Source organism: Saccostrea cucullata, unplaced genomic scaffold (genome assembly GCF_032062105.1).
Source record: "Saccostrea cucullata isolate Sc308-1 unplaced genomic scaffold, CSIRO_AGI_Scuc_v1 ctg4403, whole genome shotgun sequence".
Taxonomy (NCBI): domain Eukaryota; kingdom Metazoa; phylum Mollusca; class Bivalvia; order Ostreida; family Ostreidae; genus Saccostrea; species Saccostrea cuccullata.
In genome coordinates, this window is record NW_026939048.1 from 21,729 (window position 1) to 89,272 (window position 67,544).

The 67,544-nt window shown below is 34.0% G+C and overlaps 1 protein-coding gene and 1 pseudogene across 1 annotated transcript in view; both read right to left on the minus strand.

Moving 5' to 3' along the window:
• LOC134252158 (uncharacterized) overlaps positions 1 to 1,716 on the minus strand; it is a 15,239-nt gene extending 13,523 nt beyond the window's left edge. Inside the window, exons 1-3 of the mRNA XM_062734594.1 lie at positions 1,666 to 1,716; positions 715 to 762; positions 74 to 277 (exon numbers count right to left, since the gene is read on the minus strand). Coding sequence (XP_062590578.1) covers positions 74 to 277; positions 715 to 762; positions 1,666 to 1,708 — 295 coding nt within the window. The 5' untranslated portion in view covers positions 1,709 to 1,716. The remainder of the gene's footprint in view (positions 1 to 73; positions 278 to 714; positions 763 to 1,665) is intronic.
• A 27,881-nt stretch (positions 1,717 to 29,597) lies between these two features.
• LOC134252160 (uncharacterized) lies at positions 29,598 to 44,199 on the minus strand (annotated as a pseudogene).
• Positions 44,200 to 67,544: the final 23,345 nt, after the last annotated feature.

Here is a 67,544-nt window from a genome sequence, read left to right on the forward strand (position 1 = left end):
AAATACATAGTTATATATCTTCAATACTTTATACGAAACCATTTTCCACTTATAATATAAAAATAATATATACCTGATGACCCATTTAAAGTTGTTAATAAGTTATGCTGGACAAGTTCACTTGATAACACTGAAGAATTCGAAACAATAGAGTTCCTGTTCTCGGACATCACTGGTGTTGTTATTAAACAGAATGTATCATTCTGACTCGGAACAGGCGAGAGAAATGTCGTATTCATCAGTCCCTGAATTACTGGAATATACACCAAAGATTCACCTGAAAAAGTGATGCCTGAATCATTCAACTCGAAAATTACACAATTGTTCATAACTTACAGGTAAGCATTGTATATAAAAATAAAGTAGTTGTAATCGCTACAAAAATAAAACGACAAAAAAGTTTTCTTTTATTCCAGCAGTGATTGGTATGTTTCCGGAAATTATGACTGAACTACAAATATTTGAAAAAGTCTATTCAAAGCATCACATGCATCATTTTAATGACTACACTTTAGCTCGGGGAATATTTACTCCACTATAAATGTAAAATGTCAAAGGCTGCTAATCAATTGATGTGTTAGAACCCTGATTTGATATTTGTTTACTTTAATTTGTTAATAATGAGTAAGTGTCAGCATGAATAACAAATCTGTGAATGAAATTCTGAAGGGATACATTTTCTGAAGGAGTACAAAAAGAGAAAAAAAAACATACCTTTTGTTAATCCAATAGTCCAAATAACTACCACTAAACCAAATCCAGCTGTAAAACAGAATTTCAACGAACCATTGTAAGTAATCATAGCAAATTATCATCACCTACATGTATACATTGAAAGTACATGTTCATGTAATACGGGTTCATTTACATAAAGTTGTGATTGTATACTCACTTAAATGCATTCAAAACTACTAGAATATTGAATCCCATACATTTTAACAATAAATGCTATACCTTTAAGATATTTTGTGTCACTTGTTTTCATTGTTTTCTTCACCAAGAAATCCACTAAACTGTTTCAATTTTCTTTCATTTAAATTATGTTACATTTCTTTCTACTTTAAAAGTTGAAAAATGCAGTTTAAAAACTTATTTTTAGCAAAGATTCCACATTTCCTAAGCATTACGTGATAAGACAACAAAAGTTACGCACATATTAATCCATTTTAGAAATAATAATAAGTTGTTAACAAAGCCCGACGATGTAAGGTTTACCGTGCAAATTACTATACTATTACGTAAGTCATATCCCTTGTGTAGACGTAACATAATGTTTTCTGTACTTATGTATAATATAATTATATACCATTACAAAAGGTCAATACTACTTGTGTTGAAAAAAACTTTAAGGAACGATTGATTACCTTAATAAAGAATGTAATAACTTACAATGTACTGTGTATGTAAAATATGCACGAACCTCACTGTGATCAATAGATGTATTGATTTAACTCTTGGATTTAATCGATAAAGATTTAAATTATTGACAAATTTGAAAAGGCACATAAACAGCAATTGAGCGCTAAATGAAATCACATATATAACCACAATTCATTCAAAACTAAGAAACATATATCGTAACCTCATTTAATCTAAAGATAAAACTTTCTTATATTCGAACATTTTCGTTTATCTTTTTTTAAAATAGATTTGACAAAATCCAACCTTGAAAATTTCCATAGAGGTAGAATGCCTCGGCAAATCCCATTTCCAAAACACTAAATTAAGGAATTATTCGTCTCCAATCGGTTCTACTTTCCCCCGACATTGTGATTCTACAAATAGCAAAATACCCGATTTTCACATTGTGCTGTCTGCAAGGAGAGATATGATGTTCGCTAAAAAGATCAGTGTCGTCTGCTTAATCATTATTAAATCATCATCTCTCTCGATGGCTCTAGATAATGGTCGTTTTAGGCGAAATGATCCAGGGGAAAAAACCCAGCATTACACAATAATTTCTGATCATTCATAATTGTTCGAGATACGCGCCACGTCAGTGGGCTTTAGGTATGGATAAGGGTCGTTAAAATTGTTTCATTTCTATAAGCTACAAAAATCGATGATTTCAACAATAATTTTCCAAGTATGAAGAAAAATCGATCCGTGATACTCTGGGTAAATGAAATTACGTTTGTTTTGATTTTCTCTAATCTTAAAAGAAAGATTAGCGTATTAAACGTCACTACGACTCACGTCTGTGAAATCTTGGTATCCTATTACACGTATGAAAGTATTTGATAACTTGATTCAATTAACAGAGAGCTTAAACAATGCTGAATTCTTGAGGAAACAAATCCATATCTTTTTTCATTTTCCTTAAAATAGTAAAATTAACGTGATTAATGAGAAGGACGACCATTACAAATAATTTAATTCTTGTTGCAATGCGCCATTTAGTTAAATATTATGATTTCATCGAATGACGTCATCTACGTTACAATAATAACCCGACAAAACCGTATCAATCTGCAACGCAAGTCTCATAATTTTTTTTCCAGATCAAATAATATGGCCACCATACGAAGCGCCACCTATGATTTATTCTTTCTACCTAATTTTATTCATATGTTTACTCAAGACATTTTTACTAGCATTCTTTTCAATAATGTTTTAATACTATTTTAATTTTTAAAGGAAAACTACATTTGTAAGTATGTCAGGAAAGTTTTGCAATATTTATGATTAATTGATTAACATACAAAAGTTAAACACGCACAAAAAAGTGGTAAAAGTACTGTAGATTCCTTATTTTTCGTGAGCACTTTTTATCGCGAACTGTGTCTTTAACGTCAAATTGCGAGAATTATAATTTGCAAATGGACGGTTCATCAACAGAATTTACATACATGTAGATTTCAGCGCCATGAAAATAAAAGCGAGTAATATTTTTTCGGGAGTGACGCTTCTCGCGAAATTACGCGGAAATTAATTCCTCGCGTATAATAAGGAATCTACAGAACTTGAGAGGTCCTTTGACCATTTTGAAGTCCATGAAAAGGGTAAAATAAGATTTTACTGAGAAATATCTTGGTATGGTTAAAAAACATTCACATGTTCCAATGCGAAATTAGAGGAGTTACTAAAGTGAACGTCCTTTCATAGTCTTTCAAATGAAACATCTCTATTTTACAATACAAGTAAATGACAAAGCATAGTTTAAAACTCTGGCATCTCTTCAAATACGAAGTTACATAACAAATTTAACTGCCCCTCAGCTAAGAAGGATATCTCTTGTTATTTAATTCAAAAATTATCATAATATTGCTTAAAATTGAAATTTTTTATGCAACAATGTTCCTTTTATGCATCTAAATGTGAGTCAAGAATTTCTGAAGTCTTAAAAGCGGTCTCGTAGAAAAAGTTCATATTTGTATCTCATTTAATAAGTATTTTAAAAAATGGAAATTAAAAGAAATCCAATTTCCCTTGGCTTTAGACACCGTTGTTTATTGACATGAACTTAAATGATACGTGACTTTTATGATGTTTTTTAAGGATAGCAATCACTTAATACACCATGAATTATATAGATAACTGAAATAAACAGAAGAAACTAACGTTACCGTATGAGTAAAAAAAAAAAGGTGTGTGTGGTTAACATCTTATATTTTGATTTAAGGTAGGATTCTTCTCATATTTCTAATATTTAAAAATTAATGAAATTTTCACAGAATCAAGAAGACAATACTAGTAAGTGATAGTATCAATGAAATTAAATTTGACCGTTTTATATTAGAGGCAAGGTCAGGTCAAGGTCATTAACTTTTTCCTTGACATTAACAATAAAAAATAATTGTTGCCAATCATGTGATACCTACTTCTATTTCAAAAGTTTAATGATTGTTCTTTTTGCATAAAACATATTAATATATCGGGTCTATAGCATGATGTTACCAAATTTACATAAATAATTTAACTTAACTGGACATTGGCTAATCCGAATTTTCTCTGTTTTTCTTAATTTTTTAGTATATATTAGTTATTTTCATATGCTTCCTATATTTAACTTTTTCTTATTTTCACATATAATAAAGTAGTCCTATAAATGTACAAAATGATACAAAAACAAAAAGTTTTTATCGTTTAGTAAGAGAGAAATAATATTTTTATGGATTTTTGGCTCAAATCTGCACTTTGATGGGAAGTGTTTAAAAGCTAATAAAGTTCTAGTTTGTTTGAAATATCATATTTATTTGATATATTTTGAAAGTTTAGTCCCTCATTATTAATCTAACTTGAAAATTTCTCCAAGACTTCGATTGAGTAAAAAATATTACTAAATTCATTGTTCTATTATAATTTTGAAGAAAAGTGTGTGTGGTTTTCAAACGCAGTTTACCATTTCTATTTAAAATTGTATAATTGTGATGAGGAAAGAAAAATATGATCTTTTAAATTACTTTTCAATATATAAGACATATATACTTTGAATGTTTCAAGTCAGAAACCAGAGAAAATCCTACCTTAAAGAATAAACCTGGGCAAATCCCATTTTTTTTGGTTTATGAGCATTTTCAACTATTCAATTACTGATTTTCAGAGCCTGATGATTGACTACCTTAATACATATTATAACATTCGTTTGCTCAAAGTAGTCGATTAATAAAAAAGCAAAGGATTTTATATTTATCTAATTTTCCATATGACACATGATTTAAAAAAAATTCTGCAAATTTTCAAAGTTAATAACATTTTTGAGGACAAAATGTTCAAATTTCTTCACATACTCTGAAATAATAAGTTTTGAGAATGTAGTTATGAAAGTCTCTTTAATTATAGTTAGATATTTAAAAAAAAAAGAATAACATGTATATTTACCAAATCAAATTTGTAAACATGCAGGTCGACAAGAATGAGGCCAAGCCAATTATACTTTTTTCAGATTTCAGTAACATTTTCAAAAGATTAAAATACGCTTTATTTACAGTCGGTTTTCTACTTCAAAAAAATATTATATTCCTTTGGACTACTTGACATTTTTATTTAATCTTGCTGCCCCATAGAACTGCTATTGTCTCGTGAAATGTCTATTTATAATGTAACGAGTTCCTGTATGAACATTCATAGAGGTATGTTACAGTATGTCAACTTTTAAAAATAGTAAAAAAAATCAAAAATTTCTTTGGGTACTCTCATACAAACTTTTCGATATAAAAAAAATTGTATTTTTTTGGTTGGATCTCTAGCTAAAATGCAATGAAGTGAAGCAATCCTAAAGGTGTTTACTTTTCAACACGAAAAGGTTGTTTGTTACACAATTGCGTAGGAAAAGCAAATTGAAAACTAAAAGCCAGGAAAATCTGGTAAATTTTACAAATGGTTTGTCTAAACTTGTTAAACAACACTCCCACGAAGAAATTTGATGATCTCTGTAATGCCCTATTGTCTTCTAATTAGTGTAGCGGATGGCACCCAAATGATAGAGGAAAAATTCCTTTCATGCATTAATGGAAAGTAGGTACATCAAAGCAAGAAGAAACATGACAAGAAGAATATCAGCCAGAACTTTTGATCGAACACGACTTGGAAAGTGGGGGACTCGTATACTGACCAGTTTTGTATCCACCCTACCATACAACAAACATATGACTAATATGCAAAATTGACTCGTTTGCTTAATTTATCTTTGCCCTCATTTTTATAATTTAAAAATTTATTAATTGAAGCAACTTATTTTTCCAATTTTGTCCATGGATGAATTAAAATACAGCAAAAGACCATAGTTTGTTCTTAGATTTATTGTGACACTTATGCTTCCTAATTCCCTAAATATATAATTTTTATACGGAAAATAATCTATTTTATGACATATATCTAGTCATTTAAATTAATGTTAATTCTGCAATTATTAAAACGAAGGGCTTCAAAAAAATTATTAGAAATTATATGTACGTGGAAAAGTTTACACTAAACATTGGTAAACGTGATGTTTTAACTTAACTTGCACGTGATGGTAAATTGCGCGAACAATTGATAATAAATAAAACAATATTTCCAAATGAATAAAGCACAGTATATATTAAAATAATCTATAGGTGTTAATAGCAGCACTAAGTTTTTAAATGACAAGTATTTTTAATGAAAATAAAAACATTTCGCTGGCTAAAAAGTAACAACAAAAAAGTTCAGAGAAAATTCCCTTACACCATCAAATTTACTTTCAAATTAAGAAGGGGTATCCAACAAGTGAAAATAATACATACCCATACGCTTGTAACATCGTTTTGTTGCACGATCACAAATGTAAAAAGACGCTGTTTATATGTTCATGACAGCACTAATTAGTAATAATAATCCTGGATTTTCTCTTTTTATAGTCGTAATCAAAATGTCCTGTCCAGCAGATAACATTAAGTCCCCAGGCCTGGCATCACCAACCCTTGCTTGTCAATAAGTCACAGCTTTTACCGATCATTAGCGAATCATTCCAACGTCTGTGAATAAACATCCATATTTCTTAGTGGGAATTATTGTTTGATTTTCGTAGCGGTAAATGTATTTTTCAACTTATTTGGAAATTCCTAATAAGCCATAAATACAACAAACATATCGATGATAACGGTCTGTAATTTCTAAAACCTTGTAGGTTTCACAAGCAACCAAAAAATAATGGAAAAAACGTCATTGCAGAGAAGGATCCATAACGATACACTAGAACATCGCTGTGGAGATTTCTTTTTTTTGAAACTTTACCTGTGATATTGATTCGAAACAAAGTGAAACTGATACACGACTTATAGCATTTACGAGTGAAGCGAAGTATAGATATGAAGTTAACAAGATTGCTTTCTCTATCGAATTTCTGCGTCAACTGCTAACGTTTTCCAAGCCACACAGAATGCAGATTAACAGTAATGGTCCGGAAAATATACCTCAAACACGATTGGTAGATAACAGAAAACCCCTAGTCTTTGGCGGCACTACAGTTCCATTACATTGATTTGAACCTTAAATTTTCTGAGAAAGAAACTTGCCATTGGTTTTAAGAATTTGTAATAGTAATTTGGGATATGTCGTCTTAAAATCAAAGTGAAATAAAATTTGAAGCATTTTAGAACAATACGATTCATATTTGAAACTTCTGATAACAGAAATGCCGATCATAGCTATAACTATAATATATTTTATACACCTATATACTGGCTATGAGGACAATAACAATAATTCATTATATTGTCACGAAACACTCGGAGGACAATAAACGCTATTGTCCTCAAAGCAAGTCAGTACGTATTATATTATACCAGTAAATAGGTGTTATATTTTCTGTGACAATACTTTTGGAAATCAAAATGAAAATTAGACCTCTTGACCTTCGAGTCTGACTCACATTTGTTAATGTTATTAATCAACATTGAACCTCGTTCATAATTCTGAACGGTTGTTACATTCATGCTTCACACGTGTGTTTCTTGGAACAAATATTTTTAACCTGTGGTCCTAAACTACATGTAGCTTGAACGTGACCGGCCTTTGATTGATTGTATATCTTTTTACTTCCCATTCGAGATTTTTTTACTCACGTAGAGACGTCGCCAAAACACCGGTGAAAGGGCTTCAAATTTTGACCACTACTCGGCACTCTGGGTCATTGAGCATTGAGGGATCTTTATCGTGCTAACGCCTGCCGTATCACGGGACCTCGGTTTTTAAAGGTCTCATCAGAAGGACCTGCAACTTTCATTTTAAGTGCCGAGCGCATGGCGAAGGTTAGGAACACTTGCAACCCATTTTCTATCGACTCGGGTCAGTCGCGTCAGTCCCGAGATTCGAACACACGATCTCCCGATCATGGAGCGAGCGCTCTACCGACTGAGTTACGTGAAGGGTGACCTACCTGATCAATTGATTTTTGCCGAAATTTTAGCCTATTTTTTCACTGAAGTTTAGGCTAGGGTTTTCGTATTTAGAGGTATATTCCTTATGACAAGACCATTTGTGTAGTTCGATTTGTATTTGAGAGACGTATGTCTTCGCCATGAGCTGCCATACCACGATTTACAAACATATTTTGTTCATTCATAAGCTTTATCTTCTAGATTTATTGATCGTGAGTTGTTTTACGTCCCATTTAAGTATGTTCATCCAGATCTCAACATATACCGGTGAAGGGCTTAAAATGAAGACCTTTACGCAGAACTTTAGCGAGAGATCTTTATCGTGCCAACGCCTGCCGTGACACTAGGCCTCTGATTTTAAGGCCTCATCAGAAGGACACTTATCTCTCACTTCAATGTCAGGCGCGGATCAGGAATTTTTTTCTACGGGGGGGGGGGGGGGGGGGGCACCCCCGACAAAAAAATTTCCAACCCAGAAAATCTTTGACAAAAAAACAAACAATCAAAAGCAAACAAAAACCAAAGTCACATCCCATATGTGTAAAACCTTTCCGTTGGGGGGGGGGGGGGATCAAAGTTTCATTATCATGACTTTTCATACCTATTTCACAAGATCCGCGTTCGAGGAGGGGTCCAACGCCACTTATACTTCTTTTGGTACATACATTTTATATCTCTGCAAATTCCACGGGGAGGGGGCATTAAAGTGCCGAGCGACTGGCAAAGGAACAGTCACTTCCTATTTTTAGCGATTTTGGCCAGTCGAGGTCGACATTCGAACCCACGACCTTCCGATCACGGGGCTACTTGACGGTTTGTCTTCTAGAAATAAAACTGAAAAGAGATGTTAATGTGAATCACTGATGCCCTCCATATGACAGCTTATTGTATAGGTTTAAGTTTCTTAAGTGCACGACGTTTTTGAATCACTTAAATCTCCCATAAGCAAGTTGTACTTCTAGTGTAAGGTCAAAAGATAAAGAATGATTATATACAAGAAAAGGACTTTAAGCAAGGCTGTGAAAATCAAATTAAATATTAATTATGAATTAATGTGTTATGACCAAGTTTTTGCAAAAGTTAAATTCTACAGTCAAGAGATCGTGTATCATGGTTCCTAAAGAAAAGGTCTTTTCACAAAGAATACACATAAACCATAGCTTCTTCAAATCAAAAGTTGTGGATGAAGTTCAAGTTTTTGCGGACAAATAGGACTGAAAGACGGATAGAGTGACAATTTTTATTTGCCAATCTTCAATTGTGGGGGGGGGGGGGGGGGTAAAAAGATTACTATTTTGTCTAAGAAAGTTCAATGAATAATAGACTTAGCCCAACTCTAAACATAGTCCCAGTGGAGTTTTCAACATCATTTTGATTTAGGAACACTGCTTATTTTTAGTTATAAAATATAATGTAATTATCCCTTTGAGATTTCATATCAATTCTCTTTTAAAAGACGAGTTGTTGTGTATTTTTCTTTGTATATTCATATGTAAATTTAATGTTCAGCATAAACATTTCAATACCCTTGATAAAAGAATGGTCTCGAAACAGCCTTAACAATGAATAATTCAACGAACCGCCAATTACATAACTAATGATTAAGTACGAAGCGTATTTCCTTTGCACAATGAATCTACCAGATAAATAGAGTATCGATCATGGTCTTTATACAAAATGCATAATAAATTGTACATATAACAACAAATATTACTTTGTTAGACTTATTATGAATCCAGTTTAACGATTCTTCGGCTTTGCTCTATATTTGTGAAAGCAGACACTTATTTGAATTTCTCTTTCATATGTTGTTTACGTCTAAAAGATATTTAATATTGTGGTTTTATGTGACTATCACAGATCAGGACTTCTCCATTAACAGTGAACATTTGTTTTTATCTTTGGTGCTTCATATATGGACTTTTCTCTAATGACTTTCAATATCTGTTGAAGAGTTTTGTAATTTCAGATGATAAATGAAAATGTTCATGTAACTAAAATTGTTTAAAAAGAAATTAATTTAAAGAAAACAATAAATTTCTTTTTTATCAAATATATAATAATAAATATATATATATATATATATATATATATATATATATATATATATATATATATATATATATATATAATAAATTTTATCAAATAATCATCAAAATTTTTAATAACCCTTCGCACTGAATAATGTTAATTTAGTTTATATTTGCAATGTATTTTGCGAAATTACGCGATAATATGATTATCAAGTAAACCTTTTTCAGAATTTGTGAAAATATTGCCTCGCCTATAAACGTCAAGAGACTATAAGGATATATACATGTACGTCGATGTACACCGAGTGTAGTGGTTAAAGCGTCTGCTCTAGAGTCGCGAAGTAAAGAGTTCATCCTTGTGTCGTGAGTTAAGATCCCACTGTGGAATATTGTGAACGTTTTTCAGGATTATACCGCATTAAATCGAGGTCCCATGTCGCAGTAGGTGCTTCGATCCCACCTCTGATGTTTGCTCTGTTCCTATTTTGTATTGTTTTATGGACTTTGATATTGAATACTGTTCGTTATCTCCATATCCTTCATGTAAGAAGTTGAAATACATTTCAAGATAATAAAACAACAAGTGAAAGTTTCATAGTGAAAGCATGAATATAATTATTAAATAATAAGTCGCTCCATATATCTTGAGTTGGTTTTTTCCCCTAACATCTATTCTAATTGTTTTTCACTTAATGTCAGCGGGTATTGTTGGAATTTGAAAATCATTTTTTGCATGTTTCTAACAATTTCTAATAATATTGCCTTACAGGCGTTGTTGTTCACGACGGAGACGCTGCGTAATTCCCTGCTGTGTCTCATAAATTCGCTGAGACGGCCGTAGCACTGACAGAAGCAATCGCCTTCAGATGAAATTAATCACAAAAATTCATTGTATTATATGAAAAATATATATGTTTGGTCGACATGACCGAAATATATTTTACTGAGAACTCAATATAAACTTGTAATAAAAAAGCTTATAAATCAAGAAAAAAAGGGGGTCATTACCTGAACCATATAATTGGTGTAGCTTTTATTTACAGCATTATGTTCTCTATTACTGGTCAAAACAAAAGATCTTATGCGATTGTAATTACAAGGTATCCGTCCGTCTGTCAACGATTTTTCAAAATGCTACTCTTATTATATACTGTTTTAGTCTGATATCAATATAACTGGTTACACAAGAGGACTAAACTGAGATTCATAATTCTCTGTGTATTGGTTTGTTATTTTCATTTCATAGTGTTGCCATGGCAACTAAAATTAGACCCTTTTTCTGTGAAATACTGTCAAAAGGCTACGTCTCCTTCAGATTTGGTCTGATTTCAAGATTACCTGACAGTGACACAGGTAGACTTCACTAGTTACCATTGCTACTTAAAATTGAAATAAAAATCTGTAAAATACTAGTCTTACAAAAACACTACAACTTTGGTCTGATTCAACATAACTGGGCAAACAAACAATCTACACTAAGATGTGTGTTATGGTTAATTTCGATGAACGGTGTTGCCATGCTTACGAGAAATAGGAAAAAATTCTACTCTCCCCATAGTTTTGGTTTGATTTAAATATAACGTGGCACACAAGTAGGCTACACTAACATACGTCATTTTATACACGTTTATCTGTTTTTGATTTCGATGAACGGTGTTGCTTTGGATACTAAAAAATGAAAAATCTATGAAATTCTTCGAAAACAATACTCCGCCTTCGTTTTGGCCTGATTTCAATGTAACTCGGCAATTATGAAGTCTGCGCTAAGATGCATAAATCTTGTTATCGGATATGGATTTCAATGAACGAAGTTGCCATGGTTACTTAAAATAGAAATTCCTATGTCAACAATACTCACATCCGTTTTGGACGGGTATTGCTAAAACGTGGGACGGAACGGAATTTAGGCGGAATGGAAAAGATACTTCCAGGATAAGTAGTAAACTTTAATACTTTTTTGTTAGGGTAGGTAATTCCTAATATCTAAGGATAAGTAGACAGGCTTTCCACTTCTCTAAAGAAATAAAACCCCACCCCACCCCCATTTTTGCATATGGAGAAATAGTGTTCATTCAGCTCATTTGCATAGCAGCCATTTGGGAACTATAATGGCGGCCGATTTCATATAGGTTTACATGTATATAGAGAAAATACAACAAAAAAATCGCATTTTTTTTTATAACCTACTTATTCCGGATAAAGTTCTTCCGCCGATGGTTTGATTCTACCTTTCATTTTCTATCGGAAACGACAAGATTGTAAATACCAAAGTGAAAGTTGTGACCGCCTTTTCGATTTGAAAATTCGAAGCGAGGATGTATTGATTTAGTGAAGGTTGGAGTATAGAATTGGTGTTTTTATCATTTTTTGATGACGAAGCGTAAGTGTTCATTGCAAGTTGACAGAGTTCTTCCGCCGATTAAAAGGTACAGAAGAGAGCCCTTTTTTCTATATAAAATATACATGATTTACCATTCCATGAGGAGTTACGACTGCCTTTTTCATTTGAAAACGGCAATTTCTTACATTATGGTGACCTACATAACATAGGAAAGAACGATAATATGAATCGTCTGTTAATCACGAAAAATCCTAGCTATGTAAATATGACGAAGGCCTGAACAAAATACAAAACGATACAGGCTTGCAGGTTTTAACATAAAGTTATAAAGAAACAGAATATTTCAAGTTTATGCAGTATCTCATGAATATAAATGAGAAATAGATCACGTGGTGGCAATCTCATGAATAAACTGCACACCATTTCTCCATATATATGGTTTAGATCGGCTCTTTTATGGTAGTATAAAGTCAAATAAGGTTTTAATGAAATTTGGTACTTCTTAAACACAAAATAATTAGGACTTTCGACAAAAATATTGCGTTGTCAAGATTTTTCAGTTTAAGCCAAATGATTCTTTTCTCTTAATATCTTCTCCCCACTAGTATTAAAAAATGATGTTGTGTCCTTGCAATGATGAATTTGCTTTGATGAATAAGTTGTTTTACAAGAGTTCAAATGTGGATGAAATAAATATAGTAATTTATGGATTCGAGCATTGAACAGGTCGGAGAGAATACTCGAAATCGGGTATTATCCGTGAAATCGCGTATAATACCCGATATTAGGGTATCGTTGAATCCGCGAAATAGGGTATTCCGTGCAACTTTCTATAAAAACTAAAGAATAAAGCAACGGCGCATTATGCCAGGTACTGTTACTTATACATCAGTATCTTGTGGATTTATTTTTATTAAACCTAATTTATATGGTTGTCAATTATGACAAATAAGTTTAAAATCACACGACAAACACTGCTGGGGTAACAAAGAGGACACAATGGCGTTATTATCTTTCAATGTAATTTCTAAAAACAAATAACTACACTTCGTTTGTCTTTATTTCCCATTAAAGTGTTCCATATACTTAATTTTCTGATAAGTGCACTATTCACAAAATGTGAAACTTTAAAGAAATCAAACGACTAACGCCGTGTTATGTATTTTTACTGAAAAATGTATGGCGTCCCTTTCACGTGAAATATAAATTATTCCTAACAGTTAGAGAGTGCAGTAAGAACGAGTCATAATGGTATATCTCTGCCATAACAGAATACCAACGTTATTATAAAGAAGAAAATAAAATAAGATTAAATAAATACCTACGGGAAAACAAGTTGAAAATAGCTAATTGAAGGTGAGTATCTTTTTTTATGTCAATTTAACTGTGAAATTTTTATTCAAAGACACCGTAATTTTTTTGGTTGCATTTTAATCGATACAAGATATGCTATTTTACCTTTATTTAATGCATTTGAAAATTGAGAGCGAGAAATCATGTGAACAGGATTTTCTTTTTTTGGGGGGGGGGGGGGGGGGGGTTATAAATAAAAGTCAAATGTGTACATCTTTTCATGAGCTTATAATTGAATTTCTCAAAATAGATCGAGGTACAGTCATATTCAAGTATGAATTACATAGTGAAGTTTTCACATTTCTTATAGTTTTTACGTTTATGAACATGTTAATGAACAAACTGAGATAATTGAGTGTTCAATTGTGCCTTGGAAACTCTTGTCTTACTTTTTGGGAATATAATTTCTCATCGGACATTAAAATTTCTTAAAAATTGTAGCCACTTCCTTTCTTTATTATATTGTTTGATAGACAGGGTAGATTTTACCTTCTGTTGTCTATTTTACGCATTTTTTTTTATCGCTGTCTTAAAACCTCATTATAATATGCTATACAACGCACTATCTGAATGGTTCTAGACAATCACTACTTAGTATGTCACAGTTTTCTTTTAGTTATTTTATCTGTGATACTTATTACTCATGGCAATAACTTTTCCTAATACTCATTTTTGATGAAAAAATGTGTTAAAAAATAAACATGAAATTTAGTTAGTTGTAGTATCCTATTGTGTAAGAAAATAACAGGTTGCTTTTTGTTTACCTATATAATTTTTATTTGATAAATAAATCTTCCCTACAATTAAAAATATATAATTGAGTTTAACCGACCGTGACATTCAAGAACATATAGCAAAAAACTTTGCATTAACATTTAATTCAATGATTGCGAAAGGAGAGGTCTCTTGGACACATGCAGAACACAGTCGAGGTTGTTTTGTCAGAGGTGATGAAGAAGCCTTTCGCCCCCCCCCCCCCCTCCTTTTTGAAGTCGCCATGAAATGGTAAAATATTGATGTCTTAGCGAAATTAAACGATCAACAGTTATGTTCTCTCATTCATAAGCTGTATTCCTGAAACTACCACTGTCTCTGCTAAAATGTTGAATACATATTCTGCAAATATGTATGAATGATAAAAAAAAGAAAAAAAGAAAAAGAAAGAGGGTTTTTTTAGCCGAAATTTTAGACATTTTTATCATTGTGTCATGTTGTAAATTTTGAATTTACCGGGTGGCAGTAAATACAAAATTCACAATATGACAACTGTATTTACTGCCACCCGGTAAATTCAAAATTTACAACATGACAATTACATTATTTATACATTCATAAATAAATTTGATTTTATGCACAAGATGAATGTGAAAGTAATTAATGACGCATAATTAGATACGATAGACAATCCCTTGTTTATACATGGCATTATATCTTGTGTGTGAAATGTGTTTCCATATATAATTTGATTTATTTACAAATTGTTCATGTTTGTCGTGTTGATGTGGAATTATTATAAATTCCCGAATTCTGATACTGTACAATTCTGTTGTGTTGGGAATGAACATGAGGAAGATGCATATACATTCAACATTATGAAAAATATAAAGCAAATCGAACGCCTTTTTGGGTGCAGATCATGAAATGTACTGAGCTCCACGGGTATTTTTTGTCCTGAGCGCATTAATCTTGACGCCCAAATTCTTACTTGGCTGGTGATACCTTTAGAAAACATTTGTATCTAGATGAAAGTTAACTCGGCAACATGCGCCATCCCATTGTTTAAGTTTTATTAGGTGATTACACCTCCTATACCCGATTTCGCGGATTCAACGATACCCTAATATCGAGTATTATACGCGATTTCATGGATAATACTCGATTTCGAGTATTCTCTCGGACCTGTTGAAGTCATATTTTGGGATGTCTTCGGTCCTATAACACACCTGGCCGTGCCGCGAGAAATTGAATACCGCGCGGTATGATAATTTGTCGGCACGGTCAGATGTGTTATAGGACCGATCACGCCCCAAAATATGAATTCAATCTAATATTTACATTCTCTAATTTTTCTTCATCATAATTGTTTATTTCGGTAATCTTTAATGTGAATTTAGCGCCCTTCAAAACTGGTGTGCTTTATGAACATTGCGAGGGGAAAAAGTGACAAATTAATTATAAACGCACATTTGTTGTATTTTTACGTTAATTTAACAGGGTTTATTTTTTTTAAATAAATTGTGTCAAAACAATGTACATTTTGGTGCTCCTAGAGTTTTGAAAATGCATATAGTTCCAACTGTGTATTCTAACGCGCGTGTGTGAAATATTTGAACGTCGTGGATTTCTAATGGATTTCATAAAGAAAATTACACTGAATGTAAATATTGCTAAATGTACTGGAGGAAAAAATTCATGAATAATCACATTGTTTCATTACTTAATTAAGATATGTATGAAATAAGGAATACCGCTTCCTGTGTCTGAGTTAAATCTGTACTTAATGAATAATTTGACATCAAATTTATCCGTTCTCTAATCCGTTCCGCGTATTATCAACACCAGTTTAGACTTCAAAATAACAGAGGTTTTATTGTTTGGTACAAGCATATTAGCATATAATTGGGGAGGGGGGATTCCTACGTTTATGCATTATTAAAAGTAACATTTTAAAGACATGTACAGCATATTTCAATCCCAATCTTCTGAAAGAGCGGGAACAAAAAGACAAAAGTTTTTTGAGTATATACTCTGCATACGCAGTGTTGTAGAAGAGTTAATAGAAGACTTTAGATGGGAAAAAATCCGCTATGTGAAATAAACATTACTAGGTACCATGGAAACCTACTTTATAGAATGTCATCACTTAGAAAATGCAATATTGTTAAATTGGTAGAAACAGCCAATAAATGTTTATAAGAAAACTAATAAATATATTAGAAAACACTTCCTGGACATTATCTTATGTTTACGATACAATTGAAGTAACTAAACCTTCAATATCAATTTATATTACCAAGACTAAAGCAGATGCGCAGATATCTACGTACACCTTGTTTCCATTCCAGGAAAAACAAAAGTGCCGAAGTTGTTTTTAAAAAATGTTATAAGTCTGTCCACAAAGCTGTTGTCAGCATGTTTTGGATCTTATCTCAATATCACTGGCACTTGTTTCGTATGAAGGGCATCCTTGTTATTTTAATTACCATAAGGTAGCAAAATGAATAGCAGCCACCAACTTGAAGCTAGTACTTTTATCAATTTATCGGTCATTAAGACAAAGTTCGCTGCTAGAAATTTTTCTCTTTTCAAATATATCGTCCCAGACATCCTTGATCAAAGTCATTTATTTCTCGAACATTGCCTCACGATATTTAGAGACTTTATACGGGATGCAAGAACTTCCGGTTATTGATATAGTGTACGATAAAACCAGAGACTTCCGATTTCATTCTGAAGTCTGTTATGAGTGATAGATTTTTGTATAGGATTATCCATCGTATTTTATACAATGGTTGCGAAGATTTCAGTAACCTCAGTATGAATATTTTCCATGGTGTATGATGAACTTTGAAATACATGCTTTTTTCGTCATTCCAATGCGTTATAGCTCTTTCTTCAAGTATCAGCAACCGTTTGATATCAATCAGTACTGAATGTATTTAAAAAAAAACTAGCAGAATATACGAAATAAGTTATTAAAAAATCTTTTTGAAACAAGACCCTCTCCTTTTTCGGGAAAAAATATCATTTTAACAATTTTACTGCATACTCATTTCTCTTCATTAACATGTATGGGTTTAGAGAGAATTGTTGAACCATCGATGCAGAGGAAAGATTTCTATCATTTTGCAAACGTTCATAAAATGTTAACTTTGTTATTTATCTCTTTGAAATAATCTTGGTTTTGATATTTGATAGGGTACTTTTTCATCTAAAGTGCTATCTGTTATTCTATATTTCTCTTGTGTCACGTTTAACCCCCTATTCTCTGAGTGATCCAGGAAATGACATGTTATCAGTATAGGAACTGCGTCAGCGTGAATGTCATGATCTTTAAAATTGGTGCCAAAGCTAGTTTCAATATCTGAAATAAATAAATTATTTATTTAATGAAAGAGAATACTGAAAAATGAAGCGATTTCTTAACTATAGTTGTCAGTTTTCTTTTAGTAGAGGAAACATCTTTCTTGGTAATTGGATTAGAGAAGTTAAGAACTCTTTCCCATCTGTTTGTTCGTTGTTGTTGTATTGGATTTTTTTTCGGGGGGGGGGGGGAGGGGATTAGGGGTTGGAATTGGTTGTTTTACGCCCCTTTCCCGAAACTTTTTCTCATTATAAGATTCCACAACTTGCCTTTGGAACGCTGTAAATTTAAGATCCAGGCGCGGATCCAGAAATTTTTTCCAGGGGGGGTCCACCCAGTTAAAAAAAAAACTAATCCCAGAAATTTCTTGACAAGCAAAAAAAAAAAAAAAAAAAAAAAACCTTAACTCGCCCAAACGTGAAAAACCTATTTCGTGTGTGTGTGTGTGTGTGGGGGGGGGGGGGGGGGTAGTCAATGACTTCTGTTGCCTCAAATCTCTCACATTTCATACCCATTTCACACATATACATGTTTACCAGGGGGCGTCAGCGTTTTCCAGGGGGGGTCCAAGGTGACTTTTCTCATGCTTTAGTATATACATTTTTTAACCGTGGAAATTCAAGGGGGGGTCCAGACCCCCCCTCTAGATCCGCGCATGTGATCTATACTTAATCATCGGTGAAGGTTCTTTTTCGTACCAGCACTTGCTGCGACACGAGATCGACCCCCATCAGTTTATACGGTCTCATCCAAAGACCAGTTTATCATCTTCAAGATTGGAACAAATAGAATTGGATATTTTTCAATTCCTTTTTTTCAAATAGAAAGAAAAACAATCTTACTTGGAGTACTTAAAAGCAATGTCTATTAATTGACTGATATGTGCACTGGTATCTCTGCCATGTCAAAAACGTGTCCATTTTTCTCAACATCTTCAACTCGCCACTTACTAGTAAATCAAACCGCGGCGAAATCTACCACTTTAGATAATTGGTATCCGTTCCCTGTGATAAATAAACTATTATTAATTTTTTAGCGCCCGAAAAGCCACGTTGCAAATGATAAGTACAAAAACACAGAAAAAGTCTTCATCCCATTATCCTATTGCTTTTATAGACTTTCCCTCTCCTCCCAAACGAAATTCGTCTTGGTTGTCTTTACAGATTAGTAACCATCTCTGTCGCCAAAACAAATCAGGATCATGTGACCAATTTTGAAAGAGAAGCTGCTGAGCTCCACGTTGGTCGACCAGTCGAACGCAAAAGGACAAAAATTAAGTTAAAGAGCAAGAGACGTTTCCAGACATAGCTATTTTTCCTTAAGGATCAACGACACTGGCGCGTAATGAATCGTGCAATTAAATTATTTAGTTGAATATTGACTGATGGCTTCATATCTTATCAATCACCACGTTTCCTGAAATTTCTTCATCTTTGGCGTTTAATCTTTCTGCGAGGATAAGGTAATCAATATCCCAGTCCAAAATAGAACTTGTACGCCATTAAATATCACTTTTGAAAATATGAAGCATCTAATAAATCAATGCACATGAGTTATTAATCAAGCTAATGCGGTTAATATCATGCAGATGACAAATCCATAGAGACGTAAAAATGACACGTCATTTCAATTATACATGTACATGTATGTATATACACATATAATTATATCGCATAATTCTGCACTGTCACCTAAATTTAACTAGAGCAATGACTTAAATATATTATCTATTTCATATTTTAATTAATTTGAAGGATAGACAGTTTTTAAGAGCAGAACCACATTTCCGTTACCAGCCTTTCCACGACAAGTATATTTATTAACTGTTTTTCCGCAATTATATATTTGGCTTTTCCACGACTAACCAGTATTTTAACAAACATTTGCATAAAACCTAACATATGGAGATGGAAGTTTCTCTTTTTATGCCCCATGATCGAAAGATCTCGAGGATGTATTGTTTTTGTCCTGTCTGTCTGTTTACATGTATCTTTGACTCTCTGTCTGTTGTCAACTTTAACCTAGCCCATAACTACTGAGTGCGTGGGGCTATGGCTTTCATATTTCATAGGTTTATTCGTTGTGACAAGACCTTTCTTTGGACACCACCAAATTTGACCCTGAAGTTTGACCTACTTTCTCAAAAATACCACACTTTAACCAAGCCATAACTTTTGAACACCTGGAGCTTGGGCTTTCATACTTCACATGTCATGATGTGTATTTATTGTGACAAGACCTTTCAGCTGGTATTACTTTTACCTTGACCTAAGAGTTTGACCCCATTCTTTCAAAACAATTATGGTCATAACTTTTGAACAGTTAGAACTAGGGTTTTCGAATTTTACAGGTGTGTTTCTTGTAACAAGGTCTTTCTTTGGGTACAAACACTTTTTACCTTTAGACCTTGACCTTTGAAGTTTGACATGCATTTAAGAGAATTCAACTGTCACAATAAGCTTCCATACGGGGGCATCAGTGTTTCACAAACACATCATGTTTAATTTTATATTTTGAGACATCCTTGCTTACTTTTAATGTTTTGTTAAATAAATTCAAACATCTTCCCTTTCCGATGCTATTATCGCTTGTATACAATAATCGTCACCATTTCTTAAAAGTTTAACAATTACAAAAAAACCCAAATGATTTCTTTGTCGGAATACATTGGCGCTATCATTTTGTCAGAAACTAATTCTCAAATGCCGGACATAGAAATATATTAAGGATTCGCGTGTCATCTTAAATCAATTAAAGCTTTACACTTTTAAAGTTTTAGGATTATTCAAAATCCTTGTAATAATATGTATGGTTAACTCTTCAGATTCCTTGAATTAATAATATTCCCTCTGACATTCATGATTCATTTTTATGAGTGCTGTTCGCTGTCTACAACAGGCGTCTGGGTTCCAACTCAATTAAAAGGGTTTAGATTAATTAAAAGTTTAGTCTGATAAAGAGACAGTTGTCCCGTTCTTTGCTTTTTTTATGCTGGACACTTTTTTAGCGAAATTCAGTTGTATAACAATTTTGATAAAATTCATATTACCGGTAAGATAAAACTAAATAATTTGTCAGAATTGAACATGATCTTTACAGTCATTTATTCATCTTTCTCCGAGACAGTAGCTGTAACCTGAAATCAAAGCTATTCATATTCGATTCGATTTGTCTTACGCAAAGAATATGTCTAACACATATCGATTCTTGTTTTTGCTTTTTTCGTAAATAAGACTATTTTAGTAAGCAATATCTCCTTGAATGTTAGAAACCGCTTTTACTTGACTCTCTTTATCGGTGACTTGTTATCTGCTTTCGTCATAAAAGTTTCATGAAAAACAGATAAACCAATTTTCTCGCCATTATTACAAAGTAACATTTTCTAAGTACATGTATCTTGATGTAACAAAATATGCTTGGTATTTTGACCTCTAATATCAATTGTAATTGGAACAATTTATAGTTTATTTAAAAAAACAACTAAAATAATTAAGAAATATAGAACATTATTATAAAGAACTTGTTTGGTCACGTAATCGAATCCTGTGAAGCTCGAGGGTTTGTACAAATATTTCTTACTATGAAATTGGCAGCACTTTTGGACAAAAACTTTATACTGGTCGGCAGGAATGCTCCCTCATCCATGGCACCTGATCCCACTTCTGATGTTTTCGAGCTCTGTGTTTACTCTGATCCAATTTTGTATTGTTTAATGGACTCTTATGCTTGAATACTGGGTTGTTATCAATATAAGTTTCACTTTATTGGCTCATCGGCAGCACTTTTACAACAAGATTACATACTTGTAACAATATCCGTTCTTCAAGTTTCAGTTCACATACAGTTTCTAAAATTGACAGTTTTAACGAATTTTCTGGAAAACAAAATACAATAAAGGACTCAAGTGTAAGAATATTTTATATATTACGTTATATTTATGTTGTAAGCAATTGTAGGCTTTCATGCCTTAGGCAAATTTAAGTGAAAAATAATAAAATGTTAAACGGGCCCTTTTTTGTGTCATAAATCAGTAATGAAATTTTTCATATAAATGAAAACAAAGATGGTACTTTCGAATAGAAGAAGGTAAAAGATGGTTCAAGTCGGCCTTAATGTCGAGAAAACGCATAATGACCTTTCCTGACCTTGCTACTTTTAAATAAGAAATGGTGCCATCTCTTAGTGATATCGTCCGAGAATTTCGGGATTTTTTTTTAGTAATACAACAATCTGAACAAGACATATTCCATCGGTACAAAAAATTATTAAGTATTGCAAATTTCACTTTAGTGACCTTGTATGCTTTTTAAGTCTACAAATATGATATAAAATGTTTTATATACATTTTTTGAGTGCTCAAAAACTCTTGCAGCTAGCATATTTCCTGTTACTTGTACATTGTACGTAATTCTCGACTTAAAGCTTTTAACTTCTTTTTCCTGTAACGAATTCCTAAATTAAAAAAAAACATATGCTAGTCACAAACTTTTATACATATTGTGGATTTTCCTTTGTTATTGGGAGATTTTACAAAATCTGTATAAGCTGTTCTTTCTAATTTAGAAACTGTCTTGAATTCCAAAGTAAACTCATCATTGCTTGATAAATCCGATTGTCGTGCTACATGTAACCATTATAAGGCAACCATTCCATAAACTTAAAGATAACTTGCGTATCTTTCAAGAACTTTTCAGTTCTTGTATTGATAGGTTTAGAGCAAGATTAAAATTTCTTTAATATATGAAAATTATCTGAAAGAAAATGTCACACATGAAACTTTTTTAATTGAACAATTAAAAATAATAAATTGCAAACATCATTTTTGTTACCACTGAATACATGTAAGATATCATCTACAAAAGAAATTTTCCTCACGTGGTATCGTTTACTACACAGTAGGTCTTTAAAAGGGAGCATAGTGGTATAATATATGGACGGACTCCGTAGTCCGTACAATATATTCATGCATACAAAAAAAAATGTATAGTTAAAAAAACGAATTTATAGTTTAGATCAGACAGGTAATGAAATGCAGGACTGGACAATGTTTTAAAAATAATTTAAGTCAAACATATCGATCATATCCCAGTCTTCAAGTATCTTCGCATATGAATATGATACTTATATCCACAGTCTAACTAAAAATGTGTAAATAAGCCCCTTTGTTCTTACTGTAGTTGTTCGGACTAGTGTACCTTCCGACTTGTGGATCATCGAACTAGTAACATTCGGAATAGCTGGCTTTCGGATAACTAAACCTTCGGATTACTGGATCGTCATCGTTACTGCATTGTAGTTTAGTTCATTTTCTTAGCATCAAGTTAAATTTTGACTTTTATTCCTTTAACCCAATTATATTCATATACACATGTAATAAGCCTGTCAACTTGTGTGCCAAGTTGGGATCAGACCAGAACTGGAGGAGGAGTAGCATTTTTGAAAAATTGTTTACAACAGAGCTAAACATTAATCCAAGGACAAAATAAAATATTAATGGAAGGTCCATTATTAAGAGTTGTGCCCGAGTAAATTTGGTTTTTGTCCTATTGTATAATATAATTTGAAACAAGAAAAAACGTGCAAGGATCTAAAGGATACATAATGTATTAATAACTTGGATCATTAATGTGGATATTTCAAGGTTATTTCATCTATTAATATTTCTATGGTTTGTAATTAGGAAGTCTTGATGAAAGTGGTTAACCAAACATGACATATTTTTTTCTACATTATTGAACCATTTTTTCTGAGCTACATTGTATACAATTCATCAGTAACGTCTTCAAAAAATTACAGTATGATCATTTGTAAATAGTATTACAGAGAAAAAACAATTCCGATAAATAACACAGTTAATGTCTATTAAAAAAATAATAGTGCAACCTGTGTGTTTTCAATACGTCACGGTAGCTCATTCTGTTTGTTTCACGTCCCTCTTCTGGGGAAGTGTAGATTTTATGTGTTCAAATCATGACCAACGAGGGTAGGGCGGGGTCACGATAGGGTAACCTAATTCTACAATGAAATATAGAGAAAAACATCTTCTTTTCAGGAACCACTGGGCCAGAAAAGCTGAAACATATGTGGAAACATCCAGGCGTAGTGTAGATTCGAAAAATTCCTCTCCTGAAGAACCACTGGGCCAGAAAAGCTGAATCCTATGTGGAAGCATCTTGGGTTAGAGTAGATGCTACATTGTTACACTCATGACCTTCTTGGGGTAGCCGGGGACCGCAATAGGAAAACCAAATTACGATTGAAATACATAGGTAAAAATCTCTTCAAGAACCACAGAGCCAGAAAAATTATTTGTAAGCATCCCTGGATGATGATAATTCTAAATTGATCAAATTATGACCCCCGGGGTAGGGTGGAGCCACAATAGGTATAACAAAAGAGAAATCTTGTTAAGAACAGCATGGTTAGTTTGTAAAGTGAGCATTATGGCCCATGGCCCTTTTCTTACGTCATTAAAATAAAAAAAATAACGCTATCATGTTGTAAATTTTGAATTTTCTGCATTAAACACCATTCACTCCAGTAAATTCAAAATTTACAACATTATGACGCAATGAATGAAAAACAACTGAATCTAAATTCAAACAATCTCGATTTTTTTCTATAGGTAATTAAATCAAGGGACTTCTTCCCGTTAGATTCCCATTTTACGTAGAAATGTTTAGGCAAGGGCTTGACAGAGACTAATTTTTGATCACCTTTGTTGTCCCATCCAACGTATTGTATAAATCACAAGTCTATTATTATTTTTTCTTTAAATGTATCAATATTGTCTATCCAAGGACAGTTTCTTCAGATAATTGACTTTACACCAATTTATCAGTCTTATCTTGTGTCCTGTATCGACATACGCGCCAGCATCCATCAAGTCCGAACAATGCGCCCATCAGAAATAATAGATGCTCGTTGTTTTCTTTGTCTTGAAGAATAGGGTTTATGACTTATTTTGAAATGAAACAATCTCAATAAAACCTTGTTAAGAGAATTTTACTGAATTATGTGCTGTTTAAATTGGAGTATAAATGGTAAAATTAGATGTGTCAATATGAAACCGAATGTCTCTTTCAAATATCAGGTTTTTAGCGCTACTGGTATAGACCAGATGAGCTAATGCAAAAGTGAGGTGTCCGTCGTCCGTCTTTCTGTAAACAATTTTTCAAAATGCTACTCCTCCTACAGGTTTGGTCTGATTTCAATATAACTTGGCACACAAGTAGACAACGGTACAATACATTATTCTCTTTATCGGTATTTAATTTCGAAGAACGGTGTTGCCTTGGTTACAAAAATAGAAATTTCTGTAAATTACTTTCAAAATGCTACTTCTCCTATAGTTTTAGTCTGATTTTAATATTATTTGGCACACAAGTAGACTACACTTAGATACATAATTCTGTGCATCGGTTTTTGATTTCGATGAACGTTGTTTTCATGGTTTCTAGAAACAGAAATTTCTGTGAAATACTTTTAAATGCTCCTCTAATACTAATAGTTTTAATCTGCTTACAATATTATGTTGCATGCAAGTAGACTATTCTGAGATGTATAATTGTCTTAATTGTTTTTTCATGATTTTAATGAATGATGCTGCCCTGGTTACTGAAATTGAAAAATTCTGTAAATTTGTTTTAAAGTACAAACCAGTAAAGCTACAGTCTCGACAGAGACTTCTAGTTTTTAAATACTAGTATGTATTCCTATGAAAGACTTATTTTAGATGTGAAAGAGAAAACTGGACATGACATACTGCTTTTTTCTTTTGTCAGATAAGCTGTCGATTGGATAATACCACACACACCCTCACTCATATTATCGTTACTGCCTTTTCGATCAAGTTCTCTATTTGATAATTAACATTTCTCTCAAGAAAAAAAAGTCAGAATTCAAACACAAAGCAGTAGAGCTACAGTCTCGACCGAGACTTCTGGTTATATATTTTTTCGAACAATGCAAATTAAAAAAAAACTTGCCGTCACGAAAGTTTGTTTTGAAAGTCTTAAAAATGCTCATTATTTCCTTAACTTTCTTGAGAATATTTCGACCAATGCAAAATGTAGAAGGAATTTGTTTATTATATATTTATCTACTGTCACTGATGTCTCCCTAACAAAAAAAACTATAGTTAGCTATGGTTTACTATAGTAAACTATAGTAAATCAAAGTGTCAAAGTTTTCGCCAATGTTTTTCAAAGTGTCAAAGTTTTCGCCAAAGTTTTTCAAAGTGTCAAAGTTTTCGCCAAAGTTTTTCACAGTATCAAAGTTTCGATAAACTTTTTCAAAGTGTCAAAGTTTTCGATAAAGTTTTTCAAAGCGTCAAAGTTTTCGATAAACTTTTTCAAAGTATCGAGGTTTTCGATAAACTTTTTAAAAGTGTCAAAGTTTTCGATAAAGTTCTTCAAAGTGTCCAAGTTTTCAATAAAGTTTTTCAAAGTGTCCAAGTTTTCCATAAAGTTTTTCAGTGTCCATGTTTTCCATAAAGTTTTTCAAAGTGTCAAAGTTCTCGCCAAAATTTTTCAAAGTATCAAAGTTTTCGCCAAAGTTTTTCAAAGTATCAAAGTTTTCGCCAAAGTTTTACAAAGTATCAAAGTTTTTCAAAGTGTCAAAGATTTCGCCAAAGTTTTTCAAAGTGTCAAAGTTTTCGCCAAAGTTTTTCAAAGTGTCAAAGTTTTCAACAAAGTTTTTCAAAGTGTCAGAGTTTTCGTCAAAGTTTTTCAAAGTGTCAAAGTTTTCGCCAAAGTTTTTCAAAGTGTCAAAGTTTTCGCCAAAGTTTTTCAAAGTGTCAAAGTTTTCGCCAAAGTTTTTCAAAGTGTCAAAGTTTTCGATAAAGTTTTTCAAAGTGTCAAAGTTATCATTATAGTAAATCAAAGTTTTCAAAGTTTCAAAGTTATAACTATAGTATTTTTTTGTTAGGGCTAAACATGACAGTCGAAAATCCTCTCTGGGTAATTGAAAAATAAAACGGCTCAGTAAACGTGGAAATCAGATTGTCCTAGACAAATTATGCAAATAGTGAATATTGCACGGTTTTGCCTTTTCGAATACTCGAATATTTATATTTATTAGCTTGGATTATACTTGGACCCTATGAAGACATTCAAATAGTCACAAACGTACTTGTAGAATTTTTTTATTATAACTTTAAGAATGATAGCATAAAATTGTGTTTGACATTGGTCTGAACTGTATTTATTGTCCCCCGCTTTCGCGAAAGCGAGAGGACATTAAATCTCATTCGTCTGTCCGTCAGTCTGTCCGTCTGTCACAAAAACTTTAACCTTGCCCATAACTTTTGATTTAGTGAGCTATGACTTTTGTATTTCACATGTGTATTCCTTGTGACAAGACCTTTCTTTAGGTACCATCAAATTTGACCTTGACCTTGGAGTTTGACCCATTTTTACACAAAATTCCAAACTTTTACTTTTGCCATATCTTTTGAATGGTAGAAACTAGGACTTTCATATTTCATATATGTATTCTTTGTGGCAAAGCCTTTCATTGGATACCAACAATTTTGACCTTTAGACCTTGACCTTAGTACTTATGAAAAAACTTTAACCTTGACCATAACTTTTGAACGGTAATGGCTAGGGCTTTATACTTCACATATGTAATCCTTGTGAGAAGAACTTTCGTTAGATACCAAGAACTTTGACCCTTAGACCTTGACGTTTGAGCTACTTTTCAAAATCTTTGACCTTCATCACAACTTTTGAACAGTAGATACTAGGACTTTCATATTTCACATATATATTTTTGTGGCAAGACCTTTCATTGGATACCAACAACTATGACCTTTTGACCTTGGAGATCCCCATACTTATGAAATAACTTTTACCTTGACCATTACTTTTGAATGGTAAGGGCTAGGGCTTTTATACTCCACATATGTAATCCTTGTGAGAAGACCTTTCATTGGATACCAATAACTTTTACCCTTTGACCTTGACCTTGGAAATTGGCCTACTTTTCTAAAACGTTGACCTTGGCCATAACTATTGAACGGTTAGGGTTTTCATTCTTCACATATGTATTTCTTGTGACCTTTCTTAAGAAATCAACAACTCAGATCCTTTCACCTTGAAGTTTGACCTACCTTTCAAAAATTTATCCTTGACCATAACTTTTGAACAGGTAGTGCTAGAGATTTCGTATTTCCTGTCTGAAAACCGTACTTTGGGTGATAATATAATTTATTTAATTTGCATTTAAGAAAAGTTAAATCTTCGTTATGTTGCCACACAGGGTCATCAGTGTTTTACAAACACATCTTGTTCCATATATTGAGAAGAAAGGGCTTTCATAATTGACATGTGCATTACCTGTGACAAGATATTTCCGAACATGCTATGATTTCTTGACCTTGACCTTCACGATTGATCTTATTTTTTTAAAATTCAACTTCAGTGATAATATATAAATAAATGACATGTGATAGGGTGTTACTGTTTATATTAGACACAATATGTCATAAAAAATGACATCTCACCCACAAAGACACCGAAAGCGCGGGACCACAATTCTTTAATTTTGCTTGTATGAATTAAATGCTACATTTTACTCAATGATAAAACCAAGCATAAGATTGAACCATCGTAATCAGGTTTACAATACAAAGAATGATAACCCTGACAGAGTACACAATACTTTTATAGTTGAAGCTGAACACAATTCGTAAATAGGCATACATGTACGCCATTTTCGGTATTATTATCTACGAAACATCAACACTAGGGTATACTCTTCAGTTTAGTTACACCGACTGCTTTATTGTCACGGGTATCGGCGTAAATGGCTACCCGTGTTCGTGCTAGTTATTCATGTTGTGGCCTTCAACTCAACATTTAGATATATCGACGACGTATTGTCAATTAACTATGGTATTTTCCATTCCTATGTCGATACAATATATCCTAGTGAGTTTGAGATAAAAGATACCACAGAGTCTGACACATCTGTTTCATACTTGGATATTTTACTTGTAAAAGACGTTAATGGTAATCAGCTCTATGATAAACGTGATGACTTTAACTTTTCTATCGTCAACTTCCCTTACTTATGCAGCAATATACCTTTATCACCTGCATACGGCGTTTTTATATCTCAGTTGATTCGATACGCAAGAGCATGCTCTACGTATGAACAATTTCTAAAACGAAATAAATTATTGACAAACAAGCTGATGAAACAAGAATATTAGTTGTCTCGATTAAAGGCATCATTTCGTAAGTTTTTTAGTCGATACAATGACCTTGTCAGCAAATACAATTTATCATTAAATCAAATGCTGACTGACGTTTTTCATACAATGAAGTCTAAACTATTTTTTATTTGTGTTAACTATTTTTAATGACATTTGCTTGTATTCTTGGTCACTGTATAATACATGACCAGCTGTTATTTCAAACATTAGGAAAAATTTCTGAATCCACAATCATGCTTTCCTTTATTAACACACAATGTTATAAATGTTGATTTGTGATAAATGTTACAGTTGTCTTTCAACTTTGTTGGATTTTCTTAAATATTCTCACTTCTTCTAGCATTAATAGTTAGCATTGAAACCAATGCAGATATTCTTCAGTAAAAATTCACTTTGACTTCAGCATTGATGATTTATTCAATGCAAGTCTAAAATAATAATTGAGTTGGTGGTAATGAAAAGATAATTCAACATCACTAGATAAACATTTTTTTTGCTCAATGCAGGCATTGGCTGACTGAACTGAGTCGTCCAATGCAGACATTGGCTGACTGATCTCAGTCGTCCAATGCAGGCATTGGCTGACTAAACTGAGTTGTCCAATGCAGGCATTGGCTGACTGATCTCAGTCCAATGCAGGCATTGGCTGACTAAACTGAGTCGTCCAATGCAGACATTGGCTGACTGAAGTGAGTCGTCCAATGCAGACATTGGCTGACTGATCTCAGTCGTCCAATGCAGGCACTGGCTGACTAAACTGAGTCGTCCAATGCAGACATTGGCTTACTAAACTGAGTCTTCTAATGCAGACATACATGTTGTACGCTGACTGAACTGAGTCGTCCAATGAAGGCATTGGCTGACTGATTTCAGTCATCCAGTGCAGGCAATGGCTGACTAAACTGAGTCGTCCAATGCAGGCACTGGCTGACTGAACTGAGTCCTCCAATGCAGGCATTGGCTGACTGATCTCAGTCGTCAAATACAGGTATTGGCTGACTGAACACAGTCGTTCATTGCAGGTATTCGTTTAATGCAGATATTGGCTGACTGAACACAGTCGTTCATTGCAGGCACTGACTGAATGAATAATAAATATCACTTAAAAATGTTAGTTTTTTTAAAGTATAATTGTAGTTGTGATCAATAAAACTTTGTAGACAACTTATCTTTTTTTCTAGTTCAAAAACAGTTGTCATTTCGTGATTCATTATCACTCGTAGTTTTTTTAACTAGGTGTTTTAGATTGTGAAATGATATTTAGATTGTTATTGTAGTCCATAGCAAGTATTAAATGATGAAAGAAATGACAAAATCAGGTTTATATTGTAAGCCATTGATTTAAAAAATTTATTTATTGCAATTCTTGGATTTCCTCCATTTAGGTTGGATGTTGTTTTCAAGTTATACCTGTAAATAATATAAGATATTAGTGTTACACTGTGATCATGATGGATAGCATTTCCAATAAAACTGTTATCGGTTTACAAGCATTTTTCGATATATGAGAGTAATGTTATTCTTTACGGGGGAATCATTCCTGTAAATGTTAAGAAAATGTAGTTTGATAGTAAAATATTCATTATCAAGTGATTATGGCAGAATAAATTCTAATAACGTAGACAAAAAAAAAATGATGATATTCTTACCAGTGTTCTCTTGTCTGTCTTCTCCATGAGCTCCCTCAGTTTGTTCTATTGGCAATGGGGATGCATTGTGGGTTGATGATGTACTTTCCATCCTCTGGATCAAATCAAGGAATGGGAAATATACCTTGAATATGAAATTAATCAATATATGAAACGAACACTCATTAAAATATTCAAAAAAGAAGATAATTAATGACTGCTAAAATGGCTGATTATCTGATATAAAACCAGAAGTCTCTGTCGAGACTGATGCTCTACTGGTTTGTACTTGTAGCAAAGGAAGAGAAAAGTACTTATGCAGTTGGGAATTAAAACTTTACAACAGCAATATACAGAAAAATGATCCTTGATTAAGTCTCTTAGTATTCTTAGTGTAGTCTACTTGTGTGCCACATTATATTACAATCAAACTAAAACGGTATTTGGAGTAGCATTTTAAGAGTATTTAACAGGAATTTCTATTTTTAGTAACCAAGGCAATAATGTTCATCCAAGTCAAAAACCGATACGCAGAACTAGGGATCTTAGTGTAGTCTACTTGTGTGCCAAGTTATATTGAAATCAGACCAAAACTGTAGGACGAGTTGCATTTTGAAAGAATTTCACAGAAATTTCTATTTAAAGTATTCACGGCAACACCTTTCATCGAAATAAAAAAAAAAAGGACGACACACAGAATCATGTACCTTAGTGTAGTCTACTAGTGTGCCAAGTTATATTGAAATCAGACCGAAACTGTAAGAGGAGTAGCATTTTGAAAGAATTTCACGGGAATTTCTATTTTTAGTAACAATGCTAACACCTTTAATCGAAATCAAAAACTAATAAAGATAATTATGTATCTAAGTGTAGTCTACTTGTGTGCAAAGTAATATTGAAATCAGACCAAAATTGTAGGAGGAGTAGCATTTTGAAAGAATTTCAGAGGAATTTCTATTTTTAGTAACAATTCTAACACCATTCATCAAAATCAACAAGAGGCCAACGGGCCTTATAGGTCACCTGAGTATCATGTAACAACTTTCCAGTGATTGTATTTGGTTCGTGTTTTAATCCAAAAGCCATGAAATTCACAAATTTTGAAGGAGGCACCATTGCTTATCAAAGGGCATATTTCAAAGCATTAATTTATTTTTAGTCAAAGTACCCCCCTGGTACCCCTGACCCAGCGGCCTGAAATTATCTATTTTGAAAGAAGCCCCTGTCTTCATTATAAGGCCAGCATTTTTTTTTATGTTTAGGTTTAGTTATGAACATGAGAATAAAAAAGTCCCGAAGGAGAAGGAAATAAAAAAAAAATTTGATAAATCAATTATTAACATTTGTACATTCTTTTTTATGCTATTCTAATAGGCTCCTTACCACTGGACACATAATGCTTACAAATAGGAAAGTAGAACATTTAATTGCTTATTTCATCATCTGCCAGTTTGGGTAGTTTGGGCCAGTTATATAAATTTTGTGATGTTGGTCAAAATATATTTTAAAAAATCAATTCTTTAAAAGTCTTTCAATATATCATTTTTTTAATATGTGTTAGGTGAATGTGTAGACTTTGTTCTAAAATTTTCTTGATGCCTAAAATTATAATTCCTATCATAAAACAGACGGTCCAGTATTGGGGAGTAGGGTGAACATTTTAAATATTTTTTCTGCTTGATACAAATGATACTACATGCCTGTATATATTTGTATATTCTTGCCTTTTAAAAGTTATATATTTTTTTTAATTTCTTCAGGTTATTGTTTATTTCTTCCTCAAATGGACTTAACTTCTCCCATAGTTTTATTCATTACATCTGATGCATAAGCAACCCATTTCTGAAGAATGATGCTTAGACTGTAAGCTATAACAGAGACCTAAACAATGTCGCTGGCAATATGCAATAGCTACCACGGGCGGTTTAAAACCTGGGGAGGAAAATAATTTACAGACATATACTTTTGAAACGAATACATAATTATCTCACCACCATGTCATTGTGCAACAAAGTCGTCAGCATTTTATTTGTCCTTTGAACGGGTGAAACGTTTTGAATGGCACTCGTATCGATGAATTTTAAACTAAACCAAGCTATCTTCTCAGATCTAGCTTTATTTACCCGCCGTTTCATCTTAAACCGGAAGTGCGAGTTCGTAAATTTGAAATCTCGATCCCGACTCAAATTTGTCATCGGAAAGAAAAAAATTGTTTTATTTTTTTCTGAAAATTCAAAACCTTGAGCGGAGGGTTTGTAAAACTGAAAATAAAATAAATCCTGACCTTAAATATGTAATTAGATCATTAGTTATATTACTCAGGAGCAAAGGATAAGATGTTCAAAGAATTCATGCATTTCACTATATAATCATTAGAGCCCCACCCTAAAACAAGAACCCCTGACCCTGGGGCCATAAAATTCACAATTTTGGTAGAAGCACTCTTGCTCATCATAACTATGTACTTAGTTAGTTTATTTAATACCCAGGAGCAGAGAAGAAGATTTTCAAAGAATTCATGTATTTTCACTATATAATCAATAGAGCCCCGCCCTAACACCAGAACCCCTGACCCTGGGGCCATAAAATTCACAATTTTGGTAGAGACACTCTTGCTCATCATAACTATGTACTTAGTTGGTTTATTTAATACCCAGGAGCAGAGAAGAAGATTTTCAAAGAAATAATGCATTTTCACTACCTACTTATTTAGCCCCACCCTAGCACTAGAATCTCTGACCCCAGGGCCATGAATTTCACAATTTTGGTAGAGGCACCCTTGCTGATTACAATCATGCCAACAGTTTGACTGCTTGATGTCCATGAGTAAAGGAGAAGATTTTTAAAGATTGCATTAATTTTAGTGGTTTTGGCCCCACCCCTCAGGCCCCAGGGGGGCAGGGATCATGAAATTCACAATTTTTGTTCCCCTTTACCCATAGATGCTTTGTGCCAAATTTGGTTGAAATTGGTTCAGTGGTTGCAGAGAAGAAGCTGAAAATGTTCAAATGTTAACGCACGACGGACGACGACGGACGAAAACAGATAGCAATGGGTCACCTGAGTTTACTCAGTTGACCTAAAAACTGATACACATAATTATGTATCTTAGTGTAGTCTACTTGTGTGCCAAGTTATATTGAAATCAGACCAAAACTGTAGGAGACGTAGCATTTTGAACGAATTTTACAGAATTTTCTATTTTTAGTGACCACGGCAACACCGTTCATAGAATTCAAAAACCGATACACAGTATCTTAGTGTAGTCTACTTGTTTGCCAAGTTATACTGAAATCAGACCAAAACTGTAAGAGGAGTAGCATTTTGAAAGAATTTTACAGAAATTTCTATTTTTAGTAACCACGCAGCTAGGTTAAGGACTGCCAAAGATCGGTCTATGAAAAGCTTTGGGAGATCGATTGTGACGTCAAGGTGAAATTGCACAAATAAATCTCAGCGAATAAATAATATTTTTCCTTTTCATACACTTTTACATACAGCGATTTCTCGTAGTTATTGTAAACATAAATTTATGTGTAACTTATCTTGTCATTACAACACTATTTGAATGTAAAATTAAAGCCAACTTGATCTCACTGTACTGACAGATATGACGTCATAGACTAGTTTTACACGCAATTTCTCTGCACTTGAGACGCAGATCAAGCTATAATTGCAACTTGTAAGTGTAAAATTTAAAACTAAATAATGTGATCTGACTAAAATTGAGTCATATTTTTGAATGCAGTAATTAATATTTCACAGTCTTAATAAACTGTTAACGAATAGGTCTCTTATAGAGCCGCAGTCATGCACTTTTAAACACAAACGTACAACAATCACATACACACCCCCTCGAAAATCTCGAAAAGTTCAAACGATATCCGCTTAACTATAAATTATGATATTTTGTACACATGTAGCTATTGCCTCTACTCTATTGAAAAGTGGCGGGAGCAAGTTGTGCGCTGTTGATTTTTTTTTGTAATTTTACATTATTTCAATGCGTATCTATAGTGTAAATGCACGAGGTATTTAAAGAGACGGCTACCTATTTTATATAATTCCCGTGCATGGGAAAGTTTCTCCCAGCACTTTTCGGGTTACAAAATTTTTTCTTAAAGAAAACACAATCAATTTCTTCGTGAAAAATTATCCGTATAAACTTTTGAACGTTGAACTTTTCCGATCTTTGTATCCGTACATATTTTTTTCTAATTTTAACCATGTCACGTGACATACAGCTGATGTACGTAAAGTCGCTTTGGCCGAACTCGGTTGAGACCCTATACATACGTATGCATTAGTACAATTCCTATTAAATTTAAACTCATGCTAATAAAAAATAAAAAAAAAAATAAAAATTATATTGATTTTCTTGGAATATTTTAAGGCATATTTCCTATGGGCGCCCTTAACCTAGCTGCGCACGGCGACACCGTTCATCGAAATCAAAATCCGACACACAGAATTATGAACCTTAATGTAGTCTACTTGTGTGCCAAGTAATATAGAAATCAGACCAAAACTGTAGGAGGAGTAGCACTCAGAAAGTTTTTCAAAGAAATTTCTATTTTTAGTAACAATTCTAACACCGTTCATCAAAATCAAAAACCGATATACAGAATTACCGTATATACTCGCCTATAAGTCGGTCCGCCTATAAGTCGGTTGTATTTAATTAGCTTATATATCAGAGGGACCGACCTCATATAATACCATTCATTTTATAGCTCGCCTATAAGTCGGACATAGAGTTTTGGACAAGAGATTAACTCCCAAAAATCCGACTTATAGGCGAGTATATACGGCCGGACGCACTACTATAGGATTAAACGTTCTTTTTTCAGAATTTATTGATGTGTAAACTCTGCCTTTTTACTCACAAACTTTACATGAAAGTGCTTCATTTCAGAATTTATCGATGTGTAAACTCTGCCTTTTTTTTTTACTCACAAACTGAATAAAAGTGCAAAGCACTTTTATGTAAAGTTTGTGAGTAAAAATACAGAGTTTACACATCGATAAATTCTGAAAAAAGAACGTTTAATTCTTATAATTTCGATTACGAATTTTTAAAATTATTAAAATTATTTCTCTTTGAGGCCGCAATACAATCCGTTATTTTGTACGGCGTAGGAATACTTTATGCCGCAAAGAAACGCATACAAGATGAATATCGATAAAATGCATCTTAAATTGTCAAACAATCTATAAATAAACTTATAAAAACTCATTGAATGTTGTTAAAGTCAACAAATATCGTAAATACGCGTATTCTCCAGAATAATTCGTTCTTGACCATGGCCATGTTGACATTAACAACAACGCTTATAGCGAAAGTTGCAGACCGACGACGTCCTCGATTTGCTCTGGTTCGTTCAAAGATTTAGGGAGAATATGGGATCTGTAGGATGTAAATATATGAATATGATGCTGATAAAGCAAGAGTCTGAGGTACGTTTCTTTTCCCTATCACAACGATATCAACTGAGCTGATATGGAACGTCGAGAAAATGACAGCATGATCAGCGCTTTTTTTAAATTCACACTCGTGATCCGACAGCGACATAAACATAATATTCCCGTCTGTCAGTCCTGTTTATCTCCTGTTTTGCGTTTTTTCATTTCAATTTTCTTGTAAGCTAAAACGGACTAGAAGTATCTTTCATTGTTTTTACAACAGCCTAGAAACTAGGTCAAGAAAGTAGTTCTGATTGAAAAATGCATCGATGCGTAAACTTTTTCTTGAATTTGTTCTCGTCCAATCAAAACACAGGGAATCAATAAATAAAATGAAGATTGGAATTATTATCGCATACGGTCTCTGACCAGTAGAGCTAAAAACTAACATGAGTTGGAGGCTCAAGAAATTTCTCCCTTGCTAGTGCTGGAAAACTCTACCATTATTCCATTTCCTCTGCCTTTAAAAGGCCTGATGCCAACAATTTGGACCTGTCTCCTTGGTGATTTTTTCAAGGTATGTACCATTTTCCTTAGTAAGAACAACAGGTGGAGTTGGTGTCTTCGGGAAATGCAAATCATAAAATTACAAAATAAGCAAATGTGTTCTACTGGTATATTTATTAGCATCTTTAAAATAAATGCCCTCTGGCAAATGAGATTGTTGTAAGTGACAATTTTAACAATTGACCAAAAGAAAAAAAAACATTCCATCACCTTAAAAACGTGTATGCCATGTTGGTCCAGCTCGCTTTCAAAAGTTGCAGAATGACATCAGTCAGGCAACCATTTCTCCATCACCTTTCCGATAGCACTTGGAAAATTGGAATACGACTTTCTACAAATAATAATTGTTAATTAATGAAAGTTACATTATTTTAGGCTATGCGAAGTTAATTCCTTGGTTCTCGGGCCTTTTTTCAAGAAATATGGTGACGGAAGGAGGCATTTTTTATTTTGCACCCAAAACTTAATGAGGCAGCTTACATTGTACAAAACCTCAAAAAATGATGATTGAGGTCATTTGTTGTATTTATTGATTTAGTAATAAAAAGGGTCAATGAGGCATCCTTGGAAGAGATGAGGGAGGGCCTGAGAACCAAAAATTAATTTTTTATGACCTTATTATGTTATTATGTTTTGAGAAAAATTTAAACTTGTATAACGTCTTTGAAGTGTCCACTAACCTTTGCCCTGTGTATGGATACATAACTCAAATTGATCTCCAAGTCCATGGTTATTTATCAAGTGACCCTGCAACCACTCCTTAAAGTTTCATACCAAAGTGACAAATCTTCCATTTCTCACATAACTTATTTGGTTGAAATACTGAAGCAAAGCTGAAACAAACAAATATAATGCATTCACATTGCAACAGAGCATTATAATCATAATTTTGTTGGCCACAGGGGCCAGAATGCTAAATCTTTGGCTCGAAAGTGGGAAACATTTTGATGAGCAATATTGAACAAAAGACGCTCAAAATAATGTTCTAAATAATATTAAACCCTGCAATTTTGTTAAACATCTTCATTAGGGAGTTTAAGGACCAAGCTCCTAAAAATTTCTTTTGTATATATATATCTTGGAAATGAACAAAAAATTCAATAGTTATTGAGCAAAAAATGTTAAATATCATTATAGCTTTAAGAAGAAAGGGAGCTGTCTCTCAAAATACCTGGGCTGAGAGGGGCCGAAAGTCTTAAATCAATAACCATTTTGTAATACATTACTGCAACAAAAATGTTTATTTCAAGAATTTACAACTATATGTTATTTTAAAAAAAAATATTTCTTGGTTAATTCACATATCGAAGGAAGCAGGAAAGAAAAATATTACCTTCAAGAGTCATGATGTCTTGCTTTAACAAAGAAGAGTAATTTGAAAACATTGCATCGATGTCCTCATGAGTATGGGCCACAGGAAGCATATGTAAAAAGCACTATATTATAACAGAATTCCAATTATCATCCACTGATAAAGATTTACAATTCTAGATTTCATAGTTTTGTAAAATGATAATACAATGACCTCTTCAAATACCAAGGTGTACCAATACTCCCAGAAATCCCAAAACTACTTTGTTTTGGTTGTCTGTGGCACCGTCTGTTTGGAGATGTAGCTCTCTTCCAAGCTTATCTTTGAAAGCTGCATTAACATGCACAGAAGAAAAATGGATATTAATTTCAGAATCATATAATGAAAAGAAAGGGCTCACCATCAGTGAAAAATGAGTGTCTGCGACTGAGATTGCCAGGTGAGCATAAGCACAAAGACCAAGGGTGGGCATATTTCCTGATAAGCAGATCATAAACTTTTTATTAAATTTACAATGCAAAAGATTTGTTTCCTACTCATATGAATGAATTTCCTCTGTATTTATGATTATGAACTTTCGTATAATATTATTAGTAATGGATACTGTAAACCAACTTTTATTCGCGATTTACCTAGGGTAAACTAGTTCGCGACAATTAATTTTCGCGATCAAGGTTTTTTGGATCTGTTATTAATAGACACAGAGGCTTTAAGGACCCGTTAGCGGTAAGAAGTATTCGCGATGACGAGGCTCTCGCAAAAATTTCTCGCACGCAAATTAAAGTTGGTTTACAATATGGCAGTTTCTGCCCCTCCCATCAAATATCTTCATAAATCTTACAGCAGAAGAAGAGATATTTGTGGCAATGAATCACAATTTTTTATAGACACAACATCAACAAAGTCTCCCACAAGGATATGGTCTTGATACTAGCATTTCTTGTCAAAACAATTCTTCCTGTGTCTGTTGTGAGTGTCGGAGAGAGAGAGGGATTACATGCTGTGAAATCACTAATTTTAAGGGGGGTGTTAATTTTCGTGGTTTTCAAGGTATGAAGAGACCCATGAAGTTATGTCCACCAAGAAATGCAATTTTTCACATATATTACTACTAATCAATTCTTCAACCACGAAATCAAATCCCCATGAACCAATATTTTTTCTCAAACCACGGAAATTTATCTCTTGAAAATATGTGATTTTACAGTCGTAGAAAGTCTTCGAAGTGTCATAACATTTCAGAAACATTTAGAAATTTAGTAGTTTATACAATTATGGCACAGGCATTTAAAATTATGACTTTTTAAAGCTTGTATTCTTTATTGAATTCTGCAAATTTATGGAAATATAATGAATATGGTTTAAGGATATGTTTTCTTACAACACCAAATCAATGAAATATGAATCCATTACGAGACCCACTGTGAATGTGACCAGGCCTTGGAGAGCCTTAATGACTGCCAGAGGAGACAACTCTTGAGCTCCTTTCCAATGTTACTAACTTGGAGCATGACCTCGAGGAAATGACAAAGGTAGTTAAACTATATACAATATATATTTGACCTGCCATGATTTGTAGTTGGATATGATTGTTATCGTACAAATTGTAATATCAAACACACAACTCATTGGATAAAAATCATGTGAGATTCTTTTTATCCCATGTTCTACATTTTGTTTTATACACCACAGTCAATGTTTTACACTGTTTTTATATAGGACTCCACTTTATTATGTTCCCCAAACTTCCTTTGGGGAACATATTGTTTTTACTCTGTTTCTTATTATGTCGCCCCGAACGAAGTCGGGACGACGTATTGCGACTGTACGCATCTTTTTGTTATGCGGGCTGTTTCTCGGAGATGGCTGGGACAATCTTCCTGAAACTCTCCTCAAAGGACGATCACTGGTTGTAGTTGTGTTGTGTGGTCATTCAGTTTCAAAATGGCTACCGTCGCCATGGAAACCTGCAAAAAGCGACGAATTTTGTCCGCGAGTGTTCTTTCTGGTGCCTTGGACGTTCGTCATAAAACTTGATTGATTTAATGATTAGTATCTATAATTGTGCGTGTTGCATTTAAAAATTGCAAATTGTTAATAGTTGCCATAGAATAAGGGGAAAAGTGAAAGTTCTTTTTAAATCAAAGTACTGAAAGTACTGATACGATTTGATGGTTGTCCAAGCTTAGCTAATGGGAATTGTATTAGTGATAATAAAATGAAAGTCCTGTCCAGTTCGGGGCGACATACGCTATTGCTTGCAATATCAGAATTCTGGTTATTATTATAATAATAATAACCAGAATTCTGTTATTGTGACGTCAAAACTGTGGGATACGAAAACGATATCACATGAGTTATATCCAAGTGATAAAGGGGTAAACATGGGATAATATAATATAATATATTACGACATGGTATTTCACTCTTCTTGAAAGAAAAGTATGTGACTTGTTTATGACACTAATCACAGGGTTTCTATCTTCACAGGAAGCTGAATACCTAAAAGGAACAAGAAACCAATTTGCAGTGTGCAAACTTTCAAAATTGCCATAGGACAATTAAAGAGCAATTTTGGAACAGCGAGCAGGAAGCTGAGGAAGAGCTTAGCCAGTTTATAGGGTATATTTCAGATATATAGAATAATAAAACATTAATTCCACTTAACTTTTCTTTCCATGTCAGTTCTTTAAATCTTAACCGTTTTCAGAGGTGTAAAAAGAGGTGTCCCTGGGGACAGGCTCCGCAGCTTCGTGGAACACAAGCTTAAGGACAACAGCTACAAGTCCAAGCCTCTTGTTTACCAAGAAGATCCTTTGACTTTTCTCAAGGCGGGGAAACTGGAAACATCAGTAGATATTACCATTTTTAATAAATTGTATATTGTTTAACGCCACCACTTGCCAATGGAGAGCTGCAAATTTTGTCCTGTACTCAGCACTCAGGGCCATTGAGCAGGGAGGGATCGTTTTCGTGCCAGCACCTACTGCGACACGGGACTTCGGTTTATACGGTCTCATCCTAGGGACCGGTCTCCATGTCCCACAGTGGGATTCGAACCTGCGACGTAAGGATCAACTCCTTACTTCGCGACTCTAGAGCAGACGCTCTAACCACTGCGCCACGCGGGCGACTCTATGCTGTTTAACATCTTCACTCGTGTAAAGATGCCACGACTTGCCGATGGAAAGTTTGTCCTTTACTCGGCACTTATGGTCAGTACGCGAGTTTCGAGACTGTAACTCTCCTAAGATAGAGGCGCGAAAAGTATCCCTTTCAGCATGAAGGTGGGACAGGTTGTTTCTGTATACAAACGTGCATAAATGAATAAACGATATTATGGCTTTTTAAAATTTACTAAATGTTATAGAAAGATAATAAATGTTAAGCAGTGATGCATTTGATTTTATCAAGCTCAACTATGCATATTTACAAATCTACTTTCAGTTATAGGGTACTTGAAAACTTAAGAAACGTCATAGTCTTTATAGAAAGTAACTTATTTTCTTGATTGTAAAAACATTTTCTTAAAATGTTCTTAAAATGTTATTGGGTTTTTTGAAGTTATAATAAGGAAAAGAATCAATGTGTCATTTAGATTGCCGACGTGTAGTGATCAGATGAATTTGTACCGTATTTATTAGAGGTCCATATCTTATTATCTCTTCCCTCGTCTGAAAAGTCTCATCCACTTATATTGTCTTTTTTGTTACGATTTCTTTGCTTAAAAAATACGCCTTTACATTAATTTGGCTATTCTCGAGTTGTAAAGTACATCCTTACAATCATGTAGTTATGAAAATCCAGTATATCAATGATGTAATGTATCCGATATATAAATAACTGTCCCACCTGTTTACGCGGCAACGAAACTCTCCTCCTCAAAGAAAGAGCGCGCCAAGGGAGATAATCTCGAAAGTTTCGTATTAACAGGGAGGTATCGTGTCTTTTCAGTGCCAGCACCTACTGCAGAACGGGACCTCGCTTTATACGGGCTCAATTGAAGGACCGGTCTCCACTTCCATGAGTGAAATCAACTCCTTACCTCGCGACTATGTAGCAGTTGCTCGAACCATTGCGATACGCGGTCCTTCGGATGAGACCGTATAAACCGAGGTCCCGTGTCGCAGAAAGTGCTGGCACGAAAAAGATCCATCCCTGTTCACTGGCCTGAGTGCCGAGTACAGCACGAAGAAAATGCATGACTCGTCCAGAGGGCATCGTAAATGTACCCCTCCAAGGCCTTTTTTGATCCTATTCTCGAACGCCGTGTACCTTCGGTTGGTATCCCTCCTGAGTTTTACAGTCCAAACAGTGGTCACATGATACAAGTCTTTTGACGTAGGTGTGGAATCAGCCTTTAGAAGGAGACTCCTCCATGTCTGGCTATTGTGTTCAACCGGTTATACTACCCTGGCAAAAATGGCAATATCATTGAGTGTTCAGTTTATTATTTCTTATTATTATTTCTTATATTTATTTTTTGATTGTATTAAAATCTTCTTTATGTCACTTTTTGAGTCAAAAACACTATTTCATTCTCGTCGTAGAAAAACATTATGCCAAAGCAACTTAACCTTTCATATAGTAATTGTTGTTTGTACGGATGGTGCATTGAAACACAGACCAGTCCTCCGAACTGAACACATTGTGACGGAACCATTGGCGGTCGATATCATGTAATTGACTAAGTCTTTATAGTTGGCGGTTTTGGCTGTTTGAGGTGTGGGATGGTGTCCATGCATGATGTTCCTGGTGAGGCAAAAAAGAACAGCCCAAGGAATTAGTGGATGTACTTGTGAACTGCTTCCTTATTCCTGTAAGCTCTCACCAAAACACAAGACTGCACGTGCCTCCGGACTACTTGTGTCCAATGAAATACGTATCCCTTGATTGCCATTGCTGGAAAATCACAGCAAATTGCGAACAAGGCACCTGAATTCGAGAATAAATATTTTTATAATTTTTAAAGAATATTTATGAGACTATAATATAACTTAAAATACATTGATTAACATTTTTTTCATAAAGTATTGCATTATTTACACACATGTTTAAGCAGATTTATTTGTTGTATAAAATAATACTAAATATTATTTAATATGAAAACTCTTCGATACTGGTCTCCTGGAGGAAGTCCACAATGGCCTGCAGCACAGCAATATTATCTTTTTCGACTCGATACCAAGACGGACCCTAGTGATAGCTGCTTCCGACGCCAATTTAGGAGAATGAAGGAGTGGATGCTTAGTAGTTGTCCATATGCCTTTAAAAGATCCCCGGTGGTCTAAAAAATATATCGTTAAATGATTTAATACACTAATAGTAAATTGTGAACGAGGTATAGGAAGAACAAGAATTGTAGGGGGAGGACCCAATGCGAACGGATTCATTGCCAGAACCTTAGGTTTACCTACAGGTTCTGACATGAAAGATGCAATCCACAGGCAATATGTACGGGATATTGTGAATGACCGATATACAAACCCTGAGTTTATCTTCGTTTAAGGATGTATAGTTAAAATGCACTCCTCATATAAATACCTGTAATCCAAGGACCGAAGATACGAAAAAAGAGATGATGGACAGTCGTTTGACGGTTTACCAACGAAACAATCAGCAAATTTCCAACTCTCAAATCAGCAAAATTGAGCCCGGGAAAATTTGAATGAGCATTAACTTTTTCGTAAACAATGAAATGAGTACCAATATAAGCACGAAGCGAAAGTTCTCACTAAACTAAAGATGACCAGGGAGCATTTAAACAGTGACGTCAGAATGGTGTCAGCCAGAAGAAGTATCGCTGAATGTAAATAATCGTTAAGAATCGTAAAAAAGTTATTTAGTTAGCCGATTCGTTGCCGGTTGAAGATGGAACGTTTCATCGTTATAATGATATTACGAAGTATTGTCTTGGTTGTTGATATTAATAACCCCAAGCAAAAATAAAATTAGAAAAAAACATCATTTATAAGTTTCTTCAATATAAATTAATTATTATTGAGTTTAAAAATAATTATCATGCTTATGCTTTAACAGGTTGCGGAAAAAAAATTCACATATAAACGTATACTTAATAATTTATATTTTATACAACTGAACTAAAATACTCCCAAATAAATTTATCCGCTTCATCTTTATCATCCTTGCTTGCATCTCTGTTTTAACAAGATGTATATAAGGGGAATGGTAAACAAAACACAAAGCAACACGAACAGAAATTGATTTTATTGGTTAAAAAATAGCAATCATAGAAAAAAAAAAATTAATGAAAATTCAACAAAATACAATCTATGAACGTGTAATTAATACCATGACTCACCTAATGGCGCCGTCTTGTAGTCACTGGCCACACAGTGGGCGTAACATACAACGTCGAACTTTCCAGGTCTCCACAGACTTTTTCTTTCGTCCATTCGTTTAATGACATCTCGCCATTTCAAATTTAGTGTAGTATCTGATGGAAAACGATGTCCGCCGGTATTTTTACAGCTAGGAACGCCGTAATACTTTGGCATCCTTTGTTGCAATGAAACCAATCACTACCATTCAGTTAGTAAGTTAAGGGTGATATGAAAACCTTTAAGGGGCATCAATGCAAAGCGTTTCCGTAACCACTTATAAAACAGTGACTTCCCCCGCGTGGCGCAGTGGTTGGAGCGTCTGCTCTAGAGTCGCGAAGTAAGGAGTTGATCTTTACGTCGCAGGTTCGAATCCCAATGTGGGGACCGGTCCTTCGGATGAGTCTGTATTAAATGAGGTCCCGTTTCGCAGTATGTGCTGGCACAAAAAAAAAATTCACTGCTCGAGGACCCTGAGTGCCGAGCATAGGACAAAAACTGTAGCTCTCCACCGGCGAGTCTTGTCCACATAAATGAACCAGAACTCTCTGTCGAGACTGTAGCTCTACTGGTTTGTACTGATCAAAAACCGATGCACAGAACTATGTATCTTAGTGTAGTGTACTTGTGTGATAAGTTATATTAAATTCAGAAATCAGACCAAAACCGTAGAAGGAGTAGCATTTTAAAGGAATTCCACAGAAAATTCTACTTTTAGTAACCATGGCAACACCGTTCATTGAAATCAAAAACCGATGCACTTTTATATGTAAATTAATGTAGTTTACTTGTGTGCCAAGTGATATTGAAATCAGACCAAAACTGTAGAAGGAGTAGCGTTTTAAAGGAATTTCTCAGAAAATTCTATTTTTAGTAACCATTGCAACACCGCTCATCGAAATAAAAAACCGATGCACTATTTTATGTATCTTAGTGTAGTCTACTTGTGTGCCAAGTGATATTGAAATGAGTCTAAAACTGTAGAAGAAGTGGCGTTTTAAAGGAATTTCTCAGAAAATTCTATTTTTAGTAACCATTGCAACACCGCTCATCGAAATCAAAAATCGATGCACTATTTTATGCATCTTAGTGTAGTCTACTTGTGTGCCAAGTGATATTGAAATGAGACTAAAACTGTAGAAGGAGTAGCGTTTTAAAGGAATTTCGAAGAAAATTCTATTTTTAGTAACCATGGCAACATCGTTCATCGAAATCAAAAACCGGTGCACTGTTTTATGTATCTTAGTGTAGTCTACTTGTGTGCTAAGTGATATTGAAATGAGACTAAAACTGTAGAAGGAGTAGCGTTTTAAAGGAATTTTTCAGAAAATTCTATTTTTAGTAACCATGGCAACATCGTTCATCGAAATCAAAAACCGATGCACTATTTTATGTATCTTAGTGTAGTCTACTTGTGTGCCAAGTTATATTGAAATCAGACCAAAACTGTAGAAGGAGTAGCGTTTTAAAGGAATTTCTCAAAAAATACTACTTTAGTAACCATGGCAACACCGTTCATGGAAATCAAAAACCGATGCACTATTTTATGTATCTTAGTGTAGTCTACTTATGTGCCAAGTTATATTGAAATCAGACTAAAATTGTAGGAGGAGTAGCGTTTTGAAAAATTGTTTACAGACAGACGGACAGACAAACAGACAGACGGACGGACGCCGGACGCATTACTATCGCATAAGCTCTTCTGGTCTCTGACCAGTAGAGCTAAAAATTACCGAGAGGGACGTTAAACAGCAAACAAACAATAAACTCAAAATGCACGGGTGGAACTTATTTTATTTTTCTGTACTCCCAACCATGTAGCTTGCAGTAATTATCAATTACATTTGTAATTGTTCAGTTTGTCCTATGTCCTTTGCCACCAGTATTATGTTGTACAGAGATATCCATGACTTCTGCATACATCTCCACAGTGAAATTGGAGTTGAATCACCTGTGTCATCCCTAGTTATCGTTATTTCTTCTGATGGCCGTCATAAACACACACCAGACAGCACCTCCAGACCGTCGGTCGGTAGACGTAGTTGATGATTGGTTGAAAAGCTTAATCTGGTGTCTTGATGCAAGTTTCTCAAATGTTTCTTTAATGTGGTCATGGGAAAGGAATGGCAGGGACATCACTCGACGAATGAAATGTCAAAAGACATTTTCCCTGATTGTAGGCCGTGTGAAAAAAAAATTATTTATTTTGAAAAGTATAATACTTTTTGAGTCCATTATTTTATTATTGGTTGTCTTTTTTCCAGTTTATAATCCATTCGAGAATTTTACACACATTAAAACTTCATACCTTTCCGGTGGAGTTAAAATGTAAAAATTTTATTCACATCAACTCATGGACAATTTAAATTGCCTTCATTATATTTAAAGAGACATTTAACAATAAATATTTACACGTAAATCAGAAAATATCTTTCTTCTGTTTTCTTATACGATATAAGGTAATTACTGATAATAATTTTGTATATATCAAGTTTTTAGGCAAAATCAAATAAAGTATGTTACCGGCCCCAAACACATTGTCTCCTGACTTCACAAATGCTTGCAATTTTTTTTTTTTTGGTTTTTATTAATTATTATAAGCAAACTACATTGTATTAATAAAATTGGGGGGGTCGGGTTTCAAATTTTAAAACTAGAGGTATTGTTATTATAATGGCAAAGTCCATGTTTTGCTGTACAAAATATGTTGATCAAAAAGTAAAATAGGATAAAATATGTAATAAAGTTAAAAAAAATTGAGAGAGTTATAAGAGATGGGTACCCAAAAGCGTAACAGACGGACGGAGACAGCGGAAGGACATTGACACTTTTGACGGACGGAATTCTATATATTTTAAAACAACTTATTTTGGGGAAATAGGGTTCAGTATGTAAATAATGGCTCGATAAGTATGAAAAACGTCTTTCAGCATTTGACTTCGTGATAGATTGTATTTGCAGAATAGGTCATTGTATCGACCAAAGGACTTGCGCAATGATATTCATACGCGACTCTTGGCATTTATGTTTCATTAACTTGTTTGTTGGTGTGGCATCCAACTATATCCAACACAGATCATTTCTTTTCTCATTCCTTGTAATGGGACGATTTCTTTTCCTCTCAGGGTCGACAGTTTTTAAAACTTCGTGTTTTCTTTTTAACCAATTATTAATTTTAAAAATCTCCGTTCATTTCGTAGAGACAAGGCTTGTTTTCTAGACTCAATAGCTTTAATTTGGTCTTATCTTTAAGAGAGAGGACTGTCCTCTTCCAGCCTTCCATTTCATTTAATTTTCAACACAATGCTTGATTTTTACTCAGAATACGTCAGAAAAGTAGTTCTTAATGATAAATTCGGGTGAAATTGTAATTAATGATTGGTTCATTGATTGTATACTGTTTAACGCCTAGTCGGCCATGTTTCGGCGAACTACAAGTTTAAATAATCAGTCTTTGAAAGTGTTTGGTTTCTCTGGCGGCCACTAGTGAGGCTACTCTTTTCGAACTCCAGATAATCAATCTTTTACGTGCCAAGGAAGTTGTACTTGTCATCCTTGACACGGGTCATCATTTAACGTCCCGTCCGACGGACTTAAAATTTTAATACATATATAAACTGTTAAAAATATTGTATATACCGTTAAAAAATTGAATTGAGATATGTTCATGTATTTCTCATTAAAATTGTTTTTATAATTTTATTCTAAATTTTACTGCAATAATCCGTTTCTTGTAGATATTCTAAAATTTTATAAACATGAACATTGGCCGCTTAAATGAGTTAAAATATAGTGAAAAAATAGAGCAAGTGGAACCCGCCAGTTTCGAGATAGGAACTCTTTTATTTTAAAGGCGCGGAATAACACTCCAGTTGATGCGGAGCTGGGACACATCGTCGAGAAGAAGATAAACAGTCCTATATATTGAACGGGAATGACTGTTAGCGATTATAATGTGTACCAACTTCGGGAATTGGCTGAAAAAGCTGTAGATTTAAATGTGCCCGTCTTGACACCCCCCGAGGACGCTTGAGAGTATCTGCGCCAGAGAACAGTAATTACCGGATATTGACGGAGAGGTTATTCATTTCCAGTTACAACATCCCAGGAATAAAAAAAAAATGGACTGACAATTATTTACATATTCCAGTATTTTGTCAAGCAGATATGAGTGTTGCAACCACTATTGAAATAACGACCACTATTGAAATAATTATATCAATAGTGGTTGAGAGTGCATTTCAATAGCAAACATAGTTAGTAACCACTATTGAAATACAACCACTATTGAAATAATCATATCAATAGTGGTTGAAAGTGCATTTCAATATCAAACATAGTTAGTAACCACTATTGAAATACGACCACTATTGAAATAATTATATCAATAGTGGTTGAGAGTGCATTTCAATAGCAAACATAGTTAGTAACCACTATTGAAATACGACCACTATTGAAATAATTAGATCAATAGTGGTTGAGAGTGCATTTCAATAGCAAACATAGTTAGTAACCACTATTGAAATACGACCACTATTGAAATAATTATATAAATAGTGGTTGAAAGTGCATTTCAATAACAAACATAGTTAGTAACCACTATTGAAATTCAACCACTATTGAAATAATTATATCAATAGTGGTTGGGAGTGCATAACAATAGCAAACATAGTTAGTAATCACTATTGAAATACAATCACTATTGAAATAATTATGTCAATAGTGGTTGAGAGTGTATTTCAATAACAAACATAGGTAATAACCACTATTGAAATAAGAGCACTATTGAAATAATTATTTGATAGTGGGAAAGAGTGCATTTCAATATGATTACCATAGGTTTCAACCACTATTGAAATACGACCAATGTTGAAAGAAAAGTTTCACCGCGTAATTTTTAATTTTTTTCCCTAAATTTCACAAAATTGGATTTGGAGTGAAAAATATATAGATTAATAATTAAAGTGTACGAATTAATAAGGATAGTTTTAGTGAGGCAGAATTTTGAACATCAAAGAAGGTTTACAAATTCTTAATATTCTAGAAATTTATTATTTGCTTCATTTTCAATGAAATCAGACCAAAAACATGTACCAATCCAGGCATCCATATTTTGTTTGTATCATCTGTCCTTAACGCAGCACAGTTAAGGTTACAAAAAGGAGGCGGAGCCTAATTTGTACGGGAAAACTTGACTATGACATAATACACAATATACGTCATACAACATTTCTTTAAAATACCACAAAATGAGTTTATCTGCTAAAAAACCAGTAAGAAATCATCAAACTACATAAAAACTTACTACAGCGTGTTATTTTGTCTTTAGTTAAATCCCATATACCAAGTTATAAACAAGTCACTGATCGCAATACACTTGTCAATATGACGTCATTTCTTACAACGTGACGTAGTTTGTATGCAGTGAGAGACAGATCAAGTAATATTTTCTCAACAAAATATGTATTCTCTAATTAAGTAAAATATTATTTACAGATATTCTATGGGCCAAAAACTTGAATTTAATGACTTCTTCACTATTTTATTAATATATTTTCTGTACATTGAACGTATTCAATTGACACTGCCGTATATTTGAAGGCAAGTACTTCGGAGGGTAATGTGGGGGGTCTTAATATAAAATCGATCTAGTGCAAGGGCATACACTGTATGGATCAAAGTAAGCTTTTACATTTCAACTATAGAACTATTAAGGTATCTGAAAAGTGCTGCGATCCTGATGAAATCTTAAAAACAATTTAATTATATCAATATTTCATGCCGATGACCAGCAAAAAATACAGCATTCGGTCATACAGGTATGATTTTAACAATGAAATAGCAGAATTTAGTCAGGATCGCAGCACTTTTTAGAAACTACAATGCGTGTTGGAAATATTTATATACTAAACTTGAAAATTTAACTTGGTTATGCCCTTGCACTAGTGATATTCATCTGTAACATCAATACTTCAAGTCAATGTGCTAAAATCGCGTGACTGCTGCATCACGTGACTAGTCTAAATGTAAAATATAATCGTCCTCGATATGTATACTGGAAAATAAGTTAGGGATCATATTTTTTCACAAGAATAATTTTTTCATACCCATGAATTTATGTAACAACAAGGCTTAAGTAGTTTTAAAAACATGTCATTAAGATGATTCGATACTCTAGTCACACATGTTTATTGAGTTTTGGGACATATTGGTCAAGAAAGTACGTGGCGTTATAAAAGTAAGTGGAACAATGGAAGCATAAAAGTATCAAAGAGGGTTTTCTTTAGTGAACATAGGAATATATCAGTATATCTGGCCAGAACTGGTGATAAGACGCTATTAGGAGGCATATGAGTATGGGCGAACACTCCATGGCAGCTTGGATGCTGGAAGCTGGCAAAACGCAACGTCACGTTGCAGAGAGATTTATCTTTCCAAAAGCGGAATTAACGGTTATGGAACCGATATTCACTGGCAGAAAATTGTCAAAAAAGTCTAAAATCGGGACGTACGAGGTTAACGGCAGTCCGTGAGGATCGTTATTTGGCCAATTTTCCTGAGACGCACCGCTTCCAAAGTGCTCTTTAGCTTAAAACTGGGCATCAGAGAGCAACGGACAGGCGGATTTCTACTCAAATAGTTTGAAACAGACTTCTGGAAGCAAACCTCAAGGCTTGCCGACCAGCCGCACGTCCTGTATTAAAATTAGAGTGCTGCAGAAATCCACTACAGTGGGTAACAGAACACAAAAATTTGGCAATAACGTCATTGGTGTTCTGTTCTCTTCTCAAACGAGTCACAATTTTGTTTTGACATCCATGATAACAGAAGACTTGTTGGGATTGCAAATGGGGAAAGATATGGTAATTGTGTCATTTCTGAGCAATTCAGAGTAAATGGAGGTTTGATGATGATTTAGGCAGGCATAAGTATTGACTGCAGAACTGATTTGCACATTTTGGAACGCAACCTGACAGGTTTGAAATACCGAAATGATATTCTTCATCCTATTGTTAGACGTATTGTATGTACTCTGGGGGAGGATTTCATCTCAATGGACGATAATGCTCGACCTCATAGAGTCCGAATCGTAAACGAGTACATGGAAAGTGAAACAACTTAGCGTATGGACCCGCCAAGTCGTTTTCTAGACCGGAACTTAATTGAACATGCCTGGGACATTCTTTAGCAATGCATTTCAGTTTGCTTACACTTCCCCAAAATCGATGGGAGCTTCAGACAGCATTGCAGGAGGAATGGCAACAGATCCCTCAGGCTAGCCTTGGACGGCTGACGGGCACCATGGGTCTGCGTTGCAGGGCCTTGCGGGGAGGTCAATCACTTTAGTGACGTAAGTTTACTCTTCGGAAAAAAATCTCATTTTCAGGTCTACCCCCAACATGCTGAATTCTAAAGTGACCGTAATGAACAATTCATATCGTGTGTTCAAACAAATTTATCACATCCAATGTTTAATTTTCATTTTTTAAATTTAAAATATGATACTAGAATTAAAACTGCATTCTGTTTTCTATGATACAGTATTTGTAAAACATATTAAATTTGATGATCCTTAACTTTTTTTGTCCAGTATAGTTGTTAATCATAATTACAATTATCCGATATAAATAATTTACTAAAAATAATCGCCATCCCGATTACGAATACATTTTTAAATACAAAATTTAGTCGATATTTCCATTGCGCACCTTAACTGTACTGCGAAATGAGGATTTAGATAGTAATTGAAATAATATTTTCAAAAGTGATTTAAATAATTATTTTAATAGTTGCTGAAAATACTTCAAAACTAAAACCATAATTTAATCCATATTGATATCTTTATTTCAAAAGTGAACATTATTTCAATAGTGGTTGCAACCTATGTTTGTTATTGAAATGAATCTCACCCACTATTGAAATAATTATTTCAATAGTGGTTATTACCTTTGTTTGTTATTGAAATACACTCTCAACCACTATTGATATAATTATTTCAATAGTGGTTGTATTTCAATAGTGGTTACTAACTATGTTTGCTATTGAAATGCACTCTCAACCACTATTGATATAATTATTTCAATAGTGGTCGTTATTTCAATAGTGGTTGCAACATATGAGGGTTGTTCCAAAAGTTTGGAATTTCTTTCTTAAATTTTATCGTGATTTGATGAAAGCAAGCAATAGACATATTTATAAATATAATATAGAAACATTATGCAACAGTACTGGAAAATTACACCACATTCCAATAACCAATGCAGTAACACGAGCTTTCTGAACATGGATAGTTGTAAAAGCCGGGGAGACCTCGACGTAACGTCAAGTTAAGTATGTCACGTCACGTTACAGGAGCGTCTCGCCCTCATGTTCAATTCGACTACATAATTCTACAGAATGCTGCCTTTTTTCTCACCCTCCAAAAGGTAGCCACACCTTTAATTAGCCTGTATCAGTAGTATTCGCTTTTAAGTCAGAGTGCTCCCGAGATTTAAACAAAACTTATAACTTAACCAAAATTTGACGTCTAACAATTTAAAGATGAACAATAAATCATCAACTAATAAACTAAATATCCGGTAAAATTACTAAGTGGTAAAACTCTCACATAAATGTTAACAAAAGGTCAAGCAATCGTACTAATGACATAATTTTCGTTTCATATAGCCACTTAGCGCGTTTTTCTTATTGGGTAGACTATATTTTATAGGTCCCCAGATCTAAGGCTAAGTCCGAAAGAAAAGACACTAAGCATGCGCCGCACGCGCATCGTTCAGAATTATTGTATGTCGAATTTTCCATGAATAAACACATTTTTTTGAGAGAACGAGGCTAAAATTTCGTTTAAAAACGAAGTTTACAATTAAACTTTTAATCGTAGAATTCGATTTGGGGGTCAAGAGGCCAAAATAATCACGTATTTAATTTTTTTCTATCGCTCACGCGATCTCATATATACCGAAGTTGCCTTCGGCGACACTACATTTTAGCGCGTTTTTCTGGGGACTGGTAAAGTAAAGTCGTTCCAAATTTTCAACATTTCCCTTGGTAGTAAATCTTTACCATTTAGAACTACAAATGTAATTGTCGACTCCGACAAATTCAACAACTTCTCAATTTTACAGTTCCTGTGCCCCTCTCGTTTTATATCAACAACCAGTTATTTCTTTTGACCTGTGTCCCATGTGGGAAATCACCGATGATTTAAAGAAGAAGACAAAAACATTGATACGTCATCAGATTAGGTCATTGTTCATGTGATAAGGAAACGGGAGATGACTCTAAATTTGATCAATACTCGACCAATTTTAAAGTTTGGTAAGAATCATTTTTTTAAATTGAAACTTTAAAAGAAAATCCGCCATTTTGTTATTCTGCGAATACTTTAGAGGCAGCGCTGTAACAAGATGCTTAAAAAAACGAATTTATTTTACCATTTAATATGTTCAGACGGTGTGACCATTAGTGAATGCGGAGCCTTTAAAAGCTGTCTTGATCTAAATAATCATTTCTACAGCTGAAATCTGCACTGACCTTTGCATATGCCTCAAAAACTGCAGAATTCTTCTCTTTACTGTTATTTTGCTTTCAGTGTCTAAAGAAATATTTATTTTTATGACATTAATTCTGATATATATTCTGATTCTGATATATTAATATTCTTTAGAAAAATGGAATTATGTAGTTTAAATGAATTCATAATCTTTCAAAGTTAATTTCTCATAAAGATTCTTGCGTGTCGATATCTGATTCAGTTTCACTTGCTTTTTCTAATTGATTTACAAATTGTATGCTGTTTGTAACTGACTAAAGCATGAAATAATATCATTTGTTTGAAAGTTTTTCATTTGAATGGACTCCATCGTACAAAGCCTTGTATGATGTTTTGACAACTTTTTTTTAACTTTGTCGTTTTTTCTACCACATTTTTTTGTGAAACAAATAAGCAGATCCCTGTCCCATCTTACAGGGGTTGTTAATTCACTTAAGGAAGAATTAATTTTAAATCTTCCTCTAATTTTATTTTGTTGCACTTTTCTGTCCTCTAGAGAATAAACAGACTGCTGTAATTTTCCATTGGAAATATTGAAAATGGGTGATTGGAAATGTATTAGTAAATCTTTAAATTCAGATATAATGGACTGCTCATTTTCATGAGATTGAATGTATTCAATCTCTTTACCATGTGCATGGATGACTTTCTTTGTCAAATTGCAAATTCCAGCAGAAAATAACAACCCATATCTTATGCAATTTGTTAAATTGAATAATTCGATATATTTTGATCAACAAGAGTTCTGATGTGGCAAATTTTACCACCTGGTCGAACAATGACATGATATGTATAAGAAAAATCAAATGGTTCTTTGAATTGCAGATAATTTTGCAGTTTTGCACCTCTTGAATCCAGGGCAAAAATTATGTGCCGCATGTTCTGCAAAGAAAATGAAAACTTATTACACTAAAACACGCTTATAGCGAAAATGCCTATAACGAATTGACATTTACAGCAAACTGTTTTTCATTCCCCATGACTTTGGAAAATAAAATTATCTTCTAACACAAAAAAAGTTGGACACTGCCACTTTTCCTCTCCCCAATCTCCTCTGTCTCCTCTTCCCTATCCCTAGCCTCCTCCTCCCTTCTTTTCTTGTCCGCTCTTTTTTTCCGCCCCCCATCTCTGTCTTTTGCATATCTCAGCCATTCTTTAAAAATTAAAAATAAAATTTGTTATCACTTTACATATATTGTGTCATAGTGCTTGTAATGAAATGTACTGAAATAAACATAAAAATATTTATATGAAAAAACACTTGTTTGGTGTCTTGAATTATAGTTATTTAATCAAATAAATTGTGGTTTGGTACATATTCTTTATCAGAAAAATGAATAAATTTATCTGATTCAGAATGTTGAATCAAGAAACACAGGTTAACTCCACCTGTACCCCTCAGAGGGCCTCTTAATTGAGTGTGATAATTATACTGTTTATTTAGGGAGTAGATGTTCAGGGAATAAACCTTTAAAATGTATTGAAAACTTAACGGATATAACCAATTACGATTATAACCACTGATAACAAAGCAAATTCGTCCCAAGCACTTATGAGCATGTTTAACTGTATTTAAAGTAAAGTAGTAATTGTACACTAACGTAACAATAGAATTGTATGATATTTTGTAGTATTTGATTGGAAATGGCATCCCAAGTAATTTCATTGTCTTCCTTTACTACTTTGTTTTTGTAACATGCTTTTTCAGGTTAAAGACAAAGTCTTAATTTATTAACATTGAGAGGAAATTATGAAGTCTTCATTTAAAGAATTACATTTAAAATATAAAGTAGAATTACACATAAGGCACAGAAACTCAGGGTTAGCGACTGGCATGTCACCCACACCCTATTGATTAACTGTGCTAAAGGTCTATGTTCTTCATACAGGAAAAGCTTTTGCAAAAGATGAGAAAAGGTCTTTACACAGTTTTCTATTTGTGTAGGCCTGAGTATTATTAGTGCTTATGGACATCCTTGCATCAAATTCTGATTTTTAGGAAGAATTCTTTCATGTTACAATGATATTCTAACAAAGAAAAAGAACAAAACAAATTCAAAGAATTGTGGTCCCCCGCTTTCGGTGTCTTTGTGGAAGAGATGTTATTTTTTATGACATATCTATACTTATAAATTAACAATTCTTGCAAATAAACTCTGAAACGGCTGCACAAGAGTTCTTCCTTAAGCCTGTAGGAATACACTAGGTGTAAGGTGATGTCCGTAAACTATATTCAGATTTCACTCGCATAGTAATTATCGTAAATTTAATTAAAAGTCAACTTTCATTTTCCATTAACAGCCTCGAAATAGCACCGAAGAGAGTAAAGTGGTGGCAGATCTAAGTAACTGGCATTTAAAAAAAAAACTGACGACAAGCAAGCGCTTATTTATTTCATAAAACCTCATTAGTAAATTTTTCAATCCAAACTTGATTTAAGTGATATAAAAGAAATAAGCTGTTGTCATTGATTAAAAAACAAAATGTGCAAATCCTTTCGGTTTATGTCATCTCGCTATTTGTTGAAAGTTCTAGAAAGTCAGGTGGCATCTAAAAGAAAACCGAGGCGATTGTTTATCATGAATGAACATGGAAATGAATGTAAAGAAACTGGTAACACAATGAGTTTGTGAATATATCTTAGTAAGTTGTGCTCATGTTTTATAAATAAATGTCGATTAATGGCCCATGGTTGTTTGTTTAGATATACAAAATTGTACAGTTTGATTTTTGAAAAATTTACTTGAATGCTTTTAAAAATATGTTCTTGTGTTCTTTGATGCATACATTTCAGTTGATTTTCTACATACAGTCTTTTATTTTTAACACTTATTCATACATTTAGGCCTGTATGTACATTTGGAATGAAAACTAAGTTCTTTTTTCAATATTTTAAAATGCTGACCAATTTATAAGTAAATGTGCACATCCATTTTCTTATCCGTGATGTAAATGGAAACAGATCATCTGAAGTATAATAACTTGAAGCAAAAATATAGCTTAAATTGTACTAAAATAAAGTTTCTAACATGTAAAGAGAAAATGTCAATGAGCACCTGTAGTACATGATGTATAACATAGTACAACAGATTAAAGTTGCTTTATAACGTAAGAAGAAGAGGCCTTTAATGAAATTGATATTTGTAGAAGTAAAAAAATACCCCCAAAATACTAGGAAATGTATTTTTCTTATATATTTCTGTTCCTAAACTAATTGCGGGACTTTGAAGTATTTCGTCATGCTATATTCCTGTGTAATAAACTGTCAATAGAATATGAAAGATAGTTTTTGAAATAGTTCTGTTAGCAGTAAAAAAAAAAAAATTAATTTCCCCCACGCTTGCGCGGGATTTCAGCTAGTTGTATCTAATATGAACACTCTATCATATTTCAGGTATTTAGAAATTATCATTGAAGTCGATTTTTAAAAAAATGATATCAATCGTGAAGGTCAAGGTCAATGGGTAAGAAATCATAGCATGCTCGGAATTATCTTGTCATAGGTAATGCACATGTCAAATATGAAAGCCCTTTCTCCTCTCAATATATTAGGAACAAGATGTGTTTATGAAACAATGATGACCCCGTATGGTAACATAACGAAGATTAAACTTTTCTTAAATGCAAATTAAATATGTTATAACCCAAAGTAGGGTTTTTCTCACAAGAAATATGATTGTGAAATACAAAATCCCTAGCACCACCTGTTCAAAAGTTATAGTAGAGGATAAATTTTTGAAAGGTAGGTAAAACTCCCATGTGAAAGGGTCTTGTCACAAGTAATACATATATGAAGGATGAAAACCCTAACCCTAACCGTTCAAAAGTTATGGCTAAGGTTTTTAAAGTAGTTCAACTCCAAAGTCAAGGTCAAAGGGTTAAAGTTCTTGGTATCCAATGATGAAAGGTCTTCTCACAAGGATTACATATTTGAAGTACGAAAGCCTTAGCCCTTACCATTCAAACGGTATGTCAAGGTTAAAGTTTTTTCATAAGTACGGAAATCTCCAATGTCAAAAGGTCAAAGTTGTTGGTATGCAATGAAAGGTCTTGGCACAAAGAATACATAGGTGAAATATGAAAGTCCAAAGTCAAGGTCAAAGTTCTTGGTATCCAATGAAAGGGCTTCCCACAAGAATTACAGATGTGAAGTATGAAAGCCCTATCCCTAACCATTCAAATTGTGGTCAAGGATAAAGTTTTTTCATAAGTATGGGAATCTCCAAGGTCAAAGTTGTTGGTATCCAATGAAAGGTCTTGCTACAAAGAATACAGATATGAAATATGAAAGTCTTAGTACTTACCATTCAAAAGTTATGACCAAAGTAAAAGTTAGGAATTTTTGTGTTAAAGTTGGTCAAACTCCAAGGTCATGGTCAAAAGGTCATATTTGGGGGTACCCAAAGAAAGGTCTTGTAACAAGGAATACACCTGTGAAAAATGAAAGTCATAGCTCCACTAAATCAAAAGTTATGGGCAGGGTTAAAGTTTTGTGACGGACAGACGAATGAGATTCAATGTCCCCTCACTTTCTCGAAAGTGGGGGACAAAAATATGCAGCCCATTTAAAATCTATTATTAAAGATTTTGTATTGCATTAAGAATGTCACAGAAACTAAGGGTCGGCAGTCACAGAAACTAAGGGTCTGCAATCACAGAAACTATAGGGGGTCGGCGACTGTCATGTCACCCGCACATGAGTTAATGTGCAAAAGATCTATGGAGAAGAGTTTTATTCTTCATAAAGGAAATTAATTTTTTGCAAGAGATGAGAGTAAGTACTTTTGGTGGTGTCTATAAGCATTTGTTGCCTTTTACTTTCCTTCGTGCGGGTTTTCATGGTATCTTTGCAAACTTTTAGGCAGAGTCGGTCTTCATTAACTAGGACATGGGGATGCCAATCAAAGTTAGGATCTACTTCATCACCACCAGCAGATTTTGCTCGGGATAGAGCTACAAATAATGCTCCAGGATTTCTGGACTCAAAGGCGTTATTTCAGGATAGATGACAGTATATCTGCTTGCGTCTCCATCACCTATTGTCATGCCTTGGAAGCGATTAATAATGATTCCCCATCCTGACCTACTTGTAAGTGGTATTTGTTTCCTTTTACAATTAAAGCAGCAACAGCAACAACTGGCACAAGTTTTGGATGGCTGTCAATAAATGGAGGACCAGTGTACTTGGTCTATTGATTTGATTCTGGAAATGGTAGAAATTTCATTGACCTTTAGATGTTTCTGTTTATTGTGTTCCCATTCTTCAGCATGGATAGGAGAAACAAATAAACCATTTTGTGTCATTCTGTCCAATAATGATTGGCCATGAGTTATAATTTTGAGGAATCCCATTGAAAATTTTGAAGCCATTTAGCTTGTGAATATGACAAATTATTATTTCGTAAAGCAAGTAATGCCTCTTTGTTTTATCTGGCTTTTATTTTGACGAATGGTATTTTGAAAGAGTGACAACAGTTTGAAGTTCTTTCCAGACAAGTGCACCATGAAGTGAAGTAGGCTTAGTGCTTTTACAGTTTTAGACAGGAGAATCACAAACAGGAGGGAGTTGAACATCATCGCCAAGAAAAACAACCACTGGTACACCACCACATGATGAAGAAGACATAGAACCCATACTCATAGCATAGCGACAAATATATTCCATCCAGTGTAGTTTTCACTGGGGGTGTCATTTCCTTGGCAGATTTTGTCCCAATTGGAATGTAATGAAAACTGTGTAATTTGACACCAGAAATAAGATTTGCACTGTTACCCGTAGGACAGAGGTCTCGCACAGCATTGTTCGAATGAAAGAGCTCTCTGATGGTCACTTACAAGTCACTTTATAAGAAAACTTTTCCCTGAACCTGCAGTACCAGCAACAATCATCCTCAGAGGCTGAAAATTTGAAGACTGATTTTTATATTTTAAGAGAGCATTCATAAATATGTTGTAAGCAAATGTTTGCTCATCATGCAAAAATTCATAAGACACATTGGGAGATCTAATGTATTGCTAGAAACATTTTCTGCAGTTTGAACATTGAGGTTTTCAATTAATTTGATGCCTTTTCATTAAGGTAAGAAATGGACTCCCTAGTCTAGTCATAATCTGGTCCTCCGTCGTTATATCTTAAATCTGGATTTTCATAATCAAACTCAGGATTTGGCGCAAGGAGGTCAATCCATTCAGGTTGTTGGGAACTTGAATGTGAATTCTCAGTATCTTCCTCTGGGACTGAGTCTGACGCATCAGGCTCTTCATGCCGTCTTGCCCTTTCAACATCTGCCCTTACAAAATTTGGACAAAATTCAGAAGGTAGAAAGTTTGTGAAAATTTGTAACTGTTGTAAATCTGCTGTTGTTATCCTTTAATTCATCAATGTTTCTCCAGTTTGGCATATGGAGCAGTATCATAGTGCGACAATAATCTTCATTTAGGGACCACGTGGCTCTAATTTGACTGCCAGAAATAACTGGGACTTTTCCAGACTTGCAAATGAAGTGGTACCAGGAACTTTTATCATTTTCATGTCTTTAAAGGTCTTTATCAAGACGTGTATGTCGTGTGACAGTAGAACCAGTTTTTAAAGAACCCTAGAACCTGAGAGATTCATTGATGACTGCAACGGAAAAGTCGAAGACAAGGAGGTTTCAACACTAGAAAGGTCCCGTTTAACAGTATTCATAAGCAGTTTTGTACAGGTACTTTTGGCATTGGCACCAGGATTTTCATTTTGGTTGTTAGCTAGATTATGAAAAAGGTCAACAAGTGCTCCTGTAGGCTTGTTTCCTTTACATGCATAACGAGAGACATATCGTTTTGTAGCAATTATTTCATCAGCAGAGGGATTATCTGGATTGTTTTTCAGAAAGAACGATTCAGACATCACCATTAGCTCTCCAACCCTGAGTATGGTATCGGGAATGCTGGACAATGTGCGGATGATCTCGCTCCAATTCTAGTCTTAATAAGCTATTTTTATCTCGGACAACTGCAGGTTTACAACTTAAGAGTTTTACCAGGGTTGTCTTCTGTTCCAAACTCCATACTACACACCCGCTTTGGTGATCTCCCTCTATGCTTGGGAATTTAAAGACTAATCGGAATATCAATGAATATTAATTCTGTTTGATAAAATGAGATGGTCTTCTAGTAAAGATTCCTGAGATTCACAAACATCCGTAAGTAACTTTAAAAGAGGATTTTTCTCTTCTGGTGGAGGAGGAGCTGATCCTTCAGGGTAGGGGCCAAATGTCTTTCTTTGAGTTTCCTTTTTCATCTTTACCAGCGGGATGGGAAGCTGTCATTCCAAGAGTCTATCTGGCCCAGTTTGAGAGATATTCTGCACAATCATCATCTGAAAGACCTCTTTCAATAAGTGTGCACAGTAAAGTGTGTGGTTCCCTATCAGAACGCCAACACAAACCATGCCATTGGCCCATTCCACGTTACTTTGCAAATTCCTGTCTGTACCAGTATGTATTTACTTTAAATACAGGGCTCATGGCTTCTCGAAAGTAATTTTGAGTTCTTATTTCAAGATAATGAGCAAAAACATGGGGAATGGCTTGTAAAATTGAACAAGAGGCCCACGGGCCTTATAGGTCACCTGAGTATAATGTAACAACTTTCCAACAATTGAATTTAGTTTGTGTTTTAACCAGAGGCCATGAAAATCACGATTTTGAAAGAGGCACTATTGCTTATCATAATTATACACTTAGCAATGCTTACTAGATAGTCACTGAACACCCATAAGTAGATCAGAGTAACTAAGAGAAAAATGCACTTCCATTCTAAACCATGCAATTGTGCACCCCACCCCACAGGAACCACAGACCCTGGGGCCACATATTTCAAAATTTTATCATCATAAATGTTATTTCATCAAATATGGTTGATTAATACTAATGAGTAGATTTCAAAGCATTCATCATTTATTTTCAGACTATGTCCCCCCCCCCCCCCCAGATACCCCTGACCCAGGGGGCATGAGATTAACCATTTTGCTAGATGCACCTTTCTTCGACATAAATATAGAAACCCAGAGCATTGGCATAATACCCAGGAGCAAAAGAAAAGATTTTCAAAGAATTAATGTAATGTAGAGCCCCCTCTCCTTACACCAAATAGCTAAACCCCTGATATAGGGGCCATGAAATTAACATATTTGGAAGAGGCACTCTTGCTCATTATAACTATGTACTTAGTTAGTTTATTTAATACTCAGTGTCAGAGGAGAAATTTTTTTTAAAAATAATGCATTTTCACTGAATAATCTATATAGCCCCGCCCTAACACTAGAACCCCTGACCCTGGGGCCAAGAAATTCACAAATTTGGAAGAGACACTCTTGCTCATCATAACTACGTACTTAGTTAGTTTATTTAATATCCAGGAGCAGAGAAGAAGATTTTCAGAGATTTTATGCATTTTCACTATATAATCAATAGAGCCTCGCCCTAACACCAGAACCCCTGACCCTGGGGCCATGAAATTCACAAATTTGAAAGAAGCACTCTTGTTCATCATAACTATGTACTTAGTTAGTTTATATAATACTCCAGGGCAGAGAAGATTTTCAGAGATTCAATGCATTTTCACTATATAATCAATAGAGCCCCGCCCTAACACCAGAACCCCTGACCCTGGGGCCATGAAATTCACAAATTTGAAAGAGGCACTCTTGCTCATCATAACTATGTACTTAGCTTGTTTATTTAATACCCCAGAGCAGAGAAGAAGATTTTCAGAGATTCAATGCATTTTCACTATATAATCAATAGAGCCCCGCCCTAACACTTGAACCCCTGACCCTGGGGCCAAGAAATTCACAATTTTGGAAGAAGCATTCTTTCTCATCATAACTATGTACTTAGTTAGTTTATTTAATACCCAGGAGCAGAGAAGAAGATTTTTAAAGAAATAATGCATTTTCACTATATTGCTGCTGTCTGTCGGTCGGTCAGTCTTTCTCTCGGTCCACTTAGTTTCCGTTCATTTTCTTCACAACCGTTGCACATACTGAAATGAAATTTGGCATAGAGATATATCAGAAGAATATCAAAGTCAAGTTCTGTTTTGGGTACGGTCGCGCCATTTTTGATCGAGTAATGTTCCTTGGACTAAGAAAAATTCCAATTATTTGCAGTTTCTGTTCATTTTCTTCGCAGAGGTTGCACATACTGAAATGAAATTTAGTATACAGATATATCAGATGAATATCTAAGTCAAGTTTTGTTTTGGGTACTGTCGCATCATTTTTGACAGAGTTATGCCCTTTTGGACTTTGAAAAATTCCAATTTGGGGGTGGGGGTGGGTGGGCATATGTGTTTTACAAATATCTCTTGTTCTCCAGTAGTTTCATAAGTGTACATCTGTAGAAGCCTGTGTAGAGCTTTGAAATGGAATTCAACAAAGCTACCAGTTGTTAAAAAAGATGGCAATCCACGCCCCTCATTTATTTGATAGTGAATGAATGCTCTCAATTCTTTAGCTCTTTGTGCCCAGTATTGTGATATTCCAGGCAAGTATGCTCATCCCCAAGTTTTTGCTTAATGATGTAGGTACTTTGCTCAAGGGTTCTCTTTTTCATAATGATATTGTGGACAAAGAATTCTGTCATGGAGGAACATGTTCGGGGTCTGTTTACATGTACCATAGGGAAAGAGACAAGGAAAAGCAAAAGTAAAAAGGACTTAGTTGTGAACTCAGAGATTGGAATGTTATCTCTTGTAGGCCATATTGTTGGAATTGATACTTAACACAAATTGGGATTTTGATTTTTGGTGTTTAGTTACCCAAAATAGAAACTGTTGTCATGCTACTCCTCCTACAGTTTTAACTGATGTTATATAACTGGCAAACAAGTAGACTATACATAATTCTGTATATCGGTTTTTGATTTCGATGAACGGTGTTGCCATGGTTACTAAAAATAGAAATTTCTGTGAAATTCTTTCAAAATGCTACTTCTCCTACAGTTTTATATAACTTGGCACACAAGTAGACTACACTAAGATACATAATTCTGTTTATTATATGATTGAATAATTTCCATCTCTCTGATTGGCTGAGATCCAACTATGTTAGAAAAATACTACGTTGTATTGACCTGCACGTGACGTTCTAGGTGAATACAAGGATTTATTTCCTCTACATTGATCTATAAATAGATCGAGATATTCCAAATTGATGCAAATTGTTTTGGAAATCTATTTAAATGACTATTACTTTTTTTATTAATGTGAACAAAACATAATCGAATATATATTTTCGGGTGAGTGTGGTAAGAGGGATGCAGGAAACCCCCTCCAACACATTTACTTAACAACAATTTTTACTTTTTGGCAGTCAGTTTTCCCTGATAATACTCCTTTCTTTCAAAATCTATCCTATAGAAAAGACTGACATTATATTTTTTTTCAGGGCGACTAAAATTGATAAAAAACATACCAAATTGATACGACTGGTAAGGTTTACTTACGTTCTGATTCTGCTTCTCTCTTGTATTTGGCTGGGACTTAATTAAATGCAAACAAGTAATGAGCTGTATCATTTTATCAGTGAATCATATAATAAAACACTTATTGCTGGGTTTTTTTCGGTCAATACAATGATTTAGCCATCTTCGAAGTACAATATTCACCTCGCCCTTCAAGCTCGGTGAATATTGTACTCCTCAGATGGCTAAATCATTGTATTGACCGAAAAAAACAGCAATAATTGTATAGTATCGGTTTCTGATTTCGATGAACAGTGGTTACTAAAAATAGAAATTTCTGTGAAATTCTTTCAAAATGCTACTCCTCCTACAGTTTTGGTCAGATTTCAATATAACTTGGCACACAAGTAGACTATACTAAGATACATAATTCTGTGTATCGGTTTTGATTTCGATGAAAGGTGTTGCCGTGGTTACTAAAAATAGAAATTTGTGTGGAAATTCTTTCGAAATGCTACTTCTACAGTTTTGGTCCGATTTCAAAATAACTTGGCACACAAGTAGATTACACTAAGATACATAATTCTGCATATCGGTTTTTGATTTTGATGAATGATGTTGCTGCGGTTACTAAAAACGAAATTTCTATGAAATTCTTTCAACAGGTTGGGAACACATCCCCTTTAGCGAGATCATCTCGCTAAATCGCGGTTATCCCTCTGTAGCGGGAGAAAATACACCTCGGAAAACCGAGATTTGTACTCCGATTCAAATTGTAATCGTGTTAACTTCTGAAAAAGGAAAATCCGGGAGTATGTTAACCCATTCGATAAATATTTATTGTCTCATCTCAATAAATTTGCTTCAAAATATTGCCTCTACTGCTGCAAATCATGGAAATTAGAATAAATTTATGAACAATAGCGTAGCCTTCCTACGGTGGACCACAGGTGATAATTATCAGTACAATTAAACTTGCGTCGGTTATACGGTTATTGTAGTTGCTCGTTTACCATATTTTTTTAAATACGTCTGCTTGAAAACAGGAGTATATACAGAATGATATAGTGATGGGGTGTCCGTCACTTTGGACTTTCCAAAGGGCATGACGATCTCGACACGAAGTCTGTTTGGTGACCTATAGATTCTCATATCGCCTGATTGACTGATATTAAGCCCCACCTTCTTACTGTAAGAAGCGCCCTCATTGGTTCTTTGCTACACTCGTCAGAGTTTCCAGGATTTTCTTACAGATATGTTAATTCTTCTGTATATTTTACCCGTGAAATAAAAAAAAACGTTCAATGTCAGTTTTAAATTCTCGTCCTACGTAAATTAATAAACCCTAAAAATTATTTTATTTTATACTATTGCACTATCTCAAACTTTGCAAGTTATATTGGAAACGTGATATTTTAGACGGCTAGAGATGGTACATGTAGATGGACGAATAGGTGGGGGGGGTACTAGGAACAAATACAGTAGGTAGGCTGTGCAACTAGATTTCTTTAAATGTATCATATACCAAGACTCTAATCAGGCATGGTAAAAGCTATCGTCATAACCATTTTAAAATCTTTATCATTCTAATTGAAAGTCTTATCGGTGATCAATTAAGACTCGATCTTCTAATAAGGAAGCTATTAAAGGTGACAATTGCCTCTCTTATTAACTCAATAAAACAAATACAAGGTATAACAAAATGTAATAAAATTCGAAGAATTCCATGCAATGTTCGTAGATACATGAATTCTTTCAAATTAAAGCATGTCTTTACCAGTATTCATCCGCCGCCAAAATACTGCTGAAATTTTGCCGACTCGGTATTTAACAATAACAATCAATCGTTTAGCTTTTTAAAAAAATATTTATTTGATTTTTGGGGGCAGATTTTTCAGAAGACCCCCCCCTTTTTTTAAATATAAAAATGCCACCTGGTCTTTGTGATTTCATATAGCCTATATTTTGGAAAGTATCTGATTCCCTATTAAAATTTACACATTTTAACTTATGCAGGATCCCAACATATGTTTCCAACGCAATTAAAGTGTCCTCAAACAAGAACTTTTTTTGCCACCGGTAAAAACATTAAGAATTTATGTCATTAAAATACGAATACCTAGGGAATACTTTTTAAATTATATTAACAACACGTTAGAAGCAGTAGTTTCAACAATGCAATTTTGCATTTTTGTTTCTCTAATTTCGTATAGTTATGAAATTTAATTCAAGGTAACATGTTTACACTTTCAACAGGCACGTTTCTGTGTTAATGAAAAGATGGGTAAGTGGTAACTGAAAAAAAAAAGTTCGAAGCTAACCCCCCCCCCCTCTTCTACCCGCACGAAATAGGATTTTGGTTTTGGGCAATGGGAAATTTCCTCTTTTTTGTCATTTTTTTTTTTTAGTTGAATTTTTTCCTTTGAATTAGCCACCCCCTTTTTTCCCAAATTTTCTTCCGACGCCGTTGAATCATTCTTTCCTGAATTTACAAGTTTACCATGCATTAACATTTTATAGTAAAAATGGGAAACTCAATATAAACCTCTTTTTATTTGTTTGTTTTCAATATTCCATTAAATTAATGGGTTTTCCCCTATTCCATCCCTCTCATTTTCTTGTTTTTTTTAAACATGACTTAATTTTCCAGAAACGTTACAACCCTGTTGCGCTTCCGTACTTCTTGCGTAACCAAAGATCAAATATTTAAGCAAATTCATGGGTTTCTAAAGAACATTATTTTTAACTTTTGTACAAGAATGGAAAGCTAAGACCCTAACGAATATAATTTGGATATCTGTACATATTTTATATGCTTCAAAAACCATATATGACTGTAAATCTTGAAACCTTCGCTAAAAATGCACGATTTACACGTGGGTTTTTGCTCTTATTCTCACACGCAGCAGTGATTGTCTTAAATTTCTGGCCAATATTGTCAGTTTTTTGTAATAAATTCACCTTCAAACAGCTTTCTCCCGGATTTTCAATACGCACGAGATTTTTGATTATTTTATAACGAAAACAACAAAATTCCCGTTTATGGTAAAGTTTTTTCTTCCGCTAAAGAGGGATAATCGCGATTTAGCGAGATGATCTCGCTAAAGGGGATGTGTTCCCCAAACCCGTTCAAAAACTACGTCTCCTACAGGTATAGTCTGATTTCAATATAACTTGGCACACAAGTAAGCAACGTAAATAAATAATTCAGTTTATCGGTTTTTATTTTATGAACTGTTTCCCTGGTAACTAAAATTAAATTTCTGTGCAATTCTTTAAAAATGCTACTACTCCTACAATTTTGGTCTGATTTCAATATAACTTGGCACACAAGTAAGCAACATTAAGGGAGTAATGCTTTCATCGGGTTTTTTATTTCGATGAACGGTGTTGCCGTGGTTTAAAAATGAAATTTTGTG